Here is a 72,089-nt window from a genome sequence, read left to right as displayed (position 1 = left end):
CATGAGAATTATGTATGTAAAGCACTCAGCCCAGATGCTTGGCACAGAGGAGTTGCTTTCTTCACCCCATTCCTCTGTGGGAGTCAAAGAAAGCTTCACAAAGACACACTGTCTCGAAGGATAAATGGGAATTTTCCAGGGAAAAAGTAGGAGAGGACAATGACATGGTGGTTAATGTGACAGTCGGCCCTCCAGAAGGGGGAGAAAGCCCTGATGTGCAGCATTTGCTAATCTCCATGGTGCAAATCCTCCTGCGACAGCAGATTTCAAGGTACCAACATGACGTCACTAAATAGGGTTGGGACAAGGTTGCATGAGCTAGTGAGAGCCAGCTCCGGCCTGAACATCACTGAAGGGACCAGAAAAAAAGGAACAACGTTTGTAAAGGCATGGAGGGCTGGTGATTAGCTGGCTATTGTCGTGCAGAGAGTGAGATAGTGAAACACAGCAGGATCCTGTGGGGTCTTCCTGGGGACAGACCCCCCACCACCACCATCCCACTCCTCCCCCCATCTCCTTCACTCCCCACCATCTCCTCCACTGCCCCCCATCTCCTCCACTCCCCCCACCCAAACCTCTTGCCTGTAGAAAAGCTTTAGACTCCCAGGCCTTCCCTGAATTCCAAAAAGAAAAATTTAATCAGAGAAGTAAAAAATAATAATAATGCAGAAACAACAGTCAAGCAAGACAAAATAATAACGGTTTAGTCATAAAACAGTCAAGGACCTTTAGCTCCTCTTCAAGGGCTATAGAAAATAGTCTGAGCCACATCATTGAGTTGTTCTGCAAATTCTAAAACCCCCACCAGGTGGAAGAAATTAACTGCATGCTGATCAAGAGTTCAAGACCCCAGACTAGTTGGATCCAGAAGACTGATGACTGAGATTCCTGAAACATCACCCTGTTACTTAACTGTCAACCAGTCGCAGAGCTGTGCTCCTGAGCTGATCATACATCCTATGACCCTGTCCCTCACACTGTCTTCAAAAATCCTCCCCAAAGAGTTCAGGTCTTTTGAGCATGAGCCTCCAGTTTTCTTGCTTGCCCCTGCAGTAAACCCCATACTTTCCTTCTCCACGACCCTGGTGTCAGTAGATTAGTTCTGCTGGGTATCAGTGAGAGAACCCAAGTCTGGTTCAATGAAAGTAAGCGCCAGACCTAAAGAAATAAACATGTAACTGACTCACTTTGCTATACATCCGAAATTAACACAATATTGTAAATCAAGTATACTCAAATAAATGTTTTTTAAATATTAGAGATTAAAATAAAAGGACTAGAATATTGATGGAAATGGAGATGCTGGCACAGTTTAAACAGGTACTTTACAAAAAGAAAATGGGTTTAGCCTGTGATGGGAAAGACAGATCATGAAGGAAGAATTTGGATCACAGTTTGAGAAGAGATGGCAATAGCATTGAAATCTTTTGCAATTTTCTCTTTTATATAATTGATCATGATCTAAACCCTCCAGACTTCAGAAGAATGACTCTAGCTCCACGGGTATGGAGAAATTACTGGAGGACGGGGAGACTGGGAGTAAGGCAACTGGTTAACAAATTTTCAAAATCCTCTTGAAACGAGATCTAAACCGCCAGTGCTTGGCATCTTTGGGCCACAATGCAGCCGTTTCAGTACTGTTTGTGTATATTCTAACTTGAAGGGACTCTTTAACTCAGATCCCTGGAAAACAACAAAAGGAAATAAAATAATTTTAAAACACTACTAAATGTAAACTATACAATATAGTGCCTAACTTTATCAAACACAACTGTGTGTAGAGGTTCTTACATATGACGAATTCTTTTATGAATCCCAGTTCCTCCACAGTAGGGAACAGCCGATCTGCTTCTGCTTATATCTTCTTATGGCTAATGCTTATTGCCTCTTCCTGAGTATCACACTGGTCCCATTAAGCTCTCAGATTTGTTCTATATTTGCTTGATGTTCAATTAGGAAAGCGCTCACCCCCTTGAACCATCGCAAAGTTTGTTTTCTGCAACTGCAGCACCCCTGTTGCTTATTATGCTGAGCCAGCTTTCCTTGGCACTCAGTTCTGGGGCTGAACTCAATACTCACCCTGGAGATGTCACCCGTCCTCAGGCCTCCTGGCCCAACCACGTGGCCAGGGAGCTGAGTGGTTGGAAGGCTCCCTGGTGAGTTCTATTCCCTGGTCAACCATGGTCCACGAGACGGTCATGTAACTGCAGCCTCTGTGTTTTTGCCACCAGTTATTATGATTGTTTTCGGCGTACAAGTATTTACTCCCGTGGGTGGTCCCGTGATGTATAGAGAGGTGTGGGAGCTCCCAGGTGATCTATGCTCCCAGTTCAAGGAACCCAGTTTCGATCCTTAGTTGGAGGACTGGATCCCACATGCCACAATGCAGATGGAAGATCCCAAGAGCCGTAACTGAAACCCAGCGCAGCCACATAAATAAGAATTATTTTAAGAAGGAAGGTGTGGGTGTGACAGTGTCTGCAGAATCTCATACCAACTCTGTCTCTTGTTTTTTGCAAGCTCTTATTTTTTCCTGTTCCTTTTGTATTTGGCATCAGAACCAAGCATCTGTTACTAGGGCAGGGATGGCATCACCCAGCTCCTTTCATTCTTGTGCCACCAGCAGGTGAGGACAGTAGCAGCAGCAGCAGGATGAGCGGGTGGGTGGAAAAGTCCACTGCTGCTTCCCACTCCTCAGAGCCAAGAAAGCAACCTGCTCACGTCCCCCCAAACACGCTGGTATTCATGGAGACCCACGGCTCCGGCCACACTGGTTAAGTGTGTGGGCCCTAGAGTCATACCACCTGACTCAAACCTTGCTTTACCACCTGCCTGCAGGGGGACCTCAGTAGGATGGCCAGATTGAGCACAAACAAACAAATGTGGACTTTCCTGTAGTCCAGTGGTTAGGAATCCCGCCTGCCGATGCAGAGGGCACAGGTTTGATCCCTGGTCTGGGAAGATTCCACCTGCCATGGAGCAACTAAGCCCCTGAGACACAACTACTGAGCCCATATGCTGCAACTACTGAAGCCCAGGCTCCCTAGAGCCTGTGTCTCACAGCCAGAGAAGCCATCGCAACAAGAAACCCAAGCACCCCAACCAGAGAGAGCCCATGTGTGGCAATGAAGACCTGGCACAGCCAAAAACAAATGAGTAAGCAAATAAAAATTTTTAAAAAAAAGAACAAATGCAAACAGTACACTTATTTCAACTGGTCAGATAAACAATGAATAACTTTCAGTATGAGCGCATGCATGTGTATGCTCAGTCGTGTCCGACTCTTTGCAACCCCGAGGATCGTAGCCTACCAGGCTCCTCTGTCCACGGAATTTTCCAGGCAAGAATACTGGACTGGACTGCCATTTCCTACTCCATTCAGTATGAGTAAGTCTCATTCAGTATATAGGCTAGCCTATTATTTATTATTTATCTAATTTAACTGTATTTTAGCTGGCAACCCTAGACCTCAGGCAAGTAACTTAACTCCTCTGTGCTCAAATTCTCTTACTCAGAACTTGAGAATAATGGAATTGTCCACCAGAAAGCATGGTCTTGAGAATTAAATGAGATAATGTATGTAAAATGTTAGGAACCTGTTTGTTGGTACACACTAATAGATGCTATGTGGCTATCATTCAATATATTATGATAGAGTATGTGAACTTGGGAGCCGTATATGCCAAGTTTAAGGTAATCTTGGGCATGTTATTTAACTTTTCTGTGTCTCAGTCTCACCCTCTATACAGTGTAGATTGTTAGGATTTTCACCTTACGCAGTTGAGTAAATAAGACAGTACATAGCAATCATTTAGCACAATACCGGGCTCATAGCAAATATAAACAATAGTATTCTCTGTAATAAGTAGTCATAAGAACATGCTCCCCCCACCAATCCATGAGCCCTCTCTGCTGGGCACTATTTCCATACTATTCCAGTGGACACTGATTTCTCTTCCTCTGAATTTCTGGAGTCCTTGCTGGTTTTACCACCAACAGAACCCTCAATGATATCCTGCCTCACACTATTTGTGAACTATTCCGTTGTGGATGCCTTATTTCATCAGTCAGATCCTGGAGGCCTCTTCCATCTGCCCCTCTTTGGTTGTTGTTCAATCTCTCAATTGTGTCCAACTCTTTGCGACCCCATGGGCTGCAGGACATCATGCTCCTCGGTCCTCCACTACCTCCTGGAGTTTGTTCAAATGCATGTCCATTGAGTCGGTGATGCTAACCGTCTCATCCTCTGCTGCCCCCTTCTCCTTTTGCCTTAAATCTTTTCCAGTATCAAGGTCTTTTCCAAGGAGTCAGCTGTTTGAGTCAGGTGGCCAAATTATTGGAACTTCTCAGTACATATTTGTTTTGGGTTTTGTTTTGTTTTGTTTCTGGCTGCACCATGAAGCATGTGGGATCTCAGTTCACCAACCAGGGATGGAACCTGTGCTTCCTGCAGTGGAAGCTTGGAGTCTTAACCACTGAAGTGAAGGCCAGGGAAGTCCGCAGGACACATCTGTTGGCTGGTTAAATTCTTAGTGCCATCGTCACGGACGTGAGGACCAACAGGAAGAGTCAGATCTGCGTAACCAATGACCTACCTCCTTAAATCAACAGGCAGAGACGGGAAATCCTGTTTAAAATGTCAGTGCACTTTCCCCTGCCTGCGGAACCCTGGAGAAGGATACAGGGCGGAGGCCGCCATTGTCCTGAGCATGCTCAAGCAAGGGGTTGAGGCTCTTACCTTCTCTGAGTGTCTGTCTAGGTGCCTGGCTCCATCTCTCAAGTCCTGCAGGTGAGGCTTGAGACACGAAGAGGTTCAGCACATGCTTACTGAATAGATCACCACTAGGCATTGGAAACACAGCCCTAGACTTTAGCGAAGTACAAAACCAGCAGTGTTTGGTACATCCCAAACAACATAACAACCTCTACATCAGTGATTCTCAAGTTTGAATATTGTCATCACCTTGGGTACATTTAAAAACTACCAAGGTTCTGACTTAGCTGGTCTGGATGGGGCAGGACTGGGTGTCTGTAGTTTTAAAAGCTCCCCAAGTGATTCTAACATGCAGCTGTGGCCAAGAAACTCTGCTTACACTGCTTCACATGGAAACTAATGACCTGACCTGCCTGATAACGTGATCTTTGCCAAGTACAGAGTACTGCTAAATAGCCAACAGGTTGACACCTAAATACATACTTTTTTTTCTTTTCTGGACAGCAGATAAAACAACTCTAAAATGACTTGATGTTCTTCCAAATTACTGTGTGATTAGTTATCACTGAGCAAACTTCTTGTAAAACCTTGCCAATATCCTATTCCTATGTCCCATTCAGTGAGCAAACTGGGAGCTAGTTTTCCAGTGTGGAGTAAATTCTGGTTTGTGAGAACTGATTACGAAAATCACCTGATGGCCCACGAAGGCAGGAACAGGGATCACAGAACCACAGGCTGTTAGAGCTGGAGGGAGGACAAGTGATCAGAGCTTCCCAAACTTCAATGTGCACACAGCCCCCCTGGGGTCTTATTAAAGCCCAGATGCTGACTCAGTGGGTCTGGGAGAGACCTTGGGGTCTGCACTGCTGACAAGCCACCAGTTGGTCCCAGAACCACATTTGATAACAAGACCTTGGAGTAAATCTCCCTTACAGGGCATTAAAAAAATCTCCAGTGCCTAAGCCCCACCCCAGAGCTAGTGAATGAGAGTCCTAGGGTTGGGGGGTGAGACTGAACGTCAGCACTTTTTCAAAGGTCCCCAACTGATTTTTTTATTTCCCTGAGTTTTTTTTCTTTTTTAAAAAAAATTAATTTATTGATTATAATTGGAGGCTAATTACTTTACAATATTGTGGTGGTTTTTGCCATATCTTGACATGAATCAGCCACGGGTATACCTGTGTCCCCCCATCCCAAACACGCCTACTACCTCCCTTATTTCTCTGAATTTTTTTAAGCATTTTTAAAAATTGAAGTATAGTTGATTTATAGTGTTGTGTTAGTTTCAGGTGTATGGCAAACTGATGCATTTGTATGTAAATATATGCATATATATATATATATACACACATATATATTTTTTCCAGATTCTTTTACCTTATAGATTATTACAAAATAATGAGTTTTATTCCCTCCCCAACTGATCCTGCAGTTAAGGGGAGCAGAATGACAGACTCCAAAATATGCCACTGTGGCTTGTGGGTTATTTCGAGCTGACAGCATTCAAGACTCTGCTGACTCAGGAAAATCTTTTATCTCTCCATTAACTACCTAAAAGATTCAGACCGGGGTACTGGCTCAGAGAGAGCTATTCCCAGAAATAACTTTTATCTGGAATGACCGACCATGCTGCATGGCAGGCAAACATCTGATTACCAAATATCTGCTCTTATCATTCTGTGGATCTATCCTCCTCCTCTTGAAGTCACAGGCCTCTTTCCCATTCAGGATGGCATATGAGACTCGACGGTCCAGCATGTCTTTGGCTGTCATACTGGTGGTTTTTTTTGAGGCTCGCAGGATCTTTCATTGTAGCACTGTGTGTTTCTCAATAATTGCGGTACTTGGGCTTCATAGTTACACTGGGCAGGTTTAATTACCCTACGGCATGTGGGATCTTAGTTCCCCAACCAGGAATCAAACTGGTTCCCCTGCGTTGGAAGGTGGTTTCTTAACCACTAGACCACCAGGGAAGTCCCTAGATCTCATATACTTACAAGGGCTCCCCTACATATGCAGTTAAATTTGTTTTTCTCCTATTAATCAATTGTATGTTGATTTAATTACTAGACCAGAGAAGAGAACCTAGAGGGGTAGAGGAAACTTTTCCTCCCGTAAAGCAGCTAAGACTGAGAGCCACCCATCTGGCAGCTGAGGAAACAGCCCCAGAGAGATGAAGGAGTGAAAGGGGCAGCTGAGGGTCCCACCTTTGAAAACCAGCACCCAGGATTCTGGCTACAAAAGCCTTCTTCCTCAATTCTATAGAGACAGGAAGTAGATTAGAGTGTTCTTGCCTGGAGAATCCCAGGGTCAGAGGAGCCTGGTGGGCTGCCGTCTATGGGGTCGCACCGAGTCGGACGTGACTGAAGGGACTTAGCGGCAGCAGCAGCAGTGGGCAGAGAGAGGAGAGAAGTGAGGGGAAGGTGCTAAGAGACGCAGAGTTTCTTTCCAGTGATAAAAGTGTTCTTAAGTTATCTAAGTCTATGAGTCTTCTTCTGCTTTGTAAGTTCATTTGTATCATTTCTTTTTAGATTCCACATATAAGGGGTGCCATTCAACATTTCTCCTTCTCTGACTTACTTCACTCAGTATGACACTCTAGGTGCTGTTTCATTCTCTTTAATGGCTGAGTAACATTCCATTGTATACATGTGCCACATGTTCTTTATCCAGGTAGTAGTGATGGTTGCACAACTCTGAAAATATACCAAATTCCACAGGATGGTACACTCTCAGCAGGTGAATTTTATGGTATGTGAATTACATCTCAATAAAACTATATGAATTTCTTTAACTTCTGCTTCTCAACACTCTATCATTTTCCTTCATCTGATTAAAGAGATTCCAAGAAGAGCAATAGTTGGGGGTGGAGAAGGGGAGGGTGCACGGGTGTGTATAAACTTGAATCAACTCCTGATTGGATGCTGGCTAATGCAGGGATGTTTCCAGATGAGCTTCCTTGTCCCTTAAGTGCCACCTTTCTTCCCGAATTCCCTAGTCTCACGGCTTCCTGGGGTCTCCTTTCTGTATGGGCTTTAGCAGTTGCAGGGTGAAATTTAGGGCTGAGTCATTGTTTCAATCACTGCTGCATTTATGTGCTTAGTCATTCAGTCGTGTCCAACTCTTCCCTACCCTACAGACTGTAACCTGTCAGGCTTCTCTTCCATAGAATTTTCCAGGCAAGAGTACTGCAGCGGTTTGCCATTTCCTATTCCAGGGAATCTTTCCGAAGCAGGTATTGAACTCATGTCTCCTGCATCTCCTTTCATTGGCAGGCAGGTTCTTTACCACTGAGCCACCAGGAGCCCTTTCAATCACGGTTAGGTCACCTGCATCTCAAAAGCAGATCGCCTACACTTAGGGAGAAAAGATTTTTCTCCTATGCATATTGGAGCTGTAACAAAATAATTTCCTTCAAATGGCTTTTCATTTCAAAGACAAGGAAAGAGGAATTGACACTTTTTTCCGTAGAAAACATCATCATCGTTTTAACACATTTTTCAGAAGATTAAGTAGATCTCAATATTAAATAGATTTAAAATGATAAACGCTCAGTAATCCTTAGGTAATTAGGCAGGCAAAAGTATTTAAAAAGATAAATCCACCAATTTAACAATAAAATAAGGGAAAGAAATTCAGAAATTCCATATTCCTAATCCTCTTCATAGCAAAGAGTGGAGAAGTTAGAAAAGTCTTCATGGAATCTGATAGTGTCTTCTTTCCTAGTATGGGCTTTCAAATGACTCAGGCTAACTGAGAGCATTTCATGCCCTGAAGGACATTCTATTCCTCCTAGTTAATTCCTAATGTTTCACCCTAGCCAATCAGGGAAGCCCTTTTCCCAGTCACAGACTTGGTTCGATTGTTAATCCACAATTTCAAAGCCATTAAGCAACAGAGGACTTCATTATACATACTCCTCAAAAACTTTCTCCAAGGAATGGGAGGGTGAACGAGGAAAGCTGTAATTATTCTTTCATTGCTTCAGCAAAAATGAGAAGTCTTAATGGATCCATGTGAAGGCAGGTATTCAAAACCATTTGTTTCCTGGGAAAGGGTCAAAATTCCTTTCTGCATTTGGGGTGGATTTCTAGCCTCCGGAGGTTGCTGAAATCTGTGATATAAGCCACATTTGTTCTGTGGCATCTTTTTGACCTCCCTATAAGAGAAGGTAGGTTAGGGGCTTCCCTGTTCATTGGTTAGGGCTCTGCACTTCAAATGGAAGGCATGTGGTTTCAATCCCTGATCGGAGAACTAAGAAACACACGTTGTGTGGTGCAGCCAGGAAAAAAATTTTATGGTTACTGGGGGGAAGGGACAGTTAGGGAGTTTGGAATGGTCATATATATTTATATTTAAATATATTTATATTTTTATATATATGTTTAAAATGGATAACCAACCAGAACCTATTGTATAGCACACGAGCTCTGTTCAATGTTATGCAGCATTCCGGATGGGTGCAGGGTTTGGGGGAGAATGGATACATGTGTATGTATGGCTGAGGCCCTTCACTGTTCAACTGAAACTATCACAACATTGTTAATTGGCTATACTCCAATACAAAACAAAAAGTTTTTAAAAAAAAGGTAGATTAAAAGATACCTAAAAGACACATTGGGCTTCCCAGGTGGCTCAGTGGTAAAGAATCCACTTGCCTATGCAAGAGATGCGGGTTGGATTCCTGGGTCAGGAAGATCCCCTGGAGAAGGAAATGGCAATCCACTCCACTATTATTTTTGCCTGGGAAATTCCATGGACAGAGGAGCCTTGGGGGCTTCAGTCATATGGGGTCACAAAGAGTAGGGCGTGACTTAGCGACTAAACAACAAAAAGACACACAAAAGGGTTCCCCCCACCGTTTTAAATTTTTTTATTTTGCATGGGGGTGTAACTGATGAGGGGCTTCCCAGGTGGCGCTAGTTGTAAAGAGCATGCTTGCCAATGCAGCTTTAGAGACGCAGGTTCGATCCCTGGGTTGGAAAGGTCCCTTGGAGGAGGGCACAGCAACCCACTCCAGTATTCTGGCCGGGAGAATGCCATGGACAGAGGAGTCTGGTGGGCTACGGTCCACAGGATCACAAAAAGACATGACTAAAGCGACTTAGCAGAGAACTTCATAGCATGGCTGGTTAACAAACAATATTGTGATTGTTTTATATGAACAGTGAAGGGACTCAGCCATGCATATACACGTTTCCATTCTCCCCAAAACTCCCCTCCCACACAGGCTGCCACAGAGCACTGAGCGGTGTTCCATGTGCTATACATTGGGTCCTCACTGGCTATCCATTTTAAACATGGAAGTGTGTACATAGGGAGTTTGGGGTTTTTATCCCCTTTCTTCCTGGGAGTTTATAAAAAACGCAAAATCTCAGGCCACTCCATAGAACCACTAAATCAGAATTTGCATTTTAACAAACTCTCAAGGAAATTTATGTCACATCACAGTTTGACAAGCGCCAGTTTCGGTCTATTGTTGTTGAACTTGGCTGCACGTTTTAAGCAATAGAAAGTTTTTAAATGTCCCAGTTTAGAATATTTAGTCAGAATCTGTCAGACAAGGCATTAGTAATTTCAGTAATTTTTGTCTCCCAAATGATTCCAATGTGCAGCCAAAGTAGAAACTAATGATCTAGATAAGGTGTCAGCAAACTTTTTCTATGAAAAACCAGATAAACAAATACTTAGGCTTCATGGGCCATACCGTCTCAATCACACCTACTCAGCTCCGCCATTGTGACAGGAGAGCATCCAAGACAATAGAGGAATGAATGAGTGTGGCTGTGTGCCAATAAAACTGACACTGGATGCTGAAATTTGAATTTCACCTAATTTCATATGTTATGAAAAAAAATTTTTTTCGGTCCATTCTAATCCCTGCTGGTCAGCCTGTGACCTGCCAGTCTTCGCTTGTGGACCAGAGCACCCTAGAAGCCTTACCCAGAGGAGTGAGCAGGGTTGCTATGGGCTCCTGCCATGGGCGCTTCTAGACAACTTCCCAGGCAGGGCAGCAGGGCGCCTGTGCTCTCGGTGGGATTCTGTAAACAAGCCTCACCACTCTTTTGTGGGGGGCTAGGACTGACCACAGGCCCCTGCCCTTTCCAGCTGGAGCTGGACTTGATTGGGAGTTGAGCTTTTGTGGAGCTGTTTTTGTCCGTTGGTCCATGACAGGGCAAAGGCAGCCTTGTCTGTGAGCTTGCTGCTGGGGCTGAGGATTTGGACACTGGGACGGTGGGTTTTACCTGCCTGCTCGTAAGCATGTTTGTCCAGCTTACCTCCCGGTTAGGGCGCTGTGAACCTACAGATGTGCTGGGGAGTTCCAGTGTCTGGGAAAATGGGAATCTTACATGGACCCTAACGAGCTGGACAGTGTCTCTTCACTTTGCGATGACGTTCAGGTGGAACACCTGCTCTGGGCTCACCTCCCCTTGGGTCTCTGCAGGTATCGGCAAGCTGGCCAGTGTGCCCGCGGGCGGGGCTGTGGCCGTCTCTGCTGCCCCAGGATCCGCAGCACCTGCTGCCGGTTCTGCTCCAGCCGCAGCAGAGGAGAAGAAGGAGGAGAAGGAAGAGTCAGAGGAGTCAGATGACGACATGGGCTTTGGCTTGTTTGACTAGAGTCCCGCTTCCCTGCAAATAAAACCCTTTTTATGTAAAAAAAAAAAAAAAAAAAAAAAATTTTTAAATTATTTCAGCACAGAAAAACCATCCTAAGCTTGAAGGCCCTCCCAAACATGGTAACCAGGTGGGCTTTGATCCTCCTGCCTCGGCTACCTGTCCCTTAACTAGGTCACTTTCTTACCAAAGAGAGTGGGAAAAGCCCTGAAGATTTCCACTTTAATTTAGGCTAATGCATATGATTTACTCAAGTGCCAGCCATCAAATATCGATTAGCTTTTCTAATGCAGGAGCTTGATTAGAGTGCTCCCAAGATGACTCTGGGCGAATAAAGAGAACCTAAAGAGAGTCCTCCCATTTAACACTCCCCCACCCCCTGCCACCCCGCACTCAAACTCCACTTCCCATGTAGCTTTGAAGATTTCGGCCAACACATCTCAGTATCAATCTAGACTCCTTGCCTGTAGGACACGTCATTGGTTGCTTCAAGGAATTTCAAAGGAGATAGACAAGGTGAAACCCCTGCCCTGGAAGATTTCGAAAGGTAATGGGTGACAAGACGAAGGAAACTGTAGGAAGCTGGACATATAATCACTTACGCCTGCTGACTTTTTCTTGGTGGCATTTTCATTCTGAATAGGGAACCGGTAATGTGAGCACCTGGTTCTTGATGCTCCACCAGATTAGTAATGCACTTTAATTGGATATTTTCATGCCTGTTTTCTAAAGAAGTGACTCAGAGTTGCATGGCAGTCAAGGGGGAAAGGGATCATTTAATTTTTCTCCTCTCCTCCAGCCTTGGTGCTGTAGTTTTGTGTGTATGTGTGTGTGCTGTACTATATGAATGATTTAAAGCTGATGTCTATGGAGTCCCTTTCCTTTAAGATTTAGGTGTGTTGTCCCCGTTTCTAGTCCCAGCAAATGCCATCCATCCGCTGCCCCTACCCCTGAGGGGCGCTACAATCACTTGGCTCCATTCTGTGGGCTGCCTTAGCAGTCTCTCAAAATTTCCTTTTAACTCTTCTCTGATGACTTTAAGAAGGAAGTCTCACTTAGGTCCTAGTTGCCTTTAAGACTTTTCTAATGCTTATTACTCTTCTTTTTAACATAAAACAGCCTGGGGGCTCAGGGTCTCTGCCAGTATCCAGCTGAAATTTAATGACATTATTTTGTGTTTACTGTACTATTTTTACAGTTAGCTGTAACACTATTCTCCATTTAGAGCAGTGACATATAGTTTTCAAAGTAAATGTATTTTATATGCATAAAATACAGGCAAAGTGGATTAATGGCAACCCACTCCATTATGCTTGGCTTGCCTGGAGAATCCCATGGACAAAGGAAGCTGGTGGGCTACAGTCCATGGGGTCATAAGGAGTCAGACACGACTAAAGTGACTTAGCACACAAAGTGGATTAATGCACAGATATATTTAAGTTTATAAAATAAGCTAAATTAACTGTTTACAATAGCCAAGACATGAAAGTAATCTAAATGTTCATCAACAGAAGAATGGATAAAGAAGATGTAGTACATATATATATATATATATATATATATATGTGGTGGAATATTACTCAGCCATGAAAAAGAATGAAATAATGCCGGTTTGCAGCAACATGGATGGACCTAGAGAGTGCTATACTGAGTGAAGTCAGTCAGACAGAGGAGAAATTCTGCATGACATCCCTTATATCTGCAATCTAAAAAGAAATGATACAAATGAACGTATTTACAAAATAGAAACAGACTCAAGACTTCTAGAACCAGCTTATGGTTGCCAGGGGGAAGGATGGTGGGGGAGGGATAGTTAGAGAGTTTGTGATGGACATGTACACACTGCTAGATTTAACATGGATAACCAACAAGGACCTACTGTATAGCACATAGAACTCTGCTCAATGCTTCAGGGCAACCTGGATGGGAGGGGAATTTGAGGGAAAACGGATACATGCGTATGTATGGCTGAGTCCCTTCCCTGCTCACCTGAAACTACCACAACATTGTTAATCGGTTATACCCCAATGCAAAATTAATATTTAAAAAAAAACAAAATCAAATAAAAACAGTATGCTCCACTTAAAAAAGAAATGATAATTATATGATAAGATAGAGGGGTGTTGTGTGTGTGTGAGCTAACTTGAAAATGGTAATCATATTGCAATATGTAAATGTATCAAATCACCATGTACACCCTAAACTTACAAAATGTAAGTTTATATCTCAATTATATCTCAATTAAAAAATTAAAATGTTATGTAAATATCCTGTATCCAGGCACAGAAGGTACATATCACAAATTGTGACCTGGCATGAGAATAACTGAAATATGGGGGAATGATCCTTGGGAGGAAGGAGCAGGCAGCTACTATAGCCCAAGGTCAAACAGCTGAATGAACCTGGGGACACAGATAGCCTTTCTAGGGAGGTAACGGGAAGATGGGGCTTTCACTAGGAAGATGGCCCTAGTGGTAAAGAATCCACCAGAAGAAGACATAAGAGATGCAAGTTCAATCCCTATGTCAGGGAGATCCCCTCGAGGAGGGCATGGCAATCCACTCCAATATTCTTGCCTGGAGAACACCCATGGACAGAGGAGCCTGACAGGCTAGAGTCCATAGGGTCACAAAGAGCTAGATGTGACTGAATCGACTTAGCATGCATGCACACAATGGGAAGAAGATGCAGAAGGCAGATGTGAGGGGTTGACTGGGCAGGCATAAGAGGTCAGCCCTCAGAAGGTCAGATTCAATCAGAAGGCCAGTGAAATTTGACTCTTTAATCATCCACAAAAAGTGTTAAGCTTTGGGAAATTCTCAGCAGTCCAGTTGTTAGGACTCTGAGCTCTCACTGCTGAGGGCCTGGGTTTGATCCCTGGTTGGGGAACTAAGATCCCACAAGCCACGGTGGTGTGGCTAAAAAATCTATTAAGCTTTTAGGAGCCTCTTCTGGTAATCGCTATTTTTAAAGTAAGAACAAAATAAAGTAGCAAAGAAAACTATTTTTCAGTTTCTTTTCTAATCAACAAGAGGAAGGCAATATATATTTCTTCAAGGAATAGAGTATTTGTTTGAATGTGGAATTAGAAACAAAACTTGTGAAGTATTTTAATAATGAATAATTATGCACATATTAAGGGCTTCCCAGGTGGCACTAGTGGTCAAGAATCTGCCTGTCAATGCAGGAGACCTAAGAGATGTGGGTTCGATCCCTAGGTCAGGAAGATCCCCTGGTGGAGGGTATGACAAGTCACTCCAGTATATTCTTGCCTGGAGAATCCCATGGACAGAGGAGCCCAGTGGACTGTAGTCCAAGGGATTGCGAAGAGTTGGACCCAACTGAAGCAATTTAGCCAGAGAGCACATATTAAGAGATTAATAGATGTTATATTAATTAATAGTTAAATAGCATTTGTCAGTTTACAAACAACTTTTTACATACATTCTCTAAATTTATAATATGAAGGTAGTAATAATTGTTAATCTTCTTTTTTCTCTTTATTACATGTTAAACAATATGTGACCCAGAGACATCGTGTTTATTTTCCAATATCATACAGGTAAAGCTTGAGTTCAAGTCTTCTGGTTCCAAATGCCACCTTTTTTTTTTTTTTGCCTGGCTCTACATGCAAGAAAACATCCAGTTTCAAACCCCAGAAAACTTTAGAAGTTTTTTTAGAAGAAGAAGGTACCTCTTTTTATCATTTTAACAATCAATCAGCAAATGTTTCTTGAGGGCTTACTATGCTCTGATTGCTGGGAAGAAAATACACAAAGGAGTATGATGCACTTTCATAAAAGCAAGAAAAGTTGAGTGATAAAGAGGGCACCTCTAGGCTACTGTGAATGGTCTTTGGATTTTGCGTCCCAGGTCAGACAAGTGCAGTTTGACAACATCTGTGGCAGCCACAGGACTTGGAGGGAAAGGGACTTTTCAAACAGGAATTGTGAAGGCTTTCAGAAAGCAACAGAGTGATTCTATCAGAATTTAAAATACATAGATCCTTTCAGATTGAAGGGAGCTTTTAGGGTATTGGTAATGTCCTGTTTTTTGATCGAGGTATTGGCAACATAGGGGATTCAGACTGCAAAATTTCATCAAGCTATGCAACTTATGTATGTAATATTTTAATGTCTATTTTTTCTGTATGTAAATTTTAATAAAAGATCAAACAATAAAAATAGACTGCCTGATACAGTAGTCCTTTTCCAAGGAAGTTATTCCAAAGAAACAAGATGTTCACTGAATCATTTGTTGATGCAAAATATTGGAAACAACATGAATGTCCATTGATATACCAGTTATAGTACATCTCATGTGAGGAACAGTATTCATTTATTGAAAAGAAAGAATTATATTGACATTGACTTGGAAAGATTTTCATGTTGGTTGTTGTTCAGTGAGATCTAGAGAGGTGAATAAAGTTTCATTTAAAAAATAACACAGGACTTCTTTGGTGGTCCAGTAGTTAAGAATCTGCCTGCCAACGCAGGGATACAGGTTTGATCCCTGGTCTGGGAAGATCCCGCATGCCTTGGGGAGGCTAAGCTTCTGCACCACAACTACAGTCCACACTCCCTAGAGCCCATGCTCCACAACAAGAGAAGCCACCACAATAAGAAGCCCACGCTCTACAGCTAGAGAAAGGCTTCCAGTAACAACAAAGCCCCAGCGCAGCGAAAAAAAAAACCCCCACACATGAAGGGACTTCCCTGGGGATCCAACGGCTAAGACCCTGAGTTCCCAGTGCAGGAGGCCAGAGTTTGATCCCTGGTCTGGAAACTAGAATCCCACGTGCAGCAGCTATAAATCCCCAATCCCACATGTGGCAACAAGGATTCCATGTGCCACAACTAAGACCTGCACAGCCAAAATAAATAAGTAAAAATAAATATATAATTTTTAAAAAGTGAATATTTGCCAGTACAAATATATAACTATGTATTATATATATATATATATATATATATATATATATCATATTTTATGAGCACCAAGAAATAAGTGATAACACAAAGAAGTTAACATTGATTTGTGGGGAAAGAGGAAGGGGATAAACCTGTTTCTTATGTCCAAAATGAAGCAAGAAAAGAAACTTTTTAAAAGATGAATCAAGAGTCAATGGAATTTTTTGAAAATAAATGATATTTTTTAATGGTTTTCGATTACAGAATATTTTACATATACCTCCGTTCTATTAGTAACATGTTGTACTATTATGCTACATGTGTTACAACTAATCAACCAATATTAAAATATTATTAACTCAAGTCTGTAACTTACTCAGATTTTCTTAGATTTTACTCAATGTCCTGTTTCCTGCTCCAGGTTCCCAACCAGAATAACTGCCATGTCTCCTTAGGCTCCTCTGTGACAGTTTGTTATATTAGATGATCAACAAATATTTGTTGAATGAATGCTGGATGGATACATGGATGATGGAGGGATGACTGGATGCATGGATGAAGTTAGACAAAAATAACTCCAGAATCAGCAGAACTGACTTGTGAAAGCCAGTAACCCTACCAAGTCACATCTACTCATTAAGATCTATTCTGAAAAAGCTCCTATGCACCTTTGCTATGATGAGCTTCCAAACTCAGTTATTTGTAAAATGTCCCTTATATTAAAAACTTATATTCCTTGTTTCTCCACTGGAAAGTCACATTTGTGTTTGGGTAAAGTATTTACATAATTAGATTCATTGCTGCTTCTGGAGGTTTTAGAGTTACCCCCCTGCTATTTGCATTTATATTTGAGAAAACTGGGCTTTCCTGGTGGCTCAGACAGGAAAGAATCTCCTACAATTCAGAAGAACCAGGTTTGATCCCTGGGTCGGGAAGATCCCCCCTAGAGCAGGGAATAGCTACCCACTCCAGTATTCTTGTCTGGAGAATCCCATGGACAGAGGAGCCTGGCAGGCTATAGCCTACGTGGCTGCAAAGAATCAGACATGACTGAGCAACTAACATTTATTTGAAAAAATCAGTTCTTATGTAATTATACATGGTTTTCTCTGTGTCTTGTGATCACATTCCTTGGTGCCAATGCAAGAGGATTAATCCAAACCAAGAGGCGCTCTTAGAGGCATTGCCATCTCCTAATGTTGTCCCAAGCACCAAGCCCTGATACACTCTTAATTTTTTTAGGAGAATCCTCATTTGTGAAATACTGGGTGGGAAGTAGGACAATTCCTGCCCCTGCAGAAGCAGGAAGGTGGACCATGTGACTCAAACCAGATATGCATAGCAGGACTTGTCATCTCAAAGGACTGACGCTATTCGATATGGCAGCAGCAGGGTCCAGGGTCCACTGAATGGTGAAAATAGGTTTTGCAGCGGCACCCGAGTATCTCAGATTGTTCCTGTGGTGTGTCCTCGGCATGTTTTTCCCGCTGCTCGGCTCTCACGGCTATTTCCTGAAACTGATTCTCTACCCCTCCGGTTGATTTTGTGAACACCATAGTCTTCCAGTAAATAAGTTATCAAAAGACTGTTTCTGCAGTCGATACTGTGACAGTCTCTCCAAATTCCCTTTCAAGTCTGAAGGATTTCTTTCCTCAGCTGTTGAGCGGGCTGCAGGCAGACAGTGCTCTGCTATCAGCCCGCCTCAAAATTGCCGCAGCTGAAGAGCCTCATTACCCAAGGTCATACCCTTTTCACTGGGGCGTCTGAATCCAGAGATGAGTCAACACAAGGCAGAAAGCCCTGGCCCCTCACCGCGACTCAAGTGGGATTGCCAGATAAAATAGAGAAAGCTCAGATAATTTCAGATAAACAATGAACAATTTTTTTTCAGTATAAGTATGTTGCAAGTATCGTGTGAGCCACACTTATATTAAAAAGTGTTCATTGTTTATGTGAAATTCCAGTTTACCTAGCCATCCTCTATTAGTTTTTTAAAATATTCAGTTATTTATTTGACTAGTCTCAGTGGCGGCACACAGGATCTTCTTTGCATCATGAGGGATCTTTTGTTACGGTCCATGGACTCTCTAGTGGGGGCTCCCAGCTCCCAGTGCACATTTGCAACACAGGGTTAGCTGCTCCGTGACACGTGGGATCTAGGTTCTGGGACCAGGGATTGAACCCATAACCCCTGCATTGCAAGGTGGATTCATTTTTTTTTTTTCCCCAAGGTGAATTCTTAACCACTGGACCACTAGGGAAGTCCCCGTGATCTATTATTATTATGCACTAACCATCGGGGTCTCCCAGGTAACTCAGTGGTAAAGAATTCTGCCAGTGCAGGAGTTTCGGGAGATGTGAGTTCCATCCCTCGGTCGGGAAGATCCCCTGTAGGAAGAAATTCTCCAGTATTCTTGCCTGGAGAATCGCATGGACAGAGGAGCCTGCTGGGTTACAGCCCATGGAGTAGTAAAAAGTTGGACACGACTAAGAACACACGAATGGCAACACTAAACTCAGGGCAACTCTGAAGGACCATTCCAGTCTCAGAGCACTCTGTCGGGCTGGCAGAGGACGACACTGAGTCTGCATTTCAGGCCATCTCCTTCCTCTGGCCCCTCCTGCTGCCATCTTTTCTCTTCCTTAGGTGGGTATCCCAATACCCAGTAGAGCCGCTGCAAGCTGGTCTCTGTCTCAGAGTCTGCTCCACAGACATTCCAAGCTGTCAGAGTTTCTCTTCCTTGAAACAGGGTGACCAGCTGTCCTGATCTGCCCAGGACTGGGGAAGGACCTGAGATGCAATGATTACCCAACGTGCGGAATTCTAGCAGATAGAAACCTTAATAGCTCAAGCAACCACAAAGTGTCACTGGTCCTTCGCTTTTGAGGTGTCTAATAGTCTCTGGGCCTATGCTTTTACCTTATTGTCTATGCAGGTGCTCCCATGCCCTGCCAGGATCAAACCTTTGTTCTGAATCCAAGCCTTTCCACCATGGCCCTGAGGTCCTGCCTTCTCCAGACTGAGATCAGATTCTGTGCTGTTAAAACCCTGAAGCAGTTACTTCCTGACTTGGGCGGTTGTCTGGAAGCCAGACTTCCCTTGTTCTAACTGTGAGATTGGTCTATCCATCTCCCTGTGCTGTTCTTAGTCACTCAGTCGTGTCTGACCCTTTGGGACCCCGTGGACTGCAGCCTGCCAGACTCCTCTGTCCATGGGGATTCTCCATGCAAGATACTGGGTTGGGTTGCCATCCTCTCCTCCAGGGGATCTTCCTGACCCAGGGATCAAACCCAGGTATCCTGCACTGCAGGCAGATTCTTTACCGATTGAGCCACCAGGGAAGCCCAGCCACCCCCCATCCCACAACTATTACTTGCCTCCAACTACACTTGAGATTCTATTTATTAATAGCTCAGATGTTTTCTCCAGGGCCAGTCTCTTTCTTCCCAGAGCTGATTTTTTCCTCTTTTTTTCAGAAACATAACTCATGTTTCTGAAGTCATATGCCTAAATATCCCTCTCTATTGATTGGAAACCTAAGAGCAAGCTGAAAAAGCATACAGACTCATATTGCTTCTAATAATATTAATTTTTTCCCATAATATTAATTGAACATTCTCTATATGCCACATACTGTACCAGAAACTTCATTCACTCACTCATTCAAAAAATGCAATGATTACCAGCTATGTGGCAGGTACTATGCAAATAGCATTAGAGATATAACAGTAAACAGGAAGACGGGGTTTCCTTTCTAGCACGGGATGCAGTCAATAAGTGAGTGTAGCCAGTATACCCCAGTCTTGCTCCTTGGGATCCCTTAACACTATTTCTGGGTGTCTCTGCCCTGGTTCCTGTGTGAATTTGCTATGATGGTCACGCCTGCAATTCTCCAGCAGCCTTCTCTTGGGCATCTGGAAGGAGTTAAAAGTGGTTGGGAGCTGACCCCACCTCCAGTTGCCCTTAGCCAATGGCTGATTGGAGTGGGAATATGAACATGCTGCTCATTTGCTTCAAGTTGGGGTAAGCTTAGAGGCAAGACCTGCACTGGAAGGCTCTCCTATGGGACCAAGTTGAGACTGGGACTTTCCTTATTTGAAATTTTTGGGACTTTACCTTATGGGAATTCCATCTTTATTTCCCTGCTTTCTCATCTCTGTTCTGCTTCCCCCACACCCTTACTTGTTTCCCTGGGAGCATTTCTTTAATAAATCATTGCATTGGAACCCTCTTCTCAGGATCTATTCCAAGGGAGCCTGATCTGAGACAGCAAGTAAGTAAATCAGTAATGATAAGCTGTGAGTAACCTATGAGTAAAGGAGTCCTGTGATGGAGAAAAATGAAGGGACCTATTCTAGACAAGAGGACAAGATAGACCACCCAAAGAAGGGACATTTCAACCAGAAGGAACCAGATATATGAAAACCCAGGGGAAAAGTATTTCAGGTGGAGGGAGTGGGAAGAACCAAGTTCTCAAGGCTTGAAAGAAATTGGCACTGGGCATGTTCTAGGAATGATCCAAAGGCTAGTGGGGGTGGATAGTAAGTCATGCTGAGAATGGGGCACAGGAAGGCAAAGGCCAACTCACACAGGGCCTTGAGGCCAAGATAAGGACTTTGGAGTTTACTAAAAATGAGATGCAGACTGCTGGGAGAGTCTTCAGCTGCAGTGTGATACATCTGCTTAACTTTATTTTCTGCAACTTGTAGGACCTTATTTCCCCAACCAGGGATCAAATCTGTGCTCCCTGTAGTGAAAGGATGGAGTCCTACCCACTAGACTGCCAGGGAACTCCCCTGACAAACATTTTAAAACAATTACCCTAGCTATCTGGTATAGGTTATAAATGAAAGGATGAGGCAGGAGTCAGATGCCCCCACCCACCCCAGGGTAAAGCAATTGGAGATTCATTCTTTATTGACCAAAACTCCAAGACAAGAATAGCAGGACAATTAATGTAAGGAGGCTGGACCCTGCCCACACCACGTATTTCTCATTGTCGAAGTTGAGAGACCTCCCCAACCACACTTGTGCAGAAAGGCTCCTTGGAAGCCAAAGGGGAGTTATGGCAAGTGATGTTCTATCCAGACGCCTCCTCAGTAAAACCCACCTTGCCTAAGAGATGCCTGTGCACACATGGGAGGATCCTGAGATAGACTGAATAGGGACTGTGAAACAGGCAGACCAAAATGATTAGCCAAAGGAAATCTGGAAAAAACAACCCATAAAAGTAATTCAAAGTGCCACAAGGGCATGACTCAGAGACCCTCCTTCTGAGTCTGCCCGTGTGTCTATTCCCAAGTACTGTACTGTCTTCCTCCTAATAAATGCATTACTCACTTCACTTTTTTCCGTCTTTGTGGGAACTCTTCTCTGCAAAGCTGAAGTGCCAGGCCCCTTATCACTGACCACTGGTCTAGTGCCTAGAATCTGGTGGTTTCACCACCTTGACCCACCCTCAGTTTCTGGCTGGGAACCCAAACCCCGCTTCCAAGCTGTTGCAAGCCCAGGCCACGCAAGATCAAGAAAAGCAGTTGGGAGACAACAGCAAAAGTCTAATAGTCAAATGAGAGGTGATATCTACTGGGACTAAGGAGGTAGAAGTGGAGGCAGAACTGACAGGGCCTGTTGGTGGGTATTAGCAAGAAGGAAGAAGGAAGAACCACCCCTGGTTTCTGGTCTTAGTCACTGAGTGAATGGTGATGTCTTTCATTAAGATAAGATCGCTGAGAAAGACAGAGAAGTCCACACATGATCTGTTTCTCACAAAAGCCCTTTAACCAATGTGAAAACTGAGGCCGGGAGGAATAGCTGGCTCCTTTCCAGCCAGTACATAGTAATAGAGGACCAAAACCCCGATCTGAACACTGACCTTGGCAGCTCTGGGCTGTCATAGCAAGCCGCCAGAGTCTCATCTGCATAATAGGCCCTCTGTCCCTGGAGAGACAGACTACAGGAGGACTCATGCTAGATGCTGAGGTTAAAAGAGATGGAGATGAAGCTACCATAATGCTTCAAAGACTGATCAGGAAACTCCCCTCAAAAGGTTTTTTTAACTACTGTTAGAGGTTGTCTGAAAGAGCATAAGACAAAATCAGCTATTCTTTGGGACGGAAGAGTGATGCCTCTTCCCAGCTTCAGGGGAAGCTATGGGGCTGGAGGGGTTGCAGGTGGGCCCAGCTGGGATTCCAGTGGACCACTCCTCAGCCATCAGCTTACGGCTACCAGGCTGCTCCTTGCCCGCCCAAGAAGCCCTTACTCCAGCCATGATCAGTTACCCGCTGCTTTCTGAAGGGAGCAAGCTCCTTCATGCCTTTGTCAAAGGCACTGCTGTTCCCTCTATGCGGAGGCTGGAAATGGGGATCCTTCCCAATCTTATACCTGGGGGCCACGCCTCCTTCGCCTCTAGGATTTAGCTCTAAAATTAGCTCCCCTGTGAAGTTGTCTCCACTTTTCCAGGCAGTGTGAGTCACCTCTCTGTGTTCCCACATTGTCCTGTCGAGGCCTGTGCTATAGATTTAACTATCCCCACTTTGCAGGCGGGGAAAATCTGAGCCTACACAGCAACTGAACAGAGGGGAAAGGTGTGGGGCTGGAGGCGAGCACTAGAAAACTCTGTCTCACTTGAGCCATGCGGGGAATGAGAGTTTCCAGATGACCCCACCAGGCCTGGCTGGGACGACAGTGAAGGTGGGATCTGGGAAGTCCCACTGAAGAGGGTATAACCTGGGTTATTCTACACTCCTTCCAAACCCTCTTCTCAAAACTGTTCACAAGCTGAAATGATTCCTCGATGTGTCTTTTCTCTGGAACTTCCAAGAGGACTGGGGATGCGAGCACCTGCCTTTGTCTCTCTTCCTCAGGAAGACCCTCAGTGTGGCTCTTCACCACAGCATTGTGCAAAGTAAATAAAAGAGAACCAACCCATGCTTTAAATCTGTGATCGATTCTTACCAACATTTGCATTAATAGAATCTCCTATTTATGTAGCTACCTTACAATTCACAAGCTGCCAAACTCTTTCAATGGTCACACAGAGTCAAGGTAATTCTGCTGTAAACTCATGTTACACACAAGGACGTTGAGTCTCCTAGAGGTTGGCTACCCCGACAGGAGGTCGCAGAGCCAGGACTAGACCCCAGGTGCCACCAAGTCACCTAAAGAATGACTGACAGATGCTCTCCAAGGAAAAGGCTTGCTTCCACACTTCTAAAAGCCTGAGAAAATCCTAATTGCTTGACCTTCAGAACTCAGGAAGACCATTTTGACTGTGGTTTGTGTCCTGGCCAAAAAAAGCATTTATTACAGGGCCTTGTGATGAGAGCAGCAGTTTGCAGCATTCCCTAACCCAACCGGGAAGAGCTCCATCATAGGTCAATAAGTAATCCTGCTTCTATAAAAGAGAGGGATTCCAAAGAAAATAAACATACAGCAAATTGCTCCTTGTAGTAGGAATGTTTCAGTGTGTGGGTATAATAAGAAGCATTTTATACGGACAGAGGAGAATGCTGTTGGGTGATAGGAATAGGAGATATTGTCAAAAACAACATACAAAAAACTGAGAAAAAAAATACCAAAGAACAAAAATCAGCACTGAATCATTGGCAAAAAGAAAAAGATGTAGCATGTGGTCCAACAGAAAGGCTTTGAAATGTCAACGATAAACATCTTTTTTTTAACAGTCTGAAAGTAAAAATGAAAGAAATATGAAGTTCTGAATTGAATCAGTATGTACTGAATCCCACAGGGTGATTGGGCTATGGGAGACATTAATGACAAGAGAGAGAAAAAAGGCCATAGTAGCTATATTTATTCAGTTCTTGTTATTAATATATTCCAGGCTGTCCCAGGGCTTTCAAGATATAATCCTATTTAAAAAGAGGTAATCCCATTTAAGGTGCACAATGATCCTTCAATTGTTTTGTTGATTGTACAGATGAGAAGCCAAGGCACAGACAATTTAGATGCTTTACCCAATGTCACTTAGCTGGTTGATGATGAAGGTAAGATATGAACCTGAGGCTCTTGAGTTGATGCTTTTATCTCTACCATCCATCTGTCTGGTATAGGTGACCTTCCTTGACAACTCAAGGTTTACAAGGTTAGTATTCAGATTAACCTATAAAAACAATGAATCTGTCTGCAATGCGGGAGACCTGGGTTTGATCCCTGGGTTGGGAAGATCCCCTGGAGGAGGGCATGGCAACCCACTCCAGTATTCTGCCTAGAGAATCCCCATGGAGAGAGGAACCTGGCAGGCTACAGTCCATGGGGTCGCAAAGAGTTGGACATGACTGAGTGACTACGCACAGCACATAAAAACAATGAATTTACAAAGTGATCCTAGCAAATGTGTGTGGGGAGAGGAGGTGTAGAGGGTGGAGAGAACTCTCTGGAGTCAGAAGTGATAAAATACAACTTAAACTAGCTTAAGCTAAAAGGGAGATTTTTGGCAGCTGGCTGAGATATCCTCTCAGAATGAAGGATGAGCTAAGCTGTGGAGCTTAGGAAACAGATAGTCTCTGAAATTTCAGTTCCTGGAACCAACAATTTGAAAGGTCCTAGGATTCCCCACCTTTCACCCTGTTTATTTCCTTGGGTTGATGTCATTTCTCCTATTGAAGGAAGGTTCCTTCATGGAGTTTGCATTGGCCTCTGGTAGCCGTGATCCCAGTTTATCAACCAACTTCGCAAGCAAAGAGGGAAAAACTCTGTTCTTTCCCAGATTCTTCCCCTTTCCCCAGCCCCACAGTAAAATATATTCCCAGGGAAGAACTATGATTGGTTCAGCTTGAGTCGTGTGCTCAACCCTGGGCCAATTACTGTGGTCTGGGGGCAGGGTTCTATGATTGTCAGCTCCCACTCACTAGGGTCAGATGGGTATTTGGTGGAGCTTATCCCAGAAGCAAGGAGCTGCTATTCTGGAGAGTTGAAACAACAAATATCCATGAGAAACTGGACTACTGGCATGGAAATTACAAACATTAGAAGAGATGCAAAAACAGCCAAGATCAAAAAATTTCATAGCAAGTATAAAATACTCAATAAACTTTGGAAACTCTATATAATGAAAACAGGTTTTAGGCATGATGAGTGGATATTTATCTAACACACTAGAAGGTTTAAAAAGTAACTTAAGAGATGAATTAAGATGCCAGCTCTGAAACCTTTAAATAGTTCCATTATTAAGGCAGATGCATTCTAGGAAGGTTGACTAATGCAGGGTCATGCTCCTAGTTTGTGCTCACTAAATTATTAACTCATTTTGATGACAGATTTTGTTAAAAATTATTGCTTGCAGCACTTACATATTTATAACGTATATTTTTAGCAGAATAATTTGCATATGCAAAGTTATACATAAATGCAACCAATAATTTATTACAGAGTCATTGGGCTAATATTTACTCTTTTTTTTTCTTTTTATTAGTTGGAGGCTAATTACTTTACAATATTGTAGTGTTTTTTGCCATACATTGACATGAATCAGTCATGGATTTACATGTGTTCCTCATCCCGATCCCCCCTCCTGCCTCCCTCCTCATCCCATCCCTCTGGGTCTTCCCAGTGCACCAGCCCTGAGCACCTGTCTCATGCATCCAACCTGGGCTGGTAATTTGTTTCACCCTTGATAGTATACTTGTTTCAATGCTGTTCTCTCTGAACATCCCACCCTCGCCTTCTCCCACAGAGTCCCAAAGTCTGTTCTGTACATCTGTGTCTCTTTTTCTGTTTTGCATATAGGGTTATCGTTACCATCTTTTTAAATTCCATATATATGCGTTAGTATACTGTATTGGTTTTTATCTTTCTGGCTTACTTCACTCTGTATAATGGGCTCCAGTTTCATCCACCTCATTAGAACTGATTCAAATGAATTCTTTTTAATGGCTGAGTAATATTCCATAGTGTATATGTACCACAGCTTTCTTATCCATTCGTCTGCTGATGGGCATCTAGGTTGCTTCCATGTCCTGGCTATTATAAACAGTGCTGCGATGAACATTGGGGTGCACGTGTCTCTTTCAGATCTGGTTTCCTCAGTGTGTATGCCCAGAAGTGGGATTGCTGGGTCATATGGCAGTTCTATTTCCAGTTTTTTTAAGGAATCTCCACACTGTTCTCCATAGTGACTGTACTAGCTTGCATTCCCACCAACAGTGTATAATATTTACTCTTTCATGTATGCATTTATTGATTTATCTGATGGTTACCAATGGAGTGGATTCATTATTTCATGGATTCTTGGGCACGCCTGGTTTCTGCTTAGATTACAGGGGAGGAGAGAGAGCGATACACCGATTGTGCCCAGACGGGTGTAGAGAGGACACTAGTGCACTGGCAGGCCCCCTGCTAAGCCTGAGACACTTGTCCCCGTGTATAGTGTGTTCATTTTAAAGGCTCACGGATGAGTCTACCCTCAGGAATTGCCCTTGGCAGATGGAAGCTGCTTCTTCCAAGGTTATGTCCTCCAGAGTTGGGTAGTCTACATGCTGTGACTGGTTAATGACTGAGCATTGAGAGGGTACAATGGTCAGCCTCCTAGCCTCCAAGCCTCCACTGCAGATGGGCACTGAAGGGTCACCCCAGCCCTCAGGTCCTGGTGGGATCAGCTGAGGCCTCTGGTGCAATTGCATCACAATTCAAGTGTCACAGTGTATAGAGCTGGTCTGCTGTGGAGAAAGAGGATATTTTTGCATAGGAGACAAGGAGTTTCCTGGGAGGAGAAGCACAGAGAGTAGGACCCTCTCCTTTGTGAAGTTCAATGCTATTATTATAACCTCTCTGATAAATGGGATGATCTTTATCGAGGTCTGCTGGTGAGACAGGAGGAAAAAGTCTCAGAGAGAACTTGCCAGGAGCAAAGGGGGAGTCCCTGGGCAGACCCTCATGTCCCAGCCAGCCTGGTGCAGAGGGTGGGTTTGAGAGAAAGAGCGAGCACAAGATTGTAAGCTAAAGAGCTACACTTCCATCTGAGGACAACACTGAAGGAATGAAGTCATCTTGTCCCAGAGGACTGTGTGGCCAGCGAGGAATATTAACTTGCAAGGCTATCATCTCAGTAGTAGACAAACACACACTATTTTACAAAATCAACTTTCACTATCCACCCTGTAGAGTAACAGAATCTGTCACAGTGGAAAACAGGGGTGTACCAGGGCATTGATGGGGTTTTCCAGTTGTATTTCTTGAATGTGGGCGACTGGGGTTCCCAGCGATTGGGGAAGGGAGGCTGTGAGCTATTTATTTAATGCTCAGGAGAGATGTGATTATATTGGCACTTTAATCTGGTGAAAGGGGTCATACAGGTTACAAATAATTCCAAAATGAAGTGAGTTGTACTTTAAGGAGGAATGACTACTGTCAGGGAGAAAGCCTTCCCCAAGGAGGTGAGCCAAGTGGGGTCTTGTAGGCTAAATAAGAGTCCAAAGGTGGATGAGGAGGTATGGACGTTGGTCAGAAGGGCCTTAGAGATTTCCCAGGACAAAATCACAGAGAAAAGAAGGTACATCATCTCCTGTAAACAGTCTGTGTGAATCTGGAGCCCAGGAGGCACTGAAGGAGGAGCTGCAGGCAGGGTGAGACCGTTGGAAGGCCCTAGAAGTCAGCATAAGACATTGAAACTTACCCTGGTTGCCAAATCTTGTTGGGAAGAGCTGGAATGTCTGATTTTTATCAGATTTTATCAGATTTTTTTTTTAAGTTGGCAATTATGTTAAAAAAAGAAAAAAAAAAAACATTGTGGGAGCTAAAACAAAACATCCTTAGACGAGGTCACAGGCCTCTAGTTCATAACTGTAACTTCTACTAAACCAAAGGGAGCTTTTAGACAGAAAAGTGGAAAGATCAAATTTGCATATTAAAAGTTCACTCTTGGCAGTATGATTAGAGACAGTAAGAGATTTGACAGGAAGACCAGTTAACCCAACAGCAAATATTTTGAGTGTGTGTGGCGAGAGCTGGAATCACAACAGTGGGTTGTGGATATGAACTCAGTTGTGGACCTGAACTCATGAATAATCACACAGTATGTAATTAGGCAGAATTACAAATACATAATTACTCCAAGGAAGAAAAGAGGAGGGCGTAAATTGTGGAGAAACGTGGAAGAGAGTAGATTAAAGAGATATTTGGAAAGTTGGGCCACAATTTTGGACATGGAAATGAGAGTAAGGGAGTTTCAAGGTTTTACTTGGGTGAGTGAGTAGATGCTGTCTTAGAAAGAAGTATAAAAACTTTGCCTCTATTGAGAGTTTGATAAACAGAGTAAGCACAGTTTAAATAGGCATAGCAAAAGAAGGAGAGCTAAGTCCTATTGGGTTGGCCAAAAAATTCATTTGAGTTTTTCCAGAACATATTACAGAAAAACCCAAATGAACTTTTAGGCCAACTTAATGTATTTTAATTTGTGTCCTGAGGCTTCCAAAATGCTGTATTTGCTTTTTTCTGAAGATAATACTTGCTCTGCTTACATCAAAAGGCACTTGAATTAGCCAGGATTCTCCAGAGAAACAAAGTCAGTAAGAGTATAAAGAGAGAGAGAGATTTAGTTATTACAAAGAATTGACTGATACAATCATGGAGGCTGATCAGTGTCCAGGTCTATAGTCAGCAAGCTGAGGACCCAGAAACAGCTGATGGTGTATTTCTAGTCCAAAAGCCAGCAGGTTCAAGGCTCAGGAAGAGCTAATATCTCAATTCAAGTCCAAATGCAGGGAAAAAACTCATGTTCATGTCCAAGGCAGTCAGGTTCCCTCTTATTTGAGGGAGAGTCAGTCATTTTTATTCTGTTCAGGTCTTTGTCAGATTAAACGAGACCCACGCACATTAGGGAGGGCAGTCTGCTTTACTCACTTTATGGATTCAAATGTTCGTTTCATTCAGAAACACCCTCACAGCAGCCCCCAAAGTTTGACCAAATATCTGGGCACCCTGTGAGGTAGCCAAGTTGAGGTTTAAAAGTAATCATCACAGCATTCTTGAGTATAAAAAGAAATAATTGATATGAAACTACCTAGTTCAAGGCTATACAAATATAATGAAGTAAGTAGAGAAAACATTCATTGTCTAAAATGTGTATATTGCATATTCTCTGTTTGCCCCTATTGCCCTGCGCCTGGCAGGCTGATCTCCATCTACTGCAGTATCTGGACTCCTTGACGCTCTGGTTTCTGGTTGGGAGGTAAGGCAGGAGATTGAGAGTAAGTGGAAAGACTGGGCAGGGCGTTTATCTCCCTCTACCTGTTTCTTCCTTGTGGCTTAGCTCCCACTTGCGGCCCCTCATCCTTGACTGCAGCTCTCTCTCTCCCCATCAGGTCTTGGCATTCCAGCAGCCTCTCTGGGCTTGAATCTCTGGGTGCTTCTCCATCCCTTATTGAGCTCTTACTGCTGCCAAAGATCAGACATCTAGGAGGTGTACAGATCATGTAAATATTAAATTCATATCTAAGCTCGCAGAGGAAATTCTTGTCCATTTTCTCTCTAATCTCAAATCAACTTCTCGCCATCTGTTTTCTCATTTAACATCATAATGACTACTTTAATATGAACACGTGTTTGTCGCTCCAGAAACTGTCCTAATGTAGAGAGAAGACCTGTAGAACGAAATAGCAACCCACTCCAGTATCCTCGCCCGGAGAATTCCCTGGACCGGGGAGCCTGGAGGGCTGAAGTCCACGGGGTCGCACAGAGTCAGACACGATTGAGTGATTAACACACACACACACACACACACACACACACACACACACACACACACACACACGGAAGACCGAACTGCCCACTGAAAGGAGGGTATGCTGCTTAGAGATGGAGGGCGTGCTGTTTCTGGATCCGGCTGATATTCACATATATCAAAGCAACTGAGAACAGTACTCATTTGAGTAATCGAACTTCCTCAGATACTGGGTCACTTCTTCCTTGGGGTTAGGGTGAGGGCCCGAGTACACTGCAGAAGGTCATATTCTTGGACTGCTCCAGCCACGGCATGTGGTCAGGGTCTTTGCCGGCACCTTTAGGGCGGTCACCTCTCGGGCCGTGAGGACCCCTTGCGCATGCGCTCCTGCACGCCGGTGTGGGAGCTGCGTGCGGACAGCGGCACGAGGTGTGACACGCCCGAGCTGCCAAGGCGTCCACTGGCCAGGGGAACTGAGCTTACGACAGATCGATAGATCCGTTTGTGAAGCCAAGTATCACACCGGGAGCTGCAGCTCTGCCCCAGCAGGTGCTGTCTTTTTGCCCTCTTTCTTTCATCTTCACCGCTGGTGCGCTAGTCCATGCCGCTATCCTCTCTCTCCTGGGTGACTGCGGTGATCTTTTAACTGGACCTAATGCTCCTCTGCTGGATATTTATCCTGGTTTCCGGGATACCCTGGTGGCTCAGACAGTAAAGAATCTGCCTGCAATGCCAGAGACCAGGGTTCGATTCCTGGGTTGGGAAGATCCCCTGGAGAAGAGAATGGCAACCCACTCCAGCATTCTTGCGTGAAGAATCCCACGGAAAGAGCTGCCTGGCGGGCTGCAGTCCATGGGGTCACAAAGAGTTGGGACTGAACGACTAACACTTCTTTCATGTTTTCCAGGATAAGCTCTTCTCTGTAATACGGGTTTGGAATGATGCAAAGGAAATCTCCCCACCTCCCAGCTAAGCTGGCTTTCTGTTAGGTTCTGCTGCTGCTAAGTCACTTCAGTCGTGTTGTTTCAGTCGTGTCCGACTTTGTGTGACCCCATAGACGACAGCTCACCAAGTTCCTCTGTCCCTGGGATTCTCCAGACAAGGATACTGGAGTGGGTTGCCATTGCCTTCTCCACTGCATGCATGAATGCTAAGCCACTTCAGTCATGTCTGACTCTATGCGACCCTATGGACAGCAGCCCACCAGGCTCCTCCATCAACAGGATTCTCTAGGCAAGAATACTGGAGTGGGTTGCCATTTCCTTCTGCCTTAGGTGTGTGGCATTAAAAGGAGAAAGAAAAGTGGAGAGAAAAGAGCAGAGACTCCCTTCTTGTTTTTCACTTTCTGCTTTTCAAGGTTGCTCCACAGCAGCATATAATTGGCTTCTGCTTCTAGAGACTTCAACTGTGCCCAGTACCCCAACTGGGCCCAGCACCCCCAGCTGCCAGTAGTAGTCATGCCACACTCCCTTACCTGCAGAGCTGTGTCCCTGGTGGCGGTCTCTTTTGTGGAAGCCCCCAATCAGACAGCACCCCCTCAGGGATCTGAGCAGGACAGTGTTTCCTTCAGAGATGCAAGCCCCTGTCCCCTAGAGCCCTTCTGCCATGCAGCTCTGTACAGGTGACACACCTGTTCTCCAGTCTTAGGAGGTCAGAGCTGCTTCTTGCAATTATTAATCCCTGGATTACTACAGTCTTCTTTTTTCTTTTCTTTTCCTCTTTCAACCTTCCAATGCCTGTGAAAGCAATTCTTTATACTAAAGCCCCTCTATTTGAAATATCAAGTGTGATTTCTGTTTCGGATTGGTCCCTGACTGACACTACTTCTAATCCATTTGTCACTTAGCGGTTAGTTATCTTTTGAAAGTGGGCTTCAGGTTGCATCCCACCCGAGCTGTACTAGTTAAGATGCTCGATTTCAAACCACAGAAACCAGCACTGGCTGACTTTTAACAGAAGGATTTACTGAGAGTGACTGTGGAACTCGGAACATCAGGAGGAAGACCGAAAAGCGACGTATGGAGGAATCTCCTAGAATGGTTTGTTGAGGATTTGGCCCCTGATTCCTTTTCACAGGACATTTACGGGCATCCAGGTGCCAGTGGACATTGGTCACTATATACTGGACTCTGCTGCCCCTAAATGCTCATCCCCATGCCCTCCTGACTGTAGCACTGTCACCTGAATAATTTCTAACTGACCTTGCATCTTTGAGAAATGACCTCATGATTCAGAGCCCCATGGAGGAGCATGGTTTGGCCTTATTCTGTTTGCCGCTGGAGAGCAGAGAAAATACGTCCTTTTATCTTTGGCTTCTATAAGCCTTGGAGCTAGGATTCTGCCTCACATTAGTTTTGTGGTTCCCCAAAATGAGAAGGGCTTTTGAATGCTGGCTAGCCAGCGACAAATGTCTACCATACTGCCTAAAACTATCTTTCCTGGCTGGAATTTAGGAATCCTAAATCCTCCATCATGTAGAATAAAATCCCCAAACCTGGCTTTCCCGCCTGGCATGACCCAGTCCATCAGACTCTCTGACCTCACCTCATGGCCTCTCTCCCTAGCTTCATGTCCCAATCCCAAGGAGATTCTGTCTATCCCTTCCACAGGCCACACTCTTCCAACCCCCAAGGAATTGCTGTTCCCTCAACCTTCAAGCGGAGAAGGCGATGGCACCCCACTCCAGTACTCTTGCCTGGAAAATCCCATGGACAGAGGAGCCTGGTGGGCTGCAGTCCATGGGGCCGCGAAGAGTCGGACACAACTGAGCGACTTCACCTTCACTTTTCACTTTCCTTCATCGGAGAAGGAAATGGCACCCCACTCCAGTGTTCTTGCCTGGAGAATCCCAGGGACGGCAGAGCCTGGTGGGCTGCCGTCTATGGGGTCACACAGAGTCGGACACGACTGAAGTGACTTAGCAGCGGCAGTAGCAGCCTTCAAGACCCCTTCCTGCTCCTCTCAAGGAACTTCCTTCTCCCTTTCAAGTCTCAGCTCAGGTGTCTCGTCCTCTCCCACACACTTCTTTCCTCTGCAGCGCCTGTTTGTGCCTGGCATTCTCTTTTCGGTTACCTGCCCCTCCTCTCCTTGCGGTCGGTCCTGCAATGTCCCAGCACCTGGGAGAGTAGCTGGCTCAGAGCAGGTGCTTGAATGTTGAACGGATGGATGGATGGATGGATCCCTCCATTCAACAATTTGATTTTTTAAAAAAGCTAAACAGTTTTGTGATGGAAGCAATGGCAAGCAGGATTACGTGAATGCTTTTTTAAAATAGTTAGCTTTTTGACATTTCTTATGGAAGTTTTGCTCAAGATTTAGGGCTCTGAGGTGGGTCCTAAGGGGGCTGTTTTGATCATCTGGAGAAACTGTAGGCCTCCTTTTAATGGCTGTCTGCTGGGAGTCCTCTATTTTGTGAATAATAGCAGAAGGTAAAGTTTAGGTCAGGAAAACCACAAAGCTTGCTACATCATACTGAGCATGAAAGAAGCCAAATAGTATAATTGTTATGCTCCTGGGTGTTAAACAGACCTAAATTTTACTCCCACGTCTGATTCCTATTAGCTGTGAATTTGCTGGCTCTTTTTCAACCGTGTGACCTTGGGCAAGTCACTGATCTTCTCTTTGTTTCAACCCTACACCATAAGGTTGTTGTGAGGATTGAAATGAGTCGATTTGTACAAACCACTTAGAAAAGTGTCTGGCATTTAGTTAGCTTTAATAAAGCATAGTATAAGCACAAACTATTATTATAGTTAGCATCATGTTTATCTGTTAAGAGGGACTTGAACAAGACAGGAGTTTATTTATCTTTTATATAAGTCAAAGACAAGCAGCCCAAGGTGGGTACTGCAGTTCTGCAGTCATCAGAGACCAAAGTCCCTTCTTTTTCCATCACCAGCTAATACATGCTTTATATCTTCAAATTGCAAAATACCTACTGAAGCTCCTGTCACCACATCTGCATTTCAGGCTTCAGGAAGAAGGAATGAAGAAGGATCTTATGACAGAGTCAATACTCTTTAAAGAATCGTCCCGGAAGGGCCACATAGTATTTCCTTTTGCATCTCCTTGGCTAGAATGTAGGCACTTGATCACCTAGCTACAAGGGACACTGGAAATGTAGTTTTTTCACCACCCCAAATAAAATTAGTACTGTGTTATTAAAGAAAGGGGAAATGGATATTGTACCATGTGCAAATTATTTAACTTCTCCAAATTTTAGTTTTGTCATTTGTGAAATGGGAACAACACTTCATACAACTACCTTCCTGGCCTGGAAGTCTACATGAAATAAAGCATAAAAACTACACATAAAGCTGCACAGTGCCCAATACATGCTAAATAAACAAAAATATATCTCTGAATACAAACCGAATGGCACAAAAAGAAGAAAAAAAAATCCCTACCCAAAAAAGTACTGATTAACTTCAGAAAGAAGCCTATTCTACTTGCAGGTTTCTTCCACCTTTTCGTGGCTTTGGCCATTTTTATCTCAACTGATTCTCAGCTGACAAAGTTCCAGTTTTAAATCTCATATCACCCTGCGTTACTACAAATAAAGGACTACTGTGTCTGGGCGGTGGGGAGCGGTATCTCAAACTCTTCTAAATCCAACCTCACCCACCATCCAACTTCTTTTCATCTGTGTCCAGTGTTCTAGGCCAGTGTATTGTGAACCCAGCTGATCCTAAAACTCACTCACTTGTAAAGTTCTGTAAAAATACAGACTCTCATTTCCCACCTCCGGCATCAACCCAAAACACTTCTATATCTTCCTCACCTGTGTCAAACTGACTCTGGGTATTTTGGATGAAACGACTCAGTCACTTGAATATTTACATAATACAAGCAAATGTATTTTGAAACACAAACATGGATTGAATGTCACTAGGAGCCAAGCACTGTTCTAAGCACTTGAACTAACTCATTTAGGTACTATCATTCTCCTATATACAGATCAGGAAACAGGCACAGAGAGAATAAGCAACTTGCTCAAGGTCACATGGCTAATAAATGGGGAACTGGGGGCTGGGATTCAAGCCCAGGCAGTCTGGCTTCTGAGAGCCTGTGCCCTTAACCACTTCTCCCCTACCACCCTCCATCTCCCATCATCACCCAGGTTCACATTAAACAGTCATGGCACTCCAACACAAGTTGTTTAAAAATCTGAACAGAGGTGCCTCGTTAGCGCAGTAGGTAGCACGTCAGTCTCATAAAAATCTGAACAGATTTCCTCCCAGCATCTATTAAGAAAATTGCAAGACATTCTTATTCATGATCATTTATCCTCCCAAGCACATGTGGCACAGATAAGCCTTTATAAAGTATTTCAAGGCAGCCATCAAAAATGGTGTTGAAACTATATTTCTATGTGTTTATATGTTCACTATGATAGATACTCTTTATGTGAAGAAATATATCCACACACACATATATACATATACACACAGCGTATGTCTATAGAAAGTCTGGAAGAAAACAGAGTCAGGGTGTGACAGTTAATTCTGTGTAGTAAAATCACCCTTTCAAAAATTATATGCATATATATTTGGCTACCTGGGTCTTAATTGCAACATGCCAGATCTAGTTGCCTGACCAGGGATTGAATCCAGGCCCCTTGCATTGGGAGTGTGGAGTTTTAGCCACTGGACCACCAGGGAAGTCCCAACATCACCCTTTTAAAATTTATCTGAAATCAACATTTGAATTTTATTTACCAGAAAAATTCTTAAAATTTAAAAATAAGGTATTTTATGTACTTTGAAGAAAAACCAATGAAGACATCAACTATATCCCTTCTGCTTTCTGAGCACTTACAAGCTCTTCATCTTACTGTTCCTGTAAGAGCCTTTAGAACGAAATCCGTTGGAAGGATGGGGGAATAGGTGTGTTTGCATGGTGGCCGAGCTCTTGATTTCAGTGTCTAGCAGATATGGATTTAAATCCAAGCTGTGAAGCTTCCTGGCTGAGACACAGGTGTTAAGACAGGTCACCCATGGGCCCAGTCTCACTCGGGCATCTATGTGAAGGTCCAGGGGCCAAGGCATTTCAGCGAACTAAGCACATGTATACAGTAGGTGATACAAGGTGGCGAATGCGGGGAGCAAGCAGCTGTCCTCATCAGAATGTAACTCAGAATTGTTAAATGCCTATCGCAAACCCAGCATCTTTTCGGCTCATAATAAAGATTGTAAATAAGTTGCTAATTTGAGGCTAAGCATCCACTCCTGTGAAGATTTGAGGAAAGGAAAAAGTCAGGCTGCTCTCGGGAATTCAGCTGAAGTTGGTTTAAGGTATTGTTTCTAGTTCAATGCATTCATGTTACATGGGACACAGTCCTCTAAGCCTTTGGTCTACCAGCTTCTGAACTTTGTTTTCCAAAACACAGATTTGCATCCGGTCCTACCCTATATCCCTTTCTGATGTCTCTGCGGTCAGCTGTTCCACCTGGCTGTGCCCGCCCCTCATGCATTGCTTGCTGGAGGCTCTTAAGCCCTTGCCTCCTCTACTTCCATCTGGCTGCCTCCCCCTGCCCCCAGCACTGCTGACATACTGCCAACTCCAGGGTTTGGCCTTATCTTCCTGGACCTTGCTCCATTAATCATCACTCTCACCACGTCTCCAGGCACTTTCCTTTCAGGCTATAAACATGCCTCAATCTCCGGTAGCCTTAAAAAATAATTTAAAAATGAATAACCGCGGCTTCACGTCAGTCTCTAAAGCACCTGCCCCATTTCTGGAATCCTAGCGTCTGAGAGGCCAGGAGTTTGGATTCTCGAGACTTTAGCTCCCAGTTCTGCCACTTCTAACTGTGTGACCTTTTGCTTAAACTTTCTGTGCCTCAGTTTCCTCCCCTGTAAAGTAAGGCTCTGGATATTATCTCCTTCCAGGCGTTGTGAGAATTAAATGCATTAACACAGAAACCTGTCCTACAGAAGGTGGCTAGTGAACGTTAAGGATGATCTGAGTCCACCTTCTCACCTCCCTTTTGTCCTTCAAGGTACTAGAACCTGGCTCAGGCCCAGCCAGCCCTGAGATCCCGCTTTGTAAAGGTCACCTATGACCTATTATGTGTCAGTATGTGGCCCTCTGCTGCATGTGATGTTGGTTACTTCCTCCTTCCAGCAACCCTCCAAACGTCATCTGCTGCCGCTTCCTGCTGCAGATGTTGTCATGCCCTGGTTACCGTGAATGAATAAACATACACACAGAGCTAGGGTTTGTTTCTTACCTTCAGGTCTTTGCTCTTACTGAAACTGGATCACCGCCACTACCATAGAAGTCACCCCCCCCCCCCACATCTTTAGTGCCCAACTCCGACTTGTCCCCCTCACCCTCCAGTTGCCCCTATCCCTGCTGCCTTCCCCTGGTTAGCTTCCACTTATCCTTTAAGATTCTGCTAGGACCTCACTGATGCTGAAGCTGAAACACCAATACTTTGGCCACCTCATGCAAAGAGTTAACTCATTGGAAAAGACCCTGATGCTGGGAGGGCTTGGGGGCAGGAGGAGAAGGGGACAACAGAGGATGAGATGACTGGATGGCATCACCGACTCGATGGGCATGAGTTTGAGTAAACTCTGAGAGTTTGTGATGGACAGGGAGGCCTGGCATGCTGCGATTCATGGGGTCGCGAAGAGTTGGACACGACTGAGCGACTGAACTGAACTGAACTGAGGACCTCACTTCCCCAGGAATCTCTCCTGAACACCCTTCTCCCATTAAAACTGAGCTAGGTACCCCTTCCTGGTGCTTACATGACACTCATGTAGTTCTTACACCGTGTTACAATTTTGTCTTCTGTCCACCCCCAAAATGACTATGAACAGTCTGGTACAATTTTCAGAATCATTTCTTATTCTCTGAGTTTCTAACACTTGACATGGTGTCAGACACATAGTAGGAAGTCAATAAATATATTATATATGGAATGAAATAATCAACTGATTAATATCAATACTCATCTATATCCTTGAGTTTTAGGTAGTAGGATACAGAATAGCTAGACTGACAGGGAGTTAGCGGGGATTGCATAAGGTTTGACAAGGTGTGATAAGGAAGTCAGGGGAAGCAGGCAGAGTTTGGCGGGATTAAGAGGGGCTGTAGAGAAACATTCAAAATGAAGAGGCCACACCCTTGGGAAGGCTGCCTTCACTAAGCTCTTAAGTACTCTCAGAAAATCACTAGCTAAATGGAAAGAAAGCAAAAGAAATTTGAAAACAAAACTAAAGTATATACACTTTCCTTCTTGCTTTTTTCCACAAGAGCACAATTAAAACCCTATTATTTAAAAAAAAAAAAAAAAAACTTCCAGATACATGCTATTTGTTTTTATGCTAGAAAAACGAGAAATAAAAATTTTGTTTCCAAAACCTTAGAAGAAAATCAGACCATCTTCCACAGGCTGATACATTCCCACAGGCGCCATTTATTAACCACTTGCAGTTTACTCTTTCACCTTTGAGCACTGAACCCAAAGAACATCTGCATGCTTGCTATCTTTGTTATCATTGCTTGTGCCTCTGACATGAGCAATTACTGAGACTCACCATTCCTGGAACCAGTTATCGCCTCAGAAATAAGAGGTATTGAGCAGTAGGACCAGTAACTAAGTTTTAAGGAATTGGAATCTTCATCTTTCTTTTTAAACAGATAATGCATTCATGCAATTCAAAAGATTGAAGAGTGTACAATAAAAATTTTTGCTTCTGCTTTGTCCTTTAAGACATCTTCTGGTTATACCAAAGAACACATACACATATACTTTTTTCTTCCTACTGCCTGCTTTTTGCTCGATGTTATTATACACCCTATCTTGCACCTTGCGTTTTTCACCTAACAGTCAGTACATAAGGAAAATTTCTCACTTTATTTGTACATTATATAGATACCAGAGGAGGAAATGGCAACCCACTCCAGTTTTCTTGCCTGGGAAATTCCATGCACGGAGGAGCCTGGTGGGCTAGAGTCTATGAGGTCACAGAGTCAGACGCGACTGAGCGACCAAGCATCTATATAGATATAGCACAAAATTTATATAACACTCCCCTGCTCATGGATATACAGGCTGCTTCTGATATTTTAAAACTCAAACAGCTCTATAAGGAATAAACTTTACAGGCATCATCTTGCACATGTGACAAAGTATCTGTAGCGGAAGTTCCTACAAGTAGTTTAGCTGAGCCAAAGGGTACATTCATTGGTGATTCTGTTAGTTCTTGCCAGTGTTCCTTCCAGGGAGGTGGTTGTACCAGTTCACCCTCCCACCAGCTTCCTTCCATCTCCACCAGTGGCCTCAGCTGACTTTCGAGGCTTTGCCAGTTTGGAAGGTGATGAATAGCATCTCAGTATATTCAAGCTTGCAGTTTTCTTATCATGAGTATGGCTACACTTTTTTTCCCCCAAGTCCTCAGTGCTATTTATACTTTCTTCTCTATATATAAAATTATGATAACCACAACAATAATGGTGAACATTGACAGGGGCACTTATACCTCCTAGGGATGTTACAGACATCTCATTTATGCCTTTCAACAGTTCTGCATTGTAGGGACTGTTATGATCCCAGCTTACAAATGAAGAAACTGAAGCTTAGAGAATGGAAGGGATTTGCCCAGGGTCTCACAGCAGCAAGCAGCAAGGCCAGCTTGAATCCAGGCTTCTCTGACCACAAAGCCCACATTCTTAAACACAAGGCACCTTTACCTGCGACTTAACAAACACAACAGAAGTAGAGGCCCTGGGGCGCTGACTCTCGGATTGTCTCCCAGAGATTCTAAGGACATCACCTGCTCAGGTCCTCTCACTCTCTTGCCTCTTTTTGAAGTTAACATATCCTCAGGTTCTTGCTTCCTTTTGAGATGCACTCTCAGGGGCCAAGGGAGATGAGACCCTGATTAGAGCCTCCTGGAAGTGCAGCCCTGTGAGAGGAGTGAGTGGATGACTGCACGGACACTAGCTCACAAATAGCAACCTTAGGCCTACGAGTGAGGAGAAAGTAAAGTTCATTCAATCAGCAAATACTTATTGAACATCTACTATGTACCCAGAAGTGTTCCACAAACTCGGACATGTGGCAGTGAACAAGACAAACCAGGTCTCTGTTCTCATGAAACTTATGTCAGACAGAAAACAAACAAGAAATAAAATGATAGTGTTAGGTAGTTAGAATAGGAAAAAGGAGTCCAGAATGGTGGTGACTAAAAGACAAAGAAGGGGAAAGCCCACAAAAATAGAACAAAGGAAGGTCCGAGGGTCCGAGGACCAGAGTGAGGACCTCAGATAAAACAAACAGCTCTCCTGGCTAGCCCAATTTACACAGGGCAGGCCCAGGAGGAGGAGAAAAAAAAAAAAAAAACATAAAAAAGAGGAGCCAAAATTGGCCTGGGGGCCTCTCTTCTCTTTGCGTCATTTGGATTGGCATGCCATCACGCCTCAAGGATGTATTTTTCTTTACTTTCTAAATAAAACTGAGCTGTAACACGGAGCTGTAACACTGGTTCGACTAAGGGCTGTAATTCTGGTCCGTCCGTCATGTCAAATTTTTGTTGCGACGAGACAGAACTGAGAAAATTACACACTCCGCCGACAATGGTAATAAGAAGTGTTCTATTAGAGGGTTAAAACTGCGTGATTTGGTAAAGAGAGGCTGCTTTGGATTGGTGAGTAGGTGAAGGCTTCTTCAAAGGAAGTTACACTGAGAAAATAAATGATCTGAGGTCTGGGGGAGAGCATTGCAGACAGAGGAACAGCTAGTGCAAAGGTCCCATGATGGGAACAAGCTGGTGCATCTGGAGACAGGAGAGCCTGGAGGCAGGGAGAGGTGGGGCTCAGGCAGAGAGGCTGGACTGACAGGTGTGATCAGATCTTACCTCGGGGCTCTCTGGATCCGGAAAGAAACCTGGCTTACTGTGTCCAGTGGAAAGCTAAGCTGAAAGAGGTTTAAACTGGTGTGGGGGTTGGGGTGTGGTGTGTGTATGTGTGTGACATAATATGATTTAATTGTTTTTGAAAACAATCACTCTGGCTGCTGGGAGGAGAGAAGATTATAGTAAGGTGAGAGGGTAAGTATGAAGACCAGTATGGGAGACCAGTAAACATGGGAGTCTATGGAGGTGGCTTGGACCAGAGATCACAAAGGCTTAGACCAGAGTAGTACTACTCAAACTTTATTTTTTTAAAAAATGGTTAAGATGGTACATTTATTTTTATTCACTTATTTATTTATTTGGCTGCATTGTGCAGCTTGCAGGATCTTAGTTCCCAGACCAAGGATAGAATCACCTGCATTGGAAGGCAAATTCTTAACCTCTGGACCACCAGAGAAGTCCCTACTGAAACTTTAGAGGGCATCAGGAATCCTCTGGAGGGCCCAATCCTCAGAGTTTCTGATTCTGGAGAAGACTCCAAGGTTTTTGCATTTCTAGCAACCTCCTTTTTGACACTGCTGCTGCTGGTCTGCCAATCACACTTTGAGTAGCGTGAGACTAGACAGGAGATGGAAGAAGTGGACAGATTTCAATAGGAAAACCCAATTCAACAGGATTTACTGATGGATTGCATCTAGGGGACAAGCAAAAGAGAAGAATCAAGGATGACTTGGGGGTTTTGGTTTAGTGACTGAGGAAATAATTGCAGGCACATACTGAGTAGAAAGTGGAAGGAGGGGCAGATGAAGAGGGAGAAACTCAAGAGTTCTGTTTTGGGCGTGTAAAGCATGAGAGGTATCCAAGTGGAAATGCCAGTTGCTGCGTGGTGAGTTCTGGCGTTGGGGCGAGAGGTCAGGACTGCAGAGACCTCAGCATAAAGATGGAATTTAAAGTGATGGGACTGGAAGGGGTGGCCCAGGGAGAGATCGGACTTGGGGAGGAGAAGGAGCATGGGACTTATCCCTGGGTATCCAGCACCTAGCAGTCAGGCAAAGCAGAGGCACCAGTGGGTAAGAAGACAACCCAGACTTAATGTCATTCATGCCATGGGCAGAAAGCCTTATAGGAAAGATGGAATGGCCAATAATGTGGCTGGGAGCAACATGTGATATGAGAGATCCAAAATTCCAAAATCATCCTTGATTCTTCTCTTTTACTTGTTCCCCAGATGCAATCCATCAGTAAATCCTGTTGACTCTGCTTCCAAAATATATTGAAATCTGTCCACGTCTTCCATCTCCAGTCTAGTCCAACACTACTCCAAGTGTGATTGGCATACCAGCACCCTCCAGGCGAAGAAAAGAAGAACCTGCAAAAGTGACTAAGGAACTTGATGGACTTCCCTGGTGGTCCAGTGGCTAAGACTTCACACTCCCAATTCATACTCACACTTCAGGGGGCATGGGTTCGATCCCCAGCCAGTGAACTAGATCCCACATACTGCGACCAAGAGTTTGCATACTGCCCCAAAGATTGAGGGTCCCATGGGTTGTAACCAAGATCCAGTGCAAAAGAACAAATGAATAAACACTTGGGGGGGGGGGTGCGGAAAGGAACCTGGGAATCTGTAGCTCCTTGTAACCTCAGATGGCCCAATGTAGAGAAGTGAAGAAACCTCAGATCTATTACAACTGACTCTGCAGCCAGCCTCTTGTCCTGGAGGGCTAGCAGCATGTGAAGAGGGAGAGAAGAGACAGATCAAGTCTCAGGTGTTGGGCCTGGAAAGGAAAAGACAGGTAGCAGAGGTCTTAGGATTCAGATATGATAATAGACGGCATCTCAGACAGAAAGGCTGCGCCATTCTGGAAACTTTCTTCCCTTTGACCTCCCAGAAACGAGCATCCCTTCTCCCATCCAAGAGCAATTCTTCACCCAGTGCTTTCAAGCCCTGGGCCGCCTGCCGAAGCTGAGCCCTGTCTCCACTGGCTGTCTCCTCCCTCGTCTGTATTTTGATGGCTTCCTCTAGCCTGGCTCCTTCCCCTCAGACTACAATAATGCTATTCCAGCCTAAAAGAAAGCTCTGTTCCTCCACCCTTCCTCCCCTGCAGCTACTGCTTTCATTGCTTTTACCCCAAACTTCCTACACCAAGGCTCATGCTTCCTCACTTTCTTTCATGAGGTCATTTGGCTTGGGTCCTTGCCACTGTCTCCAAAGCCATGGCCACCTCATAGTCATCCAACCCAGGGTCTGCTCCTCCAGGTTCTGACCTCAGGCCATCTTCCTCCTGTGTTCACACAACGGCCACACTTTCCTTCTGGAAACTCCCGCCTCCTCCTCTCAAAGTCCTCACGGTCCCTACCCAGTGCCCCTCCCCATGCCCAGTGTGGCCTGGTTGGGAGTGGGGGGACAGGACTCTCTGGGTTCCATAACTGGTGCTCTTGTCTCCTTCTCTGCCCACTCCCAGGTGATCACACCCAGACTCTTCCATGATCGTCTGTGATCTGATGGCTGGTGACAACTTACACTGCTATTTCCAGCTGCCCACGTGAGATTCCATGTCCTGCAGGCATGTCAAAGATGTCTAAAACAAAACCTCACCCACAGTGTGCACTTAATAGATGCATATTAAGTACATGTTTATTGAATGAACTGCTTTCTCCTTGCCCACTCCTGCCTCCTACATATTAAAGAAAAAGCAGCAGGGCTTCCCCTCATGGCTCAGTGGTAAAGAATCCCCCTGTCAATGCAGGATTCGATCCCTGATCCAGGAAGATCCCATATACTGCAGAGCAGCCAGGCCTGTGCACTACAGCTATTGAACCCCTGTTCTAGAGCCTGAGATCCACAACTGCTGAGCCCATGTGATGTAGCTACTGAAGCCTGAGTGCCCTAGAGCCTGTGCTCAGCCACAAGAGAAGCCACTGCAATGAGAGGCCCATGCACCACAACAAAGAGTGGCCCCCACTCACCACAACTAGAGGAAAGCCCTTATAGCAACAAAGACTCAACGTAGCCAAAATTAAAGCAAATAAAATTATTTTTAAAAGTCTCACACATCTTTTAAAAATAAAGAAAAAGCAATAAACAATAAAGCGTAAACATGTCTTCCCCTTCCCTCTGGATAAGTGGAATCACCTCACACCCTCCCCTCTCACACAGCTAATTGCTCATACAATGTTGCTGATTCTGTCTCCCAAATGTTTCTGGAAATGTTCCTCTTTTCTCCTTTCCATTTCTGTGTGTGTGCTTGTTTCTCAGTCATGTCTGACTCTTTGCAGTCCCATTGACTGTAACCCACCAGGCTCCTCTGTCCATGGGGATCCTCTAGGCAAGAATACTGGAGTGGGTTGCCATGACCTCCTCCAGGGGATCTGCCCAACCTAGGGATCAAACCCAGGTCTCTCCCATTGCAGGTGGATTCTTTACCATCTGAGCCACCAGGGAAGCCCTGCTCTGGTGCAATTATCCCTGTCCTAGCTGACTAGCATTAGCCTTACTCACTGGTTCTCAAAGCTGGTTACACATTAGAATCACTGGGGAGGTTTTGAAAATTCTGACACTCAGCCCCACTCCAGATTAATTACATCAAAATGTATAGGGGTGAAACTGGAGCACAGGTAATCCTGAAAAACTCTACAGATAAGGGACTTCCCTGGTGGTCCAGTGGCTAAGACTCCGAACTCCCAATGCAGGGTGCCTGGTGGGAGAACTAGATCCTATATGTCATAGCAAAGATTGAAGATCCCGAGTGTCACAACTAAGACCCAGTGCAGTCAAATAAAATAAATAAATATTAAGGAAAAAGACAACTCTGCAGATGATTATAACGTGCAGTCAGATTTGAGAACCACAGATCATTTCCTCCTCCAGTATCCAGTATTTCCTTCATGACTCCCCCCCAGCAAATCTGATCTTAACATTCTTCTGCTTTAAAACTTCAGATGACTTCCTATATCCTACAGCATGATTCTTAACTTGGAATCCAGTTTCAAATAATCTGTGAACCCCATTAAATTATACACCAAATATTGTGCCCACGGAAAAGATTGCTCCTGTTCTCAAAGGAGTCTGACTCAAAAAAGGTAAAGGATAGCTAGCCAGGTAGGAGTCAGTAGTTATTCAACTTTTACTGTATGCCAGGCAGTGGGCTCAGCACTTCACATACAGTAGCTCATTAACATTCAAAACTAACCCATAAGTATGAGTATTACCCCCACTTTACAGATGATGGTTAAGTAATGTCTCCAAGTCAACAAACCCCTAGAGTCTAGACCAGAGCTACTCTTTATCACCTCCCTGGTTTGCAGGATTAAACCATACCCTTCACTGAAGCGAATAGAGCTTTCTCCACCTGTCTGATTGGAGGCAACCCTCCTCCCCGCTCCAGGCTCCAGCCGCCCACTTTGATCCACACTCTGGCCCATGCCTCTGTCCCCCTTCCAGGCTGTGACCACTCCCTGGAATGTCCTCCCTGCACTCCTATGCCAGGCAGAATCCTAGTTACACTTCAGGGCTCAGCACAAATGTCCCCTGTGACTCTCTGAAACCATCTCTCTCTGACACTTTCCCAAAAGACACTCATTATGGCGCTTTCAGCATCTGATGATAGATAGGGGTATTCACCTCTCTTCCCTGCCAGGCAGAGCTCCTTGAGAGAAAGAACTGTGTCTTGTTAACCTGCGACTCCCCAGCATCTCACAGTACCCTGGCCCACGGAAGGAGCTCAATGAACATTTGTTGAAAATAACATAATTTAAGTGTGCTTTCTACTTACTAGGGAGTACCCAGGTTCTAAATACAGAGAGTAGGCCTTTGTCTTGAGAGAATGACGTTTGATAGGTTCTTATGTTGCCAGGATGTCCCCACCGATCTCATTGGGTTATTGTTAAGATTAGATGAAATAATTCTTTAAAAGCACTTTGCATTGTTAAACAATGCAAAAAGAAGGCCTGATTATTAGCTAACTCTCTGCTCACGTCCAGTGGCTAATGGACCATTATGAATGTCAGGAAATGCAGATTTAATAGCCACCAGTTACATGCCTTAAAAAAAATGTCTGTCATCGCATTGGCATCTCCTGCTCCGAAACAAACAATGTCCTCATTGCTGTGGCATTCTGCACAGCTGAAATAGCCACACCAGGAATGCTCAATTGAATTTATACTTACTATAAATTAGTTTTATAAAATAAGTCCCAAGTGTCTTAAGAGGTTCAAGCAAAATTGCTTTTTCACAGGGGTGAGAGAAAAGAGGCATCAGAAATGCAGTTGTACACACGTGGGCTACTATGAAGCTTCCTGCTTTTGGTGATATCCTACTGAGCTGGCCCTAAAATAGAGCACTTGGGAATGAATGAGATAAAAATTAATCTTTTAATGAAAATTATCAAATTGTGGCAAATTCCTGAAGTTTGAACCTAATTTTGAAGGTTCCTATACTTTCTAAGCACTCTAAAAGTTTACCCTAGCTTTCCCCACTTGTTAATGTAAAGACTGGGATATTTCATATGTGGTGAGTGATTTCCAAGCCCAATCCTACAGACTGGTGGCAGAGAAAATTGTTAAACCAATAATCGAATAATATACCAAGCATCAGAAATATGTTAGTTATTTGGGAACTCATCAAAGAAAGAAAGAAAGGAGAGAGAAAGAAAACAAGAAAATTTAAAAATTGAAAGTCTACAAGGAAAGGATGAGAGGAAATCTTACCCAAGTCTGAGAGCCATAACTATTAAGCTCACATGCTGCAACTACTGAAGCCCATGCACCTAAACCCGGTGCTCTGCGGCAAGAAAAGCCATCCTGATGAGACCTGAGCACTGCAGCAAAGAGGAGCCCCTCCCTGTTCACCTCAACTAGAGAAAGCCCATGCAGAGCAGCCAAGACCCAGTGCAGCCAAAAATAAGTTTTTTTAATGTGGAAAATACAATGACAACAACAATAATAAAAATACCTTCCTCACAGGGATATAGCAAGTCAATGGATTAGATGAGTTTTCTGGCCCGTGATGTGTACTCAGACTATGCTGTGTTTAGTCGCTCAGTCACGTCTGACTATTTGCAACTCCATGGACTGTAGCCCGCCAGGCTCCTCTGTCCATGGGGATTCTCCAGGCAGGAATACTGGAGAGGGTTGCCATGCCCTCCTCCAGGAGACCTTCCCAACCCAGGGATCGAACCCAGGTCTCCTGCATTGCAGGCAGATTCTTTACCAGCTGAGCTACCTTGGAAGTCCAATGAGTACTCATAAGTGTTTGCTATTATGACTAAAGTAAACTTACTGAATGCCGATTATATGCACAACATAATAGTACCCTCTGGTAGTTTTAAGTTCATTCTCTATATAGCCTTCCTCTTCGCATTGGCATTTGAATATCTTTGTTCAGCCACTAAACACTATTATAATTATATTTGGTGTGTATCAGTTGTATCCCTTGAGTTTTGCATGGTGCATTGTGTTAAACAGCTATCCTGTGTAGATTTCAGAATGTGACTTTCATTAGTTAAGATCCAGAAGAAGTTTAAAGTTAATCTTGAAGGGTGGTGTGTATAGACTCGAGGGAGGGAATTCAGTGATAAGCAGCCTTGAGATTCCATTAAAATTAGCATTTACATTTATAATAGGAAGTTGAGAGGTCACATGGATAAGCTCTATATATTCGGAACTGATTTCATCTTCCAGGCCCTCCCCAAACTCAATCTTCCTCTTTTATCATTACAATCCACTTTACCCACCAAAAAGAACTCAGCCCCAAGCACTAAAGTCAAAAACCTATGTGTGTCGCCAAGCCCTCAGGGCTGAGCTGCTTCTGGTATGTGGAGTGAAGAGGTGCTCTTCCCAAAGGCTCTTGTGTTTGCAACCTGCAAAGAGCCTTCTGGAAGGAAACAGTGAGACCTAGGGACTCTTCACAAAATAAAAGTTAACGTACTACCCCTGCTGGACTTGGGCTGAGGCTGGCTGGCAGGAAAGGGCAGCAGGGCCGCCCGCGGGGCTCAGGGTCAGAGGGAGTCCGGTTCTGGACTCTGGGAGCGGTCCCAGACCTGGAGCCCTGTGGTCCAGCCACTCGACCCCAGGGGTGGGCCCAGGGAAGATGGCCAAGTGTCAATGGAAGAGTTAGTTGCTGAGAGGGTGTGGTCACAGGCAAGCATCACACAGGTCTTCTCCCTCCTCGGCCTGAGCCTGGGCTCCTCCATGGTGCCTTGTTTGCTAGTCCTGGCCTAGACTGTTGTATCAGCTGCCGTTCATGCCTCAGTTTCTGCAGCAGGTCCAGGGATGGATGGAGACTCCAGAGGAGATGAGGCCTCCCCTGATGGAACCTTCTGCTTGGGGTCCTTATACCTTTAGTCACTGCAGAGGAGAAGCGTTCATCAGGAGGCATAATGATAACCAGGACTGATTCCTAAGACTCAGTGAGCTCCTCTGCGGTTTGGTAAGCATATTCTAAGCATATTCCTTCTAACACCCAAGAAGGAAAGGAAAGGAGGAAGGGAAGAATGTATCGTCGTATTTGCTTGAATACATATTTTTAAATATCTCTGGAAGGATACATAGGAAACTGGAAAGAGTGATTACTGGGACTTCCCTGGCAGTCCAGTGGTTAAGACTCTGGGCTTCCACTGCAGGGGACTCAGGTTCCATCCCTGGTTGAGGAACTAAGATCCTATATACTTAGGGGTGTGGCAAAAAAATTAAAAAAAAGAAAAAAAAAAAGAAATAGTAGTTACCCTTTGCAGGTAGGGATGGAAATTGAGGGCTTCCCAGGTGGCACTGGAGGTAAAAAATCTGCCTGCCAATGGATCAAAACCCAGGATTGGATCCCTGGGTCAGGAAGATCCCCTGAAGAAGGAAATGGCTACCTACTCCAGTATTCGTGCCTGGAGAATCCCCATGGACAGAGAAGTTTGGCTGGCCACAGTCCATGGGGTTTCCTGATGTGAAGAGCCAACTCACAGAAAAGACCCTGTTGATGGAAAAGATTGAAGGCAGGAGGAGAAAGGGACAACATAGGATGAGATGGTTGGATGGAATCACCGACTCAATGGACATGAGTCTGAGTAAATTCCAAGAGTTGGTGATGGACAGGGAAGCCTGGCATGCTGCAGTCCATGGGGTCACAAAGAGTCGGACACGACGGAGTGACTGAACTGAACTGAACACAGGGAGGCTGATCAAGGATGCCTAGAGAAGAGGACGGAGTGGTGAAGACACAGACCCCATTCCCAGTGCGAGTCTGGGGTTCCCACAGCATAGTCACTGGTAGGGACAGCATGGGAGGACCAGCTGCCTGCCGGCTCTGCAGATCTGAAAAGAAATCTGATCTCATTTTGGACCTCAAGCTCGTAAGAGAGTTGCAATTGTTATCTTGTGCCTGCTGCCACTGAAACGGCCCTTGGATCTGGGCTTTCTTCATCTCTCACCTTGTGTACTCTGACCACCTTCCAATTGACTTCCTTGTGCCAAGGTTCTAATCCCTCCAATCCGTGCACCAGTCTTTAAATTTCTTTGTGGAAATGAAAACCTGATTGTGCCCATCCAGGAGGGTCCCCAAGGGTAGTGTACTTCCTCGATTTCCCCTGGAGTACGTGATAACACCTCAGTTCCTTCTAAGTCCTTGGGGGATCTTGTCACTCTACCACTCACCCTGCCCCACCCACACCTGGCTGCTTGTGGGTTTCTGGATGGCCCATCCTGTCACGTTCTGTGGCTTTCCATATGCTGCCCCTTCCTTCCCACTTCCTGTTTAGTCACCCTGGAAAACTGCATTCTTTCATCGGGATTTGATGGAAATATCATCTTGTCTCTGTGATCCATGGTCGCTCCTCTTTTTGGCCCTAATCCTGACCTCAATCACTCCACAACACTTTGAACACATGCCTATTTAGGTCTACTTTATTAGTATCGTTTCTACATTTTTATCAGATTCTTAGCCTCATGAGAGCAGGAGTTATGCCTTATTCATCTTTGTATTTTCAGTGTACAGAAGATACTTGGGTTATATATGGATGAGGGTTTCGTTCTGAATTAAATCCTCAGGATTGGCCACAGAGAACTGCTAAGGTGCCCTGAGGTTAAGCTGGCCTTCCAGAATTCTGTAAACTTGGCTCCGTCCCTGTCTAAATAATGATGAAGTTTAAACACTGCAGCTGGCTCTGTCCCTGACTAAACAATGATTGGAGTTTAAACTCTAGCCAAATAAATTCTTAGCTCACTTTTTTTTTAAATGCTTAAGTACTTGAAGGAGATGTGGCCTTACACCAAGGAATAAAGGAACAGAGAGCTTTTGTGTGCTGTGTGGATGCACTGGAAGTCGGGACACGTCTCAGTCCTTAGTAACAGCACAGTGATGCTGTAGCAACAGGTAAGGTCCAATGGCAGCCGTGTGTGGACAGATTCACTTTGGGGGAACTCCAAGGAGTCACTAGTAGTGTTTGCCGTTCCAGCTTGGAAAGCCAAGTGCGATTTTCACATGGTACTCCTCTCTGTAGGGTAGTTATGGTGACTGTCAATGGAATTATAAACTGCTGAGATGAAACCCCACTGAGCTCTTTAAAGCATAGATTTTGTGATTTTTTTAAAAATAGTAATAAAATACACATAACAAAATTGATCATTTTAACCATTTAAAAGGTATAGCTCAACAGTATTAAGTATGTTTACAATGTTGTTTAACTACTATTTCCAGAACTTGTTCATCATCCCAAACAGAAACTTTGTCTTCATTAAACTTTCCATTCAACTCCCCCTCCAGCTTCTGATAACCTACTTTCTAACTCTATGAACTGGCCAATGCTTGCAACTCATGGGTTTCCTAGGTGGCTCAGTGGTAAAGAATCTGCCTGCCAATTCAGGAGATGTGGGTTCAATCCCTGGGCTGGAAAGATCCCCTGGAGAAGGAAATGGCAATGTGCTCCAGTATTCTTGCCTGGGAAATCCCAAGGACAGAGGGACATGACAGGCTAAAATTCATGTGATTGCAGAGGGTCAGATATGACTTAGCGACTAAACAACAATAACAACATACATAATACAGGTAGAATCATATAATATTTGTTCTTTTGTGTTTGGCTTATTTCACTTAACATAGTGTTTTCAATGTTCATCCATTTTGCAGCATGTGTCAGAACTTCTTGTATGGATATACCACAATTTGTTCAACTGCTTATGCATTGATAGACATTTGGGTTGTTTCTACCTGTTAGCTGTTGTGAAGAATACTGCTATAAACAATGACATACAAGTATTTTGAGCCTTTGTGGTTAATTCTTTAGGGTATATACCTAGAAGTGCAATTGATGTACCATATGATAATTCTATGTTTACCTTTTGAGTATCTGCCAAACTATTTTCCAAAGCAGCTATACCAGTTTACATTCCCAGAAACAACACTCAGGGTTTCTTTATATCCTTGCCAACATCTGCTATTTTCTCTCTTTTTTTTTTTTTTTGTAATAGCCATCCTAATGAGTTTGGTAGTTTTGATTTGCATTTCCCTAATGATTAATGATGTTGGGCATCTTTTCATGTGTTCATTGGCCCTTTGCATATCTTCTCTGAAGAAATACCTACTTAAATCCTTTGCTCGTTTTTTAAATATGTTTATTTTTCTTTTGTTGAGTTATAGGAGTTCTTATACATTCTAGATATTAATCCCTTTCAGATATATGATTTGCAAACACCTCTGGAAAATGTTAAGATTTTATCTAAAAGAAAGTAGTTATGTTATACTCACTAGCCAAAGTAGTGATGCCCAGGCTTTCCGATGCTAAAATGAAAGCCATGTCACCAGCTGGGAGAGGCGCTTCCCTCCTGTCAGCACCTAAGAAGTGGGCGCCAGCGACCAATAGCAGCAGGTGGCAAGAACGGGAGCCCAGCAAGGTCAGGCTGGGAGGGCAAGGATGAGCGGAGAAGGAGTCTTGTTTCAGAAACTCAGAGGCTCAAGGGGAGACCTGGGTTCCCCCTCCCATCCCCTCTGCTGCCATGGATGTTGACCAAAGTCTCTTCTGAACCCTCCCCCCAGAGCCTACTCAGAAACATCACTCACAGAATTTGCCTCCTGGAGAGAGAACTCCCCCACCCCAACTTCTCACCTCCTGATCCTGTTCCCCAGGCAGGAGTCATGCAGTTATTTTCGGCCAAGCTTTCTTTTCACTTTGTTTCTGGGGCCTCATGCATCCGAGGCTGACAATGAAGCGGGTGATAAGAGAGCTGAAAGTCCCCATCTCCCCTGAAAAAGAGCTGCAGTTAAGGAGCAAGGGCTCAGGTGTTCATTGCAGTGCCATGATTGAACTCAGTTTTTGAAGACAATGATGGCGTTTGAATCCTGAATCCCCTGTTTATCAGGTCTGTGATCTTAGGAAATCACATCTCCATGCCTCGTTTTTTTTTTTTCATATACCAAAGTGGGATAATAATAGGATCCACATCAGAAGGCCAAGGTGAGGATTAAATGACAAAGTTCCTGGAATGTGCTTAGACCAGGGATGGCACGTTGTGAGGGCTTAATAAGCATTAGCTATTATTATCCTCACTCCCTCCAAGGTTCCTGTTAAGCTCTGGAATTGACATGTTCCTGGGAGTGACCCTAGATGTTGTTCTGCCTGTGAATTTCTGCTCCGCACGTTTCCCAGATGACTGACTGCATTTCCTATGAACAGGAGGTGATGCTACCAAGGGTGTCCAGCACTGGATGACATCAGAAACTGAGTCAATGTGCCCAGGCACAAACCGAAAGAAGAGGGTGTCCCAGGGGAGGTGAATCACTCAGCCCCACCCTCTTCAGAGCATCGACAGTGCAATGTGGTATTTGCCTTGACCACCTACAATAGCAGCATGTTCACCTGGGAACCTGATATCATTTCAGTGTTCTAGCCCAAAGTCAGTTATGGCAGCAGCAACCCAACCATGGATAGGTCTGGCACGCCCAGGAAGAGACGCTTGAATGCATACCCTGATTCAGTCCGGAATCACCATGGCAGCACAACTGAGAGTGCGGGTACTAAGCTTAGGCAGCCTAGATTTCTATTCAGGCTCTGCTATTCATCAGTTGTGTAACATGGGCGAGTAGCTTCACCTCTTTGGACCCCAGATATTATCATCTATAAAATGGAGATCAGGGTATTACCCAACTCACATTCTTTTATGAGGATGCTGCTGCTGCTATAAAAGAGTCAATACATGTACAGGACCTAGAACTGGTGTATAGTATGTGATCTCTTAAAAATATTTGAAATGGGCTTCCCTGGTGGTCCAGTGGTTAAGAATCTGCCTGCTAATGCAGGGGACACAGGTTCAATCCCTACTCTGGGAAGATTCCACATGCCGTGGAGCGACTAAGCCCGTGTACCACAACTACTGAAGCCCGCACACTCTAGAGTCCATGCTCTGCGACAAGAAGACACCGCCGCACTAAGACCATGAGAAGATCACGCACCGCATCTAGAGAAAGCCCACACACAGCGACAAAGACCCAGCTCAGCCAAAAATAAATAAATAAAATTCTAAAAAGTACACATAATGCTCTGAATCCATCCACCACTAACCACCCAGTAATGGGAAAGAAATGAAACTATCAAAGACAGACAGATGGAGAGGGTGACCCCCTATCCACCAGGCAGCACCTCTGGCTGTGTGGCGAGAGAGAAGATAGAAGACAGCGAGGTGCCACGCCTCGGGGCAGGCACTGAGCGGAGTGGGTGCCCACACTATTACGGGGAGACACCTGCACAGTGGGGTGCGGGGAGCTAGCTGAGATTCGGAAGGAAATAGAAGCCCTACGGGGGCTCTACAGGGGCTAGGTATCAGAAGGTACCCAGGACGGGGGCATTCATTCCATTCAAAACGTCTTGGAGGAAGACCAGCTTATATTTGTACATGACTGAAGCAACGTCAACTCCATTGTTTGTTTCCATCAGCCTTTAGCTGGGAGATTGTTGTTGTTTAGTCGCTAAGTCGGAGTGTGTTGCCATTTCCTTCTCCAGGGGATCTTCCCCACCCAGGGATCAAACCCGTATCTCCTGCACTGACAGGTGGATTCTCTATCGCTGAACCACCAGGCAAGCCCAGAGGTGGGAGATTACATTAACACAAATACAAAAGCCCTTCCCTGGCTCTCTGCACCTCGGCAGCTTCCTCACTGGGTTAGCAGAAGGCAGTGACTGAGGGTGCTGCCTTCTACCCTCCTCATCAGGCACGTGTGGTCTTTGCACCTGCACTGGGTGTTCCAGCAACACTTACACTTGGCCCAGTGGTTTTCAGGTACTGAACTGCCACTTCTCAGGTCTCAGACCCCTTCTGGTGTTTGACACGTTGGCAACAACTGCCTTCCTGGATCAGCTGGCATTTCCTGGCACCCACTCTCGTTAAATTTATCAGCCTGCAGCAGCAGTGCAACCTGATGCTGAAAAGCGCGGGGCTTGCAAATCAGATGAGAGTTCAAATTTGCTTTCAGTTCCTAGTGGCCGTGTGAGTTTAGGCAAATGACTCCATCCCTCAGAGCCTTGTTGTTCTTTAGTTACTCAGTCATGTTCGACTCTTTGCAACCCCATGGACTGCAGCTCGCCAGGCCTCCCTGTCCTTCGCCGTCTCACTGAGCTCGCTCAAACTCATGCCCATTGAGTTGGTGATGCCATCCACCATCTCATCCTCTGTCGTCCCCTTCTCCTCCTGCCTTCAATCTTTCCCAGGATCAGGGTCTTTTCTAATGAGTCAGCTCTTTGCATCAGGTGGCCAAGGCATTGGAGCTTCAGCTTCTGCATCAGTCCTTCCGATACATATTCAGGACTGATATCCTTTAGGATTGACTGGTTTGATCTCCTTGCAGTCCAAGGGACTCTCAAGAGTCTTCTCCAACACCACAGTTCAAAAGCACGGGTTCTTTGGCATTCAGCCTACTTTATGGTCCAACTCTCACTTCCATACGTGACTACTGGAAAAACCATAGCTTTGACTAGACGGACTTCAGATCCTTTAACAAAAGGCTCTGTTTCCCTGTCAACAAAATGGGAATCGCCTGCACCTTCCAGCACTGAGGTGAGGATTGCAGGAAATAAAGGAGAAGTGTTTAGTGCATACTTGGCAGAGTGAGGGCTAGATAAAATTCAAGCTATTATTAGCTGGCCCTGCCTGGCACATCTAGGCCCTGCAGCTGCTCTTTTGAATCCCCACCCCTGTTTCTTCATTTCTCCCAGGCACTAGGTTTCAGGATTAGTGTTAGTTACTAATGTGTTGACATCTGGGTGGGGCACAGGTATGTTTAAAATTGCAGACCAGTTTGTGTCAAACTATTTCAGCAGTGCAGATTGTGGGGGCCACTGCCCCAGGCAACCAATTGTTGCTGTTTGGGGAGGTAATCTGAGTTGGGGCCAGTGTGGGGACACGGAGGCAGGGTCCCAAATGCTGGGCTCTGTGATTGGCACGGGGGAGTACGCTGACCTGGGCAAGAACTCTAAGGGAACCCACCCACAGGAAGGGGGGATCTGCTCCCTCTCTGTTCTCCACGTTCCAGTTGGGTAACTTTCAAGGGTTGGGGACAGCTGAGCCAGAAGCAGGAGGTACTAGGATTTGCGTTTTTGTGGTGTGTTTCTTTTTTTTTGGCACCAGGGAAACCAGACTTTAAACGACTGTTGTACCCACTCTTGCAAAACAGAACAAAACAAAAGCCACCACCACCGTGACCACAAGCCAGGCGTCTTTGGTTCGCCCTGAGCACACTGTCGACCTCTAAGGGCGTCACAGACACGGCCACCCTGACGACGGGGGCTGATGTTGGATGACCTCTGACAGGACTGGAATAAGCTCTGCTTGTCTTCCAGGCAGAAACAAAAGAGAGTTTGAGTCCTCTAGCTCAAAGGAAAACAGTCTTTTATCTCATTGAGGTCAGCCTCCTCCCTTCTTGCCTAGCACAAAAGGGTCAAAGGTGCCCAGGCTTATCTCTCAGCCAAAGCCAGCTTTTCTTTGCCGAAAGGGAGCTTTCAGAACTGAGCACTCGGGAACCAGATCATTCTTCCTGGAATCCCCTGGGGGCCAGTACCCTTGGGGCCTTCAGTTCAGTCAGTTCAGTCGCTCAGTTGTGTCCGACTCTTTGCGACCCCATGAATCGAAGCACGCCAGGCGTCCCTGTCCATCACCAACTCCTGGAGCTTACTCAAACTCATGTCCATTGAGTCAGTGATGCCATCCAGACATCTCATCCTCTGTCATGCCCTTCTCCTCCTGCCCTCAATCCCTCCCAGCATCAGGGTCTTTTCCAATGAGTCAACCCTTCGCATGAGGTGGCCAAAGTATTGGAGTTTCAGCTTCAGCATCAGTCCTTCCAATGAACACCCAGGACTGATCTCCTTTAGGATGGACTGGTTGGATCTCCTTGTAGTCCAAGGGACTCTCAAGAGTCTTCAACACCACAGTTCAAAAGCATCAATTTTTTGGTGCTCAGCTTTCTATATAGTCCAACACTCACATCCACACATGACCACTGGAAAAACCATAGCCTTGACCAGATGGACCTTTGTTGGCAAAGTAATGTCTCTGCTTTTTAATACGCTATCTAGATTGGCCATAACTTTCCTTCCAAGGAGTAAGCGTCTTTTAATTTCATGACTGCAATCACAATCTGCAGTCATTTTGGAGCCCCAAAAAATAAAGTCTGATTGTTTCCACTGTTTCCCCATCTATTTGCCATGAAGTGATGGGGCCTTAGAGCCCCCAAAACTCCTTCCCACCAGGAAGCATGGCGCTCCAGCCCCCAGTTTCATGAAAGTTGGTGTAATGTGGCCGCCGTGTGCACTATATCGCACTTCCTGTATGGAATCCAAACTGGAGCCTTCTGTTGAAAGGAAAGGGGGCAGAGGAAAAGGAAAGTGGGAAACTAAGAAAAAGGAAAATTCCCTGTGGCATTTCTAAGTGGTGATGTAATTATACACACAGATGTATTATCTCCTCTAAAAACAAAGCCTGTAACTTTATTTATTTCTTTATTTTGGCTTGAGATTAACTTTTCCCAAAAAATTTCCTAAGAGAATCCTTAGTTTTGTTTCCTCTCTTTCTTTCCCTTTCCCTCATCTGTCCTTAGTGTATTCTCTTTTGCTCCCCTCCACGGACATTTTTGGAGGCCAGCAAATCAGCCCTACTATGTAATAGCAGAGCTTGGATGGGGAAGTGAAGATGGACAGAAAAACCTTGCCCCAGCTTCAAATCTACACGGTATTCCCTGGTGGCTCAGTGGTAAAGAATTGATCCTTGGGTCGGGAAGATCCCCTGGAGAAGGGAATGGCAACCCACTCCAGTATTCTTACCTGGAGAATTTCTTGCACAGAGAAACCGCCTACAGCCCATAGGGTCACAGAGTCGGACACGACTGAGCAACTAAGCAATAATTCTAACAGCTGATGTCTCTGTCTTGGAATAGCAAGAGAAGTAGTGAGTCACTGGCTTGTGAGTCTTCTCATGCTTTAGTGCTCAAGCCTACCAGCTCTCTGTGGGTCTCTTGGGGTGATCTCAGAAGTAGCCCACTTGACCCAGGCCTCTCTGCTCTGTCCCTCCTACACAGGTCTGGAGTGACTAGAGTGCTGACATCAGGCCATAAGCAGTTACTATGGATAAGCCTGAGTACAGTATATGAGGGCCCTGGGCTGGAGCTCCCTAATGACCAGGCAACGTGCAGCTGAGCCCAAGAGACCTGGAAAAGGGACAATTTAAAAAAAAAATCCAGAGTCTGCCCATCCACAAGTCCTTGGGCATGTGAAATGAAATTCATATTTCATGGCAAGACAAGAAAAATGTAAACCTTCAGATTCTGCTCTAGGGGAATTCCTTAGCAGTCCAGTGGTGAGGACTCCATGCTTCCACTGCAGGAAACACAGGTTCAATCTCTGGTTGGGGAATTAAGGTCCTACAAGCCAAGTGGCATGGCAAAAAAAAAAAAAAAACCTCTGCACATTGTGTATCTGCATTAAGCATCAACCAGACACCCCTCCAGCCCCAAGCCCACCCCCAACCCCCACCAATTATCAGCAATACCTGCTTAGCCATAAAGAGCAACATTCTCCGAGCGTCAACAACTCCTTAGAGATAACATTCTTTCTTGATCTTGTAAGGGGTCACATGACCCACCACGAAGATGCTTGGATATGGATTAAAGTAAACCATCAATAAAACATCATTTGATGTACAGCCCTCTGTCTCAAAAAACTTATGTGTCTTGACTTTCAACTAGTGCAACAGTTCTTGGAGCTTTCTGAGATACTCTTCTCAACTTGTAATGCTCAAATTTGGCTCGAATAGAATTTTCCATTCCTTTCTTAGATTGACTGATTAATTTTTCATCAACATGTACCTTCTTTAAGAGGTGAACTACAAAGTAGAAACTTCTCCTCATAGAGGGGCTGGGCTGCATCTGAGGGCTCCCTACCCCAAGGGAAGACTCCAGAATCCCCTTGGCCTGCAGGGAAGCAAGATCTAGAATTTCCCTGGGGCTTCTCCTGGGCCACTCGTGGTGTGTCTCAGCTTCAGCTTTGGAGGAGAGGCACCAGAATGATGTGAGATCCTTCCCCTGCTTCCATGTATCTGCTCCCACCCAAGAAGGAGAAAGCTTTCCTTCTCTTCCCTATGGGACCCCTAGACACAGGTAACTTTAATTTATCACTTCTTTTTCTCTGAGTATTAGCAGTCACAACATAACCAAACCAGGAAGTTTGTTGTTGTTGTTATGAAGACATTTTTTATTTAAACAGTTAAAGGCAAACAAAGGTGATTCATTGGAAAAGACCCTGATGTTGGGAAAGATTGAGGGCAGGAGGAGAAGGGGTTGACAGAGGATGAGATGAATGGATGGCATCACCAACTCAATGGACAGGAGCTTGAGCAAACTCAGGGAGATAGTGAAGGGCAGGGAAGCCTGGCGTGCTGTAGTCCGTGGGGTCACAAAGAGTCAGACACAACCTAGCGACTGAACAACAACAATAAGGGCATAGAAGAACTTCTCCAAACTGTTTGCTCAGAGGACCAAGCTTGAACTTCAATCTTTGAAGGATTCTTGGAATATTGTTCAGGTGGGCACAGAATCCCCACTTATCACACAGGGTTTTTGAACTTTGCTGCCTGGCCCCTCCACACATGTCAAATAGACAACCCAAGAAAATGAAAGGCTCGTGAAGCTCAATCAAAAAATTATTTGGAAAAAAAATTGTCTGAGGGGCTTCCCTGATGGTCCAGTGGTTAAGAATCCACCTTGCAAAGGGATCCACCAGTCTGATCCCTGGTCTGGGAAGACCCCGTATGCTGAGAAGCAACTCAGCTTGTGGGTCACAACTACTGAAGCCCGCACGCTCTAGAGACCCTGCTCCACAGCAAGAGAAGCCACTGTAATGAGAAGCCTGCACACTGCAACTAGAGAATATCCCCCTCTCGCCACAGTTAGAGAGAGCTGGTGCACAGCAATGAAGATCCAGCACAGCCATAAATAAATAACCATTATCTGAGAAGAAACAGAAAGAGTAACAAGATTGCAGAGGGCCATGATGAATCACACCAACAGCAGCTCACATTGTTTTCCCTGCAGGCACTGTGCCCTCTCTACTAACGGATTATCCCAAATTGACTATCACCACACCCTGTTTAGCCCATTTTACAATTCATGAATCAGAGACAGGGTAAGATAATGGCCCAAGGTGAAGTTCTAGAGTCACTCAGCCAGGTTCAAATCCTGACTCCATCAGTCCCAGGCAGTGTGGACCTTAGGCAAACTACCTAACTATGCCCCTGCCTCAGTCTCCTCGTCTGTTGTTGTTCAGTTGCTCAGTCGTGTCCAACTCTTTGTGATCGCATGGATTGCAGCACGCCAGGCCTCCTTGTCCTTCACTATCTCCTGGAGCTTGCTCAAACTCATGTCCATCGAGTAAGTGATGCCATCCAACCCTCCCGTCCTCTGTCATCCCCTTCTCCTCCTGCCTTCAATCTTTCACAGCATCAGGGTCTTTTCCAATGAGTCAGTTCTTTGCATTAAGTGGCCACAGTATTGGAGCTTCAGCTTCAGTATCAGTCCTTCCAGTGAATATTCAGGATTGCTTTCCTTTAGGATTGACTGGTTTGATCTCCTCATGTAGAAGGGGGTTTAATAATATTAGTACCCAGAGTTGCTTCGAAGAGGGAGATAGACACAAAACGCTTAGGGCAGTGTTTGCACACAATAAATAATGTTTTTATCATTGCCACCTAACTGTTGGCCCAGCTGGCACGCTGGAATTAGGCCCAAGTTATCCAGCCACCAAGGCCTCTGGCTCCGGTCTGTCCGGGTAGATTTGAGGAAGCAAGAAGCCTGCTGACAAAGCCCAAACATAGCCTGACTTCTCCAGCTCCGAGTGGCTCAAGCTGGTCCAGGTCTCCGCTCTCACACGGAGGTGGAGGTGGAGCCGAAGTTCAGACACTCTCTGACTCATCAGCAGCACTGAGCCTCAAACTCACAGAAGAAACCTGCGAGTGTCCGTCTTTCCCCGCAGCCACCAGCCAGCTTGTGAGGCCAAACTCCACTCCGAGAACCAACTCAGAGGCCATTGCTGTACCTTTCAGCCTGGTGTCCTGCCAAGCCCTGTGCTTGAGGCGGCCTCATTCTCCAGCCCTGGCCTCTCGGGCACCGCTCTTTTCCATGAACAATTCAATGAGTTCTTTCTTCAGCCCAGCCATGCATCAGTGAGGCCCGACACGGGCTTGGCTCAGCACCTCGTCAGTGTGATTGCTGGACTCGACACCAGTAGGGGGGCCCCCCTCCCTTCTGGGGGCTGCTCTTTCCTGGGTATTCCCTGGGCTGGTACCCTCACCCTGGCAACTACTCCCCAGGGACTTCTGTGATTGTTGTTAAAGCAACTGCTTCTCCCCCTCCTCCACCCCAACACCTCACTGTCAGGCTGGGCTTCCTTGATCTCGGGGGAAATAGACCTGGAGTTCAAGCTCATGTTGCTGCTTCATGGAGACGCTCAAAAGACACCAAGGGAAACCCAGCCTTTCAAGGCGGTTGTGAGGTGTGGCGATATTTATGTAGACTGGTTAGCACAAGGCCAGCAAACTATAGACATGAGTTAAAGAACCTAGATCAGGGTCCCCAACCCAGGGCGGTGGACAAGTCTGGTCCGTGGCCTGTTAGGAGTCAGGCTGCCCAGCAGGAGGTGAGTGGTGGAAAAGCTTTTTACATATCAAAATGTAATAATAATAAAATTATAGTGCACAATAAATGTAATGTGTTTGAATCATCTCAAAACAACCCCCCCAACTCCATCAATGAAAATATTACCTTCCACTAAACTGATCCTTGGTGCCAAAAAGCCTGGGGACCACTGAACTAGGGTGCTATTGTTATTATTTGCCATGCAATCAAGCTAAAAGCAGTTCCAATAAAGCAGAACAGGAAGACTGAAACTTCACCTCCCAGAATGTTGCTCTCTAACTGTGATGAACTTTTCCTTCTCTAGGCTGCTTATGAAGTTCAATGCCAATTGGGTTCCCCTACAGGGACTTCTTGGCATGGGAGAGGAAACACATAGGTGATTTGTTCCATAATTTGCTTAGGGTGATCCTTTCTTAGAGAAGAAGGCAAATAAATTGAATGGGTGGGTGGAGTTGTGGGGATGCACTAGGTATTTGGGAGGAGCATGTAACATTGTTGGTTGCAGAAAGTAAGGGTGAGGAGGGGTGAGGGCAGAGCAAATGTGAAAAATGGGAAGGGTGTTCCAAGGGCGCCTTCATCTACTTTGCAGCATGGCGCAGGACCACGTTGACAGCCCCATTCCCTCCTCCATCTTCAGGAAGTCCTATGAGATAGAATATTATTACCCCATTTTCACTTGAGAACAATGAGGGGAGTGGCTGGACAACTTCCCTAAGGTTCAAAAGCTGTCAAGAAGCACTGAGCACTGAGATTCAAGCCAGGTCAGCCTGAGCCAGAGCTTTCATGCATTTTTCCCAGATTGCTGCCTTTGCCATTGTGGTCCTGGGGTAGGGAAAGCAAGAATGATCTGGAAATGAGGTAGCCTGATTTCCATTGTGACTTCCCTGGTGGCTCAGATGGTAAAGCGTCTGCCTGCAATGCGGGAGACCTGGGTTCAATCCCTGGGTTGGGAAGATCCCCTGGAGAAGGAAATGGCAATCTACACCAGTATTCTTGCCTAGAAAATCCCAGACGGAGGAACCTGGTAGGCTACAGTCCATTGGGTCGCAAACATTCAGATTTCTATTTCCTGATCCAAACTACCAGAGGTGAGAAAGTACTTTCTTCACCCCAGCACAGGGCCTGGCTATCACTGGCTCCCAGCAAACACTGAATGGGGCCAATGAGAACTGAGTTCAGGTAAGCTGCAGCCAGGCCCTGGCAGTAGAGCAAACACCCACACCAGAGATACTGTTTCATCTTTTCTAAACGCTCTTCATTTGCTTCTTCCATGAGGATCTAGATTCAGGAGCCTAGAGGAAAATGTAATTGCATAGTTTGTTTGGGAATCATTAATTTTCATTTATTTATTTAAAGAGACAAGATAAGAGTTCCCATAAGATGCCTATAAAAATAAGTTGGGCATAAATAATGTATAGTCGCTAATTCATATATAATTTACAATTCATGCTTAATGATTTTTTTTTCATTCTAAAATTCTTAGAATTTATACTTACATTTGGGGGCTAGAAAGGATCTTGACATTTTTATGATCAAACCCCGCATTTTTCAGATGGGAAAGTTAAGACACAATAGCATGTGTCTTGTCTAAGGCCAGGATCCATGGTACAACAGAGCTGGTTAGAAGGCCAGGGCACTTCCTATAGGTCACAGTTTTTCAAATTGTGGAGAATAAGCCACTAGCAGGTAGTAAAATTAATTTTATGTTACAACCAACTTTTTTTATTTTTAAGATATTTTTAAGAGAAATTAAAATTTTCATCTTTTAGAGCAGTTTTAGGTTAACAAAAATTTCACAGAAGTGACATTTGTTAATTGACAAACTGATACTGATACACAATTATTAACTAAAGTCCATTTCTTATGTTAGGGTTCACTGTGCTATCCTAAGGGTTTGGACAAATAAACAAATTTCATGTGTCCATCATTATCATATCATATAGCATACATCACTGCCCTGAAACTGTCCTGTGCTCCATCTATTCATCCCTTCCCCATTCCTCCTGGACCTCTAATTCAATTTTTTTACACACAAGATAGAATAAAAAAAAAAAAATCATAGTGCATACCTCATAGTATGGATATTAGTTCTTGAAACTTTTAGCTATTTGTAAATATGCATGTATTGGGGTTAAAATATAAAATATATTTCTTATTATGGATTGAAGAGAAAAAAAAGAGCTTGACGAACGTGGCTGTAAACTATCTTTTACTTAAAATTCTAGGGAATAAATCCAGAAAGTGAATACACAGGTGGAACATTTCATATATGAAACCAAAACAAGAAAGACATATAACCAAGAGACATTAAGAAAATAAACAAGCATACAAAAACGCTCTGAAGAATGAGTACCAAGAGGTCAGAAAGTTGCTGTTTTTCCCCAAATCAGTTTTGATTTTAGTTTTTTCATTGGGACTGCAAATCATTCAGATTTGAAGACTTTAAGGGTCTCAAACTTTAAGGCTTCCCTGGTGGCTCAGACTTTTAAGAATCTGCTTGCAGTACAGGAGACCTGGGTTCAATCCCTGGGTGAGGAAGATCCCCTGGAGAAGGGAATGGCTACCCACTCCAGTATTCTTGCCTGGAGAATCCCATGAATGGAGGAGCCTGGCAGGCTACAGTCCATGAGGTCGCAAAGAGTTGGACACAACTGAGCGACTATCACTATCACTTTTTAAGGACCTCAGAGGATAAGATACGGTTAAGTGTGGAAGGGTGGGGGAGGGGGTAGGAGCAAGGGCTGCATCCTTGCAAATTGATTCTGTTCAAAGTTTCCAAAAATGTTAACTCTGGATGGTGATCAACAGGGAAAAATTTCTTTTCTGGAGGGTTTTTGAGGTTTGTTTGGCTCTGCAGCTTCACAGTTCTCAGGTTTTCATTACAAACATCACGGAACAGGGACTCTGTTGTATTTAACTTCATGTCATGCCAGGTGTCTGAAGAGTTCTAAAAAATTTGAATTTATGCATGAGTTAAGAGTCTTCTATTTTTAAAAATCTCCTTTCCATGTATATCAGTGCTTCATCTGTCCAGGAGACATGTGGAATCTAGAGATACCAGGGTGTCTCAGAGATAATCCTGATTTCAAACTCGGAATCACATCTCCCTGTTATGTGGCCTGCAGGTTTGAATACCAGGTTCTACTACTGATCTCTATGTGAGCCTGAAGAGGCATTCTCTCCTAGTATGCTTAAAAATGATATATAAAAACTCCATATTAAGTGATGCAAAGATTATATTAAGAGCTGCTCTTTCTATGAGTAATGTGCTGGGCTAAGCCTTTTGCATGTGCCTCTAATCCCATCAAGAATCCTATGACAGGGAAATTATTGTACTCATTTAACAGTTGAATAAATCTAATCTCAGAAAGCTTAAGGAACATGCCTAACACCACCCAGCAAGATAACGCTTAAGAAAGATTGGAACCCAGGCCAGAAAGAGCCTGGGTCTATTCTTCTGGGTGTCTTCAGGGCCTAACACACGACTTGGTAAGTACTACATGCTCTGTAGATGTTTTCTGAAGGAATGACCGATGGATGTACAAAGGCTCAGCAAAGATTTGGGGATGGGTAAGACACGACAACTGGTATTGCAATAATAATATATATACAATATAATAGCATAATATACTACTACTACTTCTATAACTGTTATTCATGGAACACATTTGTGACAGACAATTAAAGGTTAAAATATTAAAATATTTTTTAAAAGGTTAAAATTAAAGGTTAAAATATGCAGAATGTTCATAAAGGAATTAACATGGTATATGTCAGTGTTACTAACATTGTTACACATCACTTTAAAGGGAGTTATCATTATAGCAAAAGAGCAGAAAGTTAGGATCTCTTCCAATCCACACACTGGGTGTTTCTTCGGAACCATATTGAACAGGTCCCACCGAGGGCCAGCCCTTTCAGCAGTGAACCAACTCCAAACTGGTTTCTCCTTCCCTCTCTTTTTCAGGTGGGTGCTGGTTAATCCCTGTATTACATAAGGAGACCTCCGCGTGCTTTTCGGTGTGAGGGAGGGTGGGGGTTGCCTTTTTTGTGCTCGCACCTATTTTGCATAACGTACTCTTCTCTTTGGGGCTGAACTAAGAAAGAAGCCCTGTGGTCTGGCGGCGGCAGCTGGAAGGAGAGGGTGATGACTCAGCCGGGCTCTGAGTGGAACGGTGCAGGCAGCTCTGGGGAGCATCGTGGTCGGCTTCCCCTAAGTCACGTGGGGGCTGACAGAGCTCTGAGCAGAACAAGACTGACAGGCAGCCTTGGCGGGGAGATGGAGAGCAAGAAGCTTGTCTGTGGAGGGACCTGGTCAGGCTGTCTCAGTGGCCTCGGGGATCTCATGAGGAAGTTCTGGGGAACAGGATCATGTGGCATCATCCTAGTACTGAAAGTTCTTTGTGACCCGTAATAGTATTTTTTTAAGTGGGAAAGTACCAGGTATTGTACATGGGTCCAGGTAAGATCTGAAGCCTATAGCCTAGAAATTAAACTTCCAGATGGTAATGAATCCTTCATGAAGCCCATGCCACAGGTAGGAATATTACACATAATTTTTAGAAATAGAGCACTTCATCACAACCATAAGTCTTCAATCTAGTGGTCCCACTATTGAACTCAGTATCAGTATACTCTGAAAGGGGACTCATAAAAGTAGCATATGAAGTCACTGTTGCTTCTAATGACTTGGGAGTTTCTCATCAAGTATTCTCACAGAAGAGATTTAGAATGTATTCATTCACTCAATCTTCAATTTATTATCCTTTAAAAATTATCTATATTCTCTGAGGTAAAGTTGACGGTGACCTGAGTAGATAGAGATCTTGGGAAAGTCTGTAAAACATGAATAAAAATTCCTTGTCTGTATTCTTAGAACTTTAAAAAAATTCACATGAGAGAATGTGTGGAAAGTTTTTGGTAAGTGGTAAAACATGATATGAACTTACTACATTTTACCTATTAAAGAAACTGAGACACAGAGTGAGCAAAAAATTTCCCCAAAGTCATAATTAGCTAAAAGAGAGGGTCAAAGATAGATATAAATTCAGGTGACTGGACACATTACAGGCTGGAGTTAATTCAGCAAAACAACTTCCTTTTTGCAGCCAGGATGTGGGTGACTGTAAGAAGCATCCGTCCAACTGAGGTTAAAAAGGGGTACTTACTAAGAGTATACAGGCTTTCCTGCTGGCTCAGGTGGTAAGGAATCACCTGGAGACCCAGGCGACCTAGGTTCAATCCCTGGGTCAGGAAGATGCCGTGGAGAAGGGAATGGCTACCCACTCCAGTATTCTTGCCTGTAGAATTCCATGGACAGAGGACCCTGGCAGGCTACAGTCCACAGGGTCACAAAGAGTTGGACATGACTGAATGACTAACACCTTCACTTCACCACTTCACTAAGAGTGCACAGAGATCTCACGGGCTCCAAGGACAGAAAGCAAAGTGTTGCTCAGCTTCACTCAAATTGGCCAGAGAACTGAGGAGCCCTGAGAAACAGGGTAGCTCTTCCCTATGCCTCTTCGTCTCTGCTTCTGCACCAGCTTTCACCTTTCCTCTGTTTTGCCTTCACCCTGTTTTGCTGTTCACTCTGGACTTCACCCTCCATTTTGCGGTTCACCCTAGACTTCCCCCATGGCCACTAAGCTCCAGGACCCAGACTCAACTAAAAACACACTGAAGTTCTTTAGGGAGAAAGGGACTAGCCTGGCTCTTCTGAGAAAGAACCTGAGCCATACAAGTCATTTCTGAGCAAATGACTGGGTTTGTTCCTGTTGGCTCAGGTGTGTGCCATCCCAGGTCCAATCATCTGTGAATTTCCCCACCTCCACCTCCCTAGAAGTCGCATTATCTTATGTTATCTCATGCAGCTCTATCATCCAGAGAGCTGTGGGTGGCAATGGTGCCAAATTGCCTGGCTGGATGTTATCACATAAAGAGAGGAACTATTTATAGGGAGACTGCACTTGGGATGATTTTATGATGTATTTCAGTTATGAAATATAAGACCCAAATTTCCTGGTCAAAAAAAAAAAAAAAAACATTTCAAGGGAATTCTCTGGCAGTCCAGTGGTTAGGAACCCACGCTTTCACTGTGGAGGGCCTGGGTTCAATCCCTGGGCAGAGAATTGAGATTCCACAAGCCACATGGTACAATCAAAAAAGACAACAAAACAATTCATCTTAATATCGTTTTGGGCTCTGAAGATAGATGTTTATGTACACAAGATATGGTCACAAATAAATGTAATACAAGACAGCCTATGAAAGCCTCTTTAAAATCATTTAAGAAACTTACAAAATTACAGGGAAATACAGAAAAGGATTATAGGGGTTAATAACAGCCTTTCTTTAAGGTGTGCTATTTGGCATGTGGATTATTTTGCACTAAAGGCAATGGAGGCCTTGTAGGCTTAAGAGAAACTACTGCCCCTCCCTTACCTACCTAGAAGAATTAAAATTGGGGATTTTTTCCAGAAAAAGAGTTATTATCGAGATAAATTTTATCTAAGTGGCCCTATCTATATGGCAGAGTAGACATCTAATTCCCAGCCATCTACTCTTCTTATCATCCTGGAATCTCCCTCCTTTCCTTGGAAGTTCCTATCCCATTCCTCAACTCCTTTATGCCTCATTCTATGTTTCTGTCTCAACCTTTCCTGGAAGTGGGGTTTCCATATGTACAAGTTAAGATATTATTTTCTCTTGTTCTCCTGTCTTACATCAGTCTCATTCTTAGACCAGGCAGAAGAACCTAGAAGGGTAGGTTAAGCTTTTCCTCCTCCATGACAGTTTTATAACTCCTAGGGGAGCCAGGGACTTCCCACGTAAAGAATCTTCCTAACGGTAAGGAATCTACCTGCCAGTGTAGGAGATGCAAGAGATATGGATTCAGTTCTGGGCCTGGGAAGATCCCCTGGAGGAGGAAATGACAACCCACTCCGGTATTCTTGCCTGGGAAATCCCATGGACAGAGGAGCCTGGTGGGCTTCACTCCATGGAGTCACAAAGAGTAGGACACAATTGAGCAAGAACACGCACAGGGAAGGCAGAAAACTTTCCCTGAGTAAGCACTGTTTAAAATATGTCTTGAAGTGCTCATTACATTTTTACAGAGTGAGGTGGCAGAGGTCAGGAGGACAAATGTGAAGCAGTGGGAAAGGATAATTGGAGGAGTGAAACTACATGTGTGTTCTGAGAGGGCAAAAGCTTTCATGTGGCTGAAGAGCAGGGTGTAGGAGGGAGAAAAAGAAGCCAGCATGGGTTGACAGGTCTCAAGTATATGCCAGACATTTTCAGATATCACCTCATTTAGTCCTTTCAGCAGTCCTTGAGGTGGCGTCTATTGCTGCTATTTTACCAAGGATACCGAGGCCATAAACCTTCCCTCCATCTTCATGCAGTGCTGAGGACGAGGTGGAGAGGACGGCAGAGAGTAGATGAGGAGAGGTTGCCCACCAGGTAACCAGTCCACACTCAACTCGGGAAGCACTGGGATGGAAGTCATGCAAGGATTCTGAGCAAGGAATGGCATGATCGCCTCTGACTTTTAGAAAAACAACACTACTGGTAATGGAAGAATTAGAGTATTTTTCTCTCCTTCATTCAATTAAAAATAATTAATATATTGAAATTTTCCTGTGGGACAAGACTATATACCAAACCCATGGGAAAAAATGTTTAGGACTAGCCAAATCTCAAGAAATTTATAGTCTATGTGTGCATATAATATAGCTTATCTATGCCTTTCTCTACATACATATGTAATTAATTTAGTTAGCTAATTGATTTTTGGTTGTGCCATGAGGCTTGCTGGATCTTAGTTCTCCGACCAAAGATTGAAGCAGAGATCTGGCAGTGAAAATCCCAAGTTCCAACAGTCAGACCACCAGGGAATTCCCTCTATATATTTTATAATACACACACACACACACACACACACACATACAGAAAAGTATATAACAAGAGAGTTAAACATTTATATTTGAGTTATCTTTTAGCTCACAAAAACAGTATGATAACATTTTTCTTTAAAAATATTATCTATAAATTCTGGACATGAATCCTTTATTAGATATATAATTTGCAAACATTTCCTACCATTTTGTGAGTTAATTTTTATTCTGTTGATAGTGTCTTTTGATGCTCAAAAGTTTTTAATTTTCAATAAGTCCAGTTTGTCTGGTTTCTTTCTTTCTTTTTTTTTTTTTTTTTGCCTATTTCTTTGGTGTCTTATCCAAGAAGCCACTGCCAAATCCACTGCCATGAAGATTTTTCCTAATTTTTCTTCAAGTTTTTTTCTGTTTGTTTGTTTTACATTCAGTTCTTTGATCCATTTGACTAATTTTTGTTTGTTTGTTTTGACTGAATGAGAAATTTTATTACTTTTATGTAGACTTTTCCAGCTTGGCAATGGGCTTTCCTGGGGGCTCAGCAGTAAAGAATCCTCCCTCAATACAGAAGAGGCGGGCTCGATCCCTGGGTTGGGAAGATCCCCTGGAGAAAAAAAATGGCAACCCACTCCAGTATCTTTGCCTGGAGAATCCCATGGACAGAGAAGCCTGGTGGGCTACAGCTCCTGGGGTTGCAAAAGAGTTGGATGTGACTTAGTGACAAAACAACAAAGTCCACTGACTTTGGACCCAGGAAGTTGCCTCCCCAGTAATGACAGATCTTGTCTTATCTGTCATTATAATTGGTCCTGATGGCTTCCACCAGCTTAGCCAGAGTGCCCTTGTCTTCCGAGTTGACTTGTGTGAAGGCAACAGTGCAGGTCTTCTTGTGGAACACACACACCACCCAGCCTGTCCTTTCCCTCGATGACACAGTAGGGAACCCCCATCTTACAACACAGGGCAGGCAGGAAACCCACCAGTTCAATGGGTTCACGTCATGGGCGACCACCACCAGCTGAGCCTCCTAGCTCTCCTCCAAGGTGGGGACAGAATCAACGCCTGCTCAAAAGATAGATGGTTCTTAGTGGGGACGTCCCCTTGGCCTGCAGCTTTTGTCTCAGCTCGGGCCAGCAACTTCTGCTGCCTCTCTTACTTCATCTCCGGTCTGCACTTGTGGGCCAGCTTAAGGAGATGAGTAGCTGTCTGGCAGTCCAAGACCTGGCTGAATAGGTTAATCACGGGAGGCACTCTCAGCCGCTTATATAAGGTACTACATGCCACTGCAGGGGAATGTAGCTGGGCCACTTTGTGAAGCGGGTGAGGTCCTTTTAGGGCTGGATGTCCAATCCACTTTCTCAGCCTCCTGATTCTTCATGAGAGCAGGGGCCTGGCCTATCTTTTGCCCCTCAGCCTTCTTTCCCCTCGGCATCTTGAATGGCTAGTGGAGAGCCCTTGAGCTAATTTTTGTCTACGGGGTAAAGTAAGGTCCAACTGCATTCTTTTGCATGTAGATATACAGTTTTCTTACCACCATTTGTTAAAAAGACTGTCCTTTTCTCATTGAATGGTCTTGGCAACTTTGTTAAAACTCATTCTTTCTGGGCTCTCTATTCTCTTCCACTGGTCTATATGTCTGTCCTATGCCAGTACCACATTGTTTTGATTACTGCAACTTTGTAGTTAAGTTTTGAAATCCAGAAATGTGAGTCCTTCAATTTTGTTCTTTTTCAAGGTCTTTTTTTTTTGGGGGGGGGGGGCTATTCTCTTGAGATTCCATACGAATTTTAGGATGGATTTTTCTATTTCTGTCAAAAAAAAAAAAAAAGTCATTGAGACTGATAGCAATTCCATTTGAATCTGCAGATTGCTTTGGGTAGTATTTACACAGCATTTTGAATGCACTAAATGTCACGGAATTTATACTTTAAAATAGTTAATTGTATCTTATGTGAATTTGAGCTCAATTTAAAAAAAAAAGATTGGGCAATTATGCCTGAAGAGCTGGTATGTGCATGGCATGAGGCATCTGGAAGGTAAAGGAGGTTATGATCAGAGGGAGGAATGTTGGGATTAAAGACCGTAATACTGTGTAGTTTAGGGCTGGTGAGGACCCCTGGAGTTGAGCAGGAAAAATGGCTAAGGCGATCCAAAGCTTATCTACAAAGACACTGACTTCACAAGGTGATTCAAGATGGCAACTTCAGGAGCTTCCCTGGTGGCTCAGTGGTAAAGAACCCAGCTGCCAATACAGGAGACATGGGTTCCATCCCTGATCTGGAAAGATTCCACATGCTGCAGAGCAACTTGAGCCCGTGCACCACGACTACTGAGCCTGTGCTCTAGAGCCCACAACTACTGTGCCCATGTGCCACAACTACTGAAGCCCTCATTCCCTGGAGCCTGTGCTCCACAAGAGAAGTCATCGCAACAAGAAGCTAAAGAGTAGCCCCCATTCACCACAACTAGAAGAAGCCCAGGCAGCAACAAAGATCCAGCACAGTCAAAAAAAAAAAAAAGACTGCACTTACAAGGATACAAACCCAGCTAGGGTGGTCATCACAGGAGTGGGGTGGGGACAGCTGGGATTATAGGGGAATTTTATTATGTCAATGGTATCTTTTTAAAGAGAAAGAATACTGAAAGCTTTTTGAAAAGCTATGATACAGGAATTTTAATTCAGGAAAAGAGGACAATGACCTAAGTCCCTTTAAAAAAAAATCATCGTGGGAGTGGCAGGAAGGTGTTACGTGATAGGGTGTTGGTGGGCCAGCTGGCTTCATCTCTTCTTTATTTTCAGAGTAATGGTCTGGCAGTAATATCAGCGAGCCGGGAAATCCCACCTCCCAACCCAGAAGTATGTGAGGCTTGGTAAACCCCTCTCCATTCAAGACTGCAGCAAGGGAGGCGATGTTCTTCTAAGTTCTTATAAGGGTTCAGTCAAGGCAGGAATGGGAGGCAGACTGGGGATGTGGAAGGACTTGTTCACCATGAGGTGGGAGTTCCAGAGAAAACAGAAAAGTGTGAGAAGGAAAGGAGCAGCTGGGGAATGAGTGTGGGAAGGCACCAGGCGGGCTGGGAACCAGTGCACAGGATAAGATGGGTGATGGGATGCATTAACATTTTGGCACTTACGTGGTATGGGAATAGCACAGTGCAATGAAGAATAGTGGCCTTCAAGGCCCAGCAAGACCCGTAATGTTAAGTTTAGTAACAGTGAAAGAGGTCTCCTGGATCCAAACAGGATATTGGACTTCAG

The 72,089-nt window shown here is 44.5% G+C and overlaps 1 non-coding gene and 1 pseudogene across 1 annotated transcript; one reads left to right on the top strand and one right to left on the bottom strand.

Annotated features, from left to right (window-relative positions):
- Nucleotides 1-10,578: 10,578 nt before the first annotated feature.
- Nucleotides 10,579-10,713, top strand: LOC136145309 (small nucleolar RNA SNORA52). The gene has a single exon (XR_010658752.1). It is a non-coding gene; the product is annotated as a small nucleolar RNA SNORA52 (small nucleolar RNA).
- A 19,550-nt stretch (nt 10,714-30,263) lies between these two features.
- LOC136144711 (large ribosomal subunit protein eL8 pseudogene) lies at nt 30,264-70,262 on the bottom strand (annotated as a pseudogene).
- Nucleotides 70,263-72,089: the final 1,827 nt, after the last annotated feature.

Source organism: Muntiacus reevesi, chromosome 12, assembly GCF_963930625.1.
Source record: "Muntiacus reevesi chromosome 12, mMunRee1.1, whole genome shotgun sequence".
NCBI lineage: Eukaryota > Metazoa > Chordata > Mammalia > Artiodactyla > Cervidae > Muntiacus > Muntiacus reevesi.
The sequence above is the reverse complement of the archived record's forward strand: the minus strand, read 5'-3'. Positions and strand labels throughout refer to the sequence as shown.